Raw genomic sequence first — 68002 nt, forward strand, 5'->3', positions numbered from 1 at the left:
AGGTATTTGGTTCTATGAAATTTTATTACATGTGTAGATTCACACGACTACCACCAGAGTCAAGACACAGATCGTCTCATCATAAAACTCTCACTTAGACTTTTAAAAGCAATAATGTCCTCGCTTGACATTTCTCAAAGTACAGTTCTCAGGTGCATCAGAGTCACTGGGCCAATTCCGGGGCCCTCCCAGGGCCCCATACTTTACATGCACCTCTGGGAGTGGAGCTCGGAAAGCTGTGCTTTTAACAGAGGCCCATGGACAGGGGAGCCTGGTGGGCCATGGGGTCGCAAAGAGTCAGACACGATGGAAGCGACCTAGCACAGTACACAATACTTTAAGAACCACAGGTTCTAACTGGCTTCCAAGCCTCCCATCTCAAATCTACCCTCCCCACTGTGGCTGCCAGAGGGATCCTTCTAAAAATCAGCTCTGACCATATTATCCTACTGCTTAATGCCCTGCAGTGCCCTACCTGCATCCCCCACCCCCACCCCAGGGCCATCAGGATAGAGACCTTAGGGAGCAAAGGGTCTCCTGTCAGGACCCACCTCTCACCTCGCCCACTGGGGTTCAATCCTTGCAGACTCCTCTGATTCTCCTTTTGGCTTGCTGGGTGGCTTGTGAGATCTTCCTTCCCCTACCAGAGCTCAAACCCTGTGCGCTTGGCAATCAAAGTGTGGAGTTCTAACCACTGAACAGCCAGGGAATTCCCCAGACTCCTCTCATTCTTAGCACACATCATCTCCTTTCATCATGCTCTGATTTTGGTCAGGCTGTTCCCTCTGCCTGGAACCTCCTTCCCACTCTTCTCTGCCTGTTGCAACTCTGTACAACGACTCAGTTCTTACAAATGAGGATGTGGAGGTTGAGAGATGTTTGATGTCATCCAGCAAGTAAGGGCAGGGACTAGCTGGGCGGTCCACCTGACTCCCTGCTCCAGGTCTTACTGTTCACCACGGCTGTCATGGAGGCTGGGGGAAGCCATTGGTCCCTCCTCCCCAGCCTCTGCTCACCTCCACTTGGGCCTGCTTGCCCATCTGCCTCTCAGAGGTCTCACCCGGGACCGTCTCTCTCTCTCTCCCCCAGCCGCTTGAGGCTGGGAATCAGAGACCCAGGAGGAGGGAGGAAGGGAAATGGGATTTAGCCCAAGGGTAATCCGACTCCATGAGTGGGTGGCTGGGGGGTGGGGCACACCGCAGGGTAGGGGGCTTGGAAAAGGCCTCAGGGACCCATATAAGCCAAGGGAGGGGGGCGACGGGGACTCCTAAAGGGGGGAGAAGAAGCAGAGTAGAGTCCAAGTCCCCTCCTCTGCTGCCCCCTCCCTGCACTGCTCCCTCGCAACCCGAGCCGGGGGGCCTAAAAATAGCCCCCGAGGCGCAACCGCGGCCGCCCCGGTGACCTTCTGTGTAGCACAGGCCGAAGGCGGGCGGGCGGCAGGAAGGCAGGGCGCCGGCCCCCCAGGACTCATCTCCCAGGGCAACATCCCCCGGGTGCCCCCGTGGCCGTCCAGTTCCGGCGTCTCCCCAGCTCAACTCGCAGAGGCCATGCAGAAAGCCCGGGGCACGCGAGGCGAGGACGCGGGCACGAGGGCACCCCCCAGCCCCGGGGTGCCCCCGAAGAGGGCCAAAGTGGGGGCCGGCGGAGGGGCGGCGGCCGCGGTGGCCGGGGCGCCGGTCTTCCTACGGCCCCTGAAGGACGCGGCGGTGTCTGCGGGCAGCGACGTGCGGCTGCGGGTGGTGGTGAGCGGGACGCCCCAGCCCAGCCTCAGCTGGTTCCGGGATGGGCAGCGCTTGCCCCCGCCGGCCCCTGAGCCCAGCTGCCTGTGGCTGCGAAGCTGCAGGCCGCGGGATGCCGGCGTGTACAGCTGCAGGGCCCAGAACGAGCTGGGCCAGGCCTCCTGCGAGGCGGTTCTCACCGTGCTGGAGGTCGGAGGTAATGGGGAGGTGGGGGCCAAGCCGGGGGGAGGGGGGTGCTCACAGGTAGAGAAGGTTACCCGGGCCGCCGCTGGCTCGGGGGAGGCATCTGTTCATCCAGCCTTTTTCCGGGTGCTCTGGCTTCTCAGATGTGCTGACCCAGGAGTGCCCGTCAAGAGGAAAGTGCAGGGAAAGCGGGTGTGAAGATAGAGAGGCTCCCCACAGGAAGGTCAGAGGTTAAGGGTCAGCGTTTGGTAAGCCAAGCCTGAGCCCCACTCAGGCCTCTCTGAGCATTGCATAGTGGGAACTCTCCTAGTTTCCCTGTAGAGAGGGGCCTCCTGGGGAAACTGTTTTCACCGGCTCTGATAATTTAGATTCAGAATCCACCTCTTCAGACATGCCTGCATGTCTGGAGGAGGAGGCGGGCTCCCCTGATCTGGCTGTGGTGTTGAGGGGATGGGTCAGAACTCCTCATAGTCCATTGCCAGGCCAGGTTTGTGTGGTCAGCACTAGGCAGGTTGGAAGGGGCCAGTGGGTGGACAAGTACGGATAGGGTGCAGAGCAGCAGGACAGGGTGCAGAGCAGCAGGAGGCAGAGCCTGGGTTGAGGGTTCCCAGCACATATGGAGGGGAATGCCTGAGAATCCACACGCAAGCCCGCCGTGTGCATGTGCATGGGCGGGCAGTGCAGGCGTCTGGTGGTGCCAGCAGATGAGGGGCTTGTGGAATTGGTATGGGAAGTGCATGGGCCATGTCTCCCCCAGGTTCAGAGGGCATGGAAGGGGGCATGGCCCTGCCTGTGTGTGTGAAGGGGTGGGTGATTGTCCTAGGTGGAAGGGAAGGGGCATAAGACTGAGCCCTGTGCTCAGGGTCCTGCTGGGGCTGGTGTGGGTGCAGGCCAGGGCCGAATTTCCTTGGGTCAGTGTTTTCGGCTTCCTTTTTGACTTCCTCAGCCCCTAAACCAGTTCTTCTCTAGGCTGAAGACAGAATCTCAGCAGATTGAGTCTTAAGCAATAGAATTCTGAGGAAGAAAGCTGCAATTGGGGGAGATGGCAAAGAGCTTGAAGATCATGAGTTTGTCCTGGTTCAAGAGGGAATTCTCACTCCGGCTGGGTAGTGTCACATAGGGGGACATGCTGAGGGGCTGAGGAGGAGGCATACCGTGCTCCCTGGGTATAGCAAGCTGCACAGCTCCAGCATCCTGAAGGAACTCAGCAGCTGGAGGGTAAAGAAGGCTGCAGGGCGCAGCTGTCGGGAGCTGGAAAAGAGGCTCGGCCTCCCTCTGCCAGCATCTCCACTCTCTCCCTAGCTCTGCCTTGCCCACCTTCCTCTTCAATGACCGAGAGGGCCGAGGCTGGCTTGTCTTGGTTGGCTTCACACCTGGCCAGGTACAGGCTTTCCTCGTACCTGCTCTGGGGTCAGGGGCTGGGGCTCGTCCTGGCAGAACTCTAAGCTGGGAGACGATGGGACTCCTTGGGGGCCTTTGTTCAGGGGCAAAGGGGACTGAAAACAGAACATAAATAAAGGCACAATCGATAGGTTGATGAGAACACAACTTGGAGGAGAGAGATACGGGACAGAGAAGAAGTGCTGAGAAGGATCCTGGTGTCATTATGTTTGTTTAGAGTCAGAAAGGACCACAGAGAACTGCAGGTCCACAGGCTGCAGCTTTAAGGGTGAGGATGCTGTGGTCCAGAGCAGAGGGGGAGGCCACGACTAGCTGTCTGCTTAAAGACAAACAGCTAGTTATGCCCATCCCAGATCTCAGAACCCAGTCCTCTGAGTTTGGGCTCTTGGGGCCTTTTTACCTCTTAAGTTCTGGAGGGAGGAGAGAGAAAAGGGAGAAGGAGCTGTCTGTTGTACGGAGGACCTTTCTGAAGATGAGAACCTCCTTGCCTGCCCTGGTCCCCCAGAGTGGGAAGGGTGACAGGATGCTAGAGCCTCCCAGCCCCTCTGGAATCCAGGTGGCAGGGTCAGCAGAGCTAAGCCCTGGCTGGGCAAACCTAGCCAGAGGCCCGGAGGCCAGAGGCCCGTCTGCAGGCTCTCTAATGGAACAGCATGTTTGAAAGGCTGGGGTGAGGAAAGGATCCTGGGTGCTCGGGGACTAGATTGGAGACCTTTTGCCACTCATGTCAAAACAAGAAGAGAGGCTGCAGCAAGTCACATCTGAGAACTTTTTCATACTGGTAGAAGCTTTGCCCCAATAGCAGCTTTGCAATTATGATTCATTGGTAATAAGTCTTAGTAGCAATTTTTAATAGTATGAATAGCCACTATGCTGCTGTGTGGCAGGCAATATGCTATCGTACCCTTTGATATATCATTTAAGTCCCACAGCAACCCTAGGGAACCTGAGGCCCAGAGGGATTAAATGAAGCACCTTGGTTGTACTGATAGGAGGTGGCAAGGCAGGAATGGAAGCCTGGGTCTGTCCCACTGCCAAAAACCACATGCTTGACTACTATGCCCCTCCCACCTGATTGGTGAGGGAGGGGCTTTGCTTTGGTGATGTTGGCTGAGTCTGGCTTCCTCCTCTTCCTACTGCCCACCCTCCACCAATCCCTGCCCAGTGAGAGGTCTCCATCAAGGTCAGTTGGGCAAGCAGCTCAGCATCGCTCAGACTTCCTCATGGAAAACTTTCTTGGTTGGGATCAATAGCAGGAGGACTTCAGGGTTCTCGAGGAAGTCCAGCCAGGATCTGGCTGCAGAGAGAAGCAGGCAGTTTCCTGGCTGGGATTGCCATCTGGCTCGGCAAGACGGGGTGATGCTAAGGTTCCTGGCACTTCTGAAGCCCAAGATGTTAGCTCAGGGATAGAGGGATATTGGCATGGTTGGGGAAGCTGGGGCCTTGAGAAGACAAGAGGGCTGCAGGCTGGAGAATTTGAAGGATGCGAAATAGGAGGGTGGGATTTGGGGGTATAGAAATGAGGAAAGACTAGGAATAGTGACGATGGCAGAGATGCAGGATACTTGTAGAGTATTTAACATGTGTAAAGCACCCTATCTCATTTCAGTATTTAGTCTTCTAAGTTCCAGGTTACTGTTATGACCATTATACATAGAAGAAAACTGAGGTTCAAAGAGGGAATTTACCCAATGTCACCTGGTGAGTGAGGTGGCAGACCCAGATCTGAGTCTAGGTCCACAGTGCCTGTCCTCAGAAAGAGAAGCGTGGGGAGACTGAGGCCAGGATCTAGCATTGTAACTATCCCTCTTGTCAGTATCCCCAAGTATCCTTCTGCCAGCATCTCCACTCTCTCCCTAGCCTCTGCTGTCTCCAAAATAGGCAGGCATTCTTCTCTGTCAAAACATCAGGCTCCCATTTGGATGGGCTGAGAAGCTATGTGCCAGTCAAGTAATCAGGGCAAGTGCCACCCTCAAAGCTTGGGGCATGTGTGACTGGAGAGGGAGGCCTATACTGAAGGGTGGGGGTTAAGGAGGAGAGAGCACAGCCAAGGGAAGGCGCAAGCTGACAATGCTCACCGTGTTTGGCAGTCAGAAGTCTCATAGCCAGGGCCTGGGGGACCCTGGTGCCAATCAGAAGGGCCAAAGTCAACAGATGGTAGTAAACCACGCAGGGGACTTGAAGGCATGGAGAGGAGAGATTAGAGAGAAGGAGGCATTTAGCAAGAGAAAGGTTGGGGACTCCAGCAGGAGCTGCCTGCAGCTAGATGGTGCAGTATCATCTTTTTCACCTAGAATGTGGACAGTGTGGAAGAAAAGCTAGGAGGAAACCAGCATGGAGTTGGGAATGGATATGCAGAGTGGCCCTTCCATTCATGCTAAGTCCTAATTAGGGAGAGGAGGAGGGGCCAGATCAGGAGCAGTGAGGAGCCCTGGAAGGGAAAAAAGAGAATAGAGAGGCTGTAAAGTCAGCCAAAGCCCACACAAGAGAACTTTCCTAAAGTGAGGGTAGCCCTCCCAGGAAGATCCTGGGTGGAAACAAGATGGTCACGTCTCCAGTTTCTAGAAAAGGGTCTGGGTCAGAACAGAGATGGGAGGAAGGCTGGAGAATGACCTGCTCCAGCAAGACTCATAGTCCCCATCCCCCCACCCCCATCCTCACTACCAGCAGCTCTGTGCCCCCACCCATGTGCCATGTGTATGGAGTGCCCACCGAGTGCCTGTCACTGTGCTAGGTGCTTGAGATTTATAAGTCAGGGGAGGGGGAAAGACCAAAATCCCTGTCCTCTTAGAGATGACATTCCAGGGAGGGAACACATTATGCATGCAAAAATCATAACTATATGAAAATTATATAGTATGTCAGAAAATCAGAGCAGGGTGAGCAGGAGGAAGGAAGGGAGAAGACTAGAACAAGGCAGGGAAGAGTGGGGTGTGGGTATCTGGCTCAATGGAGGCTCTTTGTGAGAGATGAGGCGTGGCTTTTCTCTGGTTAAGGGGACCTGCAAGCGGAGCAGAAGTTGGAAGTCTGGTTTGGAGAAATGGCAGGGTGGCCCAGCTGCCCAGCCTTGGAAGAAAATGGGGCGTTTAGGGGCCAGCTCGGGGAGGCCCACCCTGAAAGTATGCTCCAGGCTGGCCTGTGTGGGTGAGCGGTGCAAGCCCAGAGCAGGAACAGAGTCTCATGGGCCCCTCTTCGGCCCAGCTGTCCCGTCACTCACGCCTGCTGCCCATTGGTTATTTTTGCTACGGAATGTGCCAGCCCCTCGGATTCTCCTGGGGAACAGGGGCTCAAGTTACCCCCTCTCCTCACTCAGCTCCCACATCTGTGAGTGGGTGTGTTTGGGGGTGGGCAGGGAAATCGCCTATGTGTGTCCCGAGTCCTCCGGCTGGAATTGATAAAGACATACACGTGTCCCCTTCTCACTGCATGTCCTGTGTGTGTGTCTGTAGGTGCAACCTCTGCTTCTGGGGGTCTGGGTAACAGGACCACCTGCAGGCACTCAGAACGTATAAGACATGACCTAAAACTTTCAAATAAAGAGCCATACAACTCAAACAACTTCAGGAGCCAAGTAGAAACTGAAAAGGAGAGAGGTGGTCTTGTCAGCAGTTGAATTTGAGCAGGCTTGCCCCACTTAAAATATTGTACAGGCTGAACAAAACTCATCAGTTGGTTCAGTATTTATTTTGGACCCATGCTTTAAAGAAAAAAAGTTAGGGGTCCTCCTAACCAATCAGCATATGAGGTTTTATGGCATGATGCTCAGTAACTCAGTCATGGTGCCTGGGTGAGAATCCCGGGATCCCAACTACAGGCTCTGTGACCTTGGGCAAGTAACCTCTCTGTGCCTCTGTGTACAGATTGAGTTTATTCGTATCAAGTGCCTAGGCCGTTGCTCCGTATGTGCTAGGCATGCTGCCAGTGTTAATGATAATGACTTTGTAGTCACATCTCAGCAACCAGGATTGGCACTACTTGTGTGGACTGGGGTGGGAATTCGGATCTGGGCAATCGTGGAGGCACAGAACCTGTGTGGCTTTGGCTAAGTGATAGGACTTGTCTGAGCCTTAGTCACTTGTTGATTAAATGGAGTCAGTTACATGTTCTTAAGAGTTTCAAACTCACAGGGTTGTTGTCAGTGAGGTAACGATTATAAAGTGCCTGAAGTTGCTCAGTCATGTCTGACTCTTTGCAACCCCACGGACTGTAGCCTTCCAGGCTCCTCTGTCCACGGGGTTTACCAGGCAAGAATACTGAAGTGGGTTGCTAATCCCTTCTCCAGGGTATCTTCTGACCCAGGGATCGAACCCAATTCTCCTGCATCGCAGGCAGATTCTTTACCATCTGAGCCACCAGGGAAGCCCTGATAAAGTGCCTGGCACTTAATAAATGTTTAGGAAACTTAGTTATAATGATTGTGTGTGGGGGGGAGGGGTAGCATTTTGTGCAAGCAAAACATTCATGGTGCCAAATGCCAGGAGGATAAAGAAAATTTGATGTGTGCTCACCCATGAATGAGAAATTGGGTTATATTTGTGAATAACAGGAAAATCTCTGGGCATCTTAGCTCGTGTGTGTGTGTGTGTGTGTGTGTGTGTGTGTGTGTATGCCAGGGTGCAGGGACAGAGGACCTACAATCAGGGAACTTGAGGGCCTTCTCTGACCTTCCTTAGCAGCCTGAAGGGGTTCGCGTTCTGGGTCCAGGTCACTAGGAGGACCCGTGCCCTGTGTATGCTCCGGGCGCCCCCGCCCGGCGCCGCGGCCCTGCGATGTGTCGGGTACTGCCTGGCAAGGCGGACGCGCGCGCATGTTTGTGGAGTGAGCCAGTGGAGATGCGGCTGACCTTCTGGAGCGGCCCCGCGGGAGGCGGGGGGGGGGCGGTGCGGTGTGGACGCCGCGCTGGGCAGCCAATGAGCTAGTGGCCCGAACTCTCCTAGGGGCCACTGCACCCTTTTCTGTGCCTCAGTTTCCCCATGTGCCCAGGACCCAGGAGGCCGATGCGGGGTCGGGGAGCCGCGAGGCAGGTGATCGCCGCCCCCGGGGACGCAGGGCAGCCGGCGAGGGAAGGGGCTCCTAGGGGGGTGCGGGCTGGCGGGGGAAGGGCGGGCTCCGGCCGCCGCCGCCGCCGCCGCCGCCGCCGCCGTCTTCCCCCCGCCCGGGCTCCGGCGGCCCCGAGGCTCCTTCCGCCACCGGCGCCGGCCCCCGCCAGCTCCCCGCCTCGCCCCCGGCCCCGCCTCCGACTCCGCCCCGCCCCCGCCCGTCCCCTCCTCGCCCGGCCGCCGGCCCGGCCCCCTCCCCCGCCATGAAGAAGCTGTGGGTGAAGAAGCGTTTCCAGGTGAGGGCTCCGGGGGCGGGCGGCGCCGGGAGGGGGCAGGAAGGGCTGGGCGCCCCGGAGGGAGGGCGGGTCGCCGCGGCGGGGCCCGGGGGAGGGGGCGCCGGAGCCGAGCCTGCCCCACCCCGGCGGCCGAGGCGGCGGGCAGGGCGCGCTCCAGGGGGCTCCCTGGCCTACGTCAGGCCCCTCCCCGCGCCCAAGGGCAGAGCCCCCGCCGCCCCAACCCCCAGCACCCGCGATCGCCGCGACCCCCGGGGAGGCCCCCGCAGCCACCCTCGGCGTGGAGCGCCCACGGGCTTCTGTACCACCTTTTGCCTCTGTCCAACCCCTCCGTGCCCCTGGCTGGCTCTCCCCAGCCCCCTACTCCGGTGCCTTCCATCTTCCGGGGCTCCTGGAAGCAACGGCGCAGGGATCCGCGCTGAGCTCAGTGCATTCCACTAGCCCTGCCCTGTCCTCCGTGGACCCGGGCCTCCTTCTTGCTTTCCTGAGGCTCCCGTCCTTTGGAGGACCTTGCCCTCTGCCCCCGCATCACCCTCCTGCCCTCTTGACACCTATCTCAGGGGTGTCTGTCCTCCCCCTCCACCCCCCCCCGCCCCCATAAGGAATCTGTGTCCTTGTCCTTCCATCTCCCAGTCATCCAAGCATGCCCCCCCCCCCCCCACCAAATTTCTTCCTTCACATCAGTCAGCCTATCTCTGAGAGTGTCGCTCAGGTCCCCAGTCCTCTGACCAGCGTTTGACCCTTAGTCCACCCTTCTTCCTCCCCAGCTCCTCCCCAGAGCCTCGGGGGAGCTCCAGGGGGAGGGCTGACAAGCAAGGAAAACTGGAGATATTTATTCCCTTTAGGGGAAGCTAGCTGCCGGGGTCCCTTCCGCTTGCTCTGCCCCCAGTGGCCCCTGGGCCGAGTTTCTGATTGATACAGAGCTTTGGACGAGAGGTATAGGGAGGTCGGAGCATCAGGAGCGAGCCTTCCCCTCAACTCCTCATTCTGGCTTTTCTCTTTCAGAAAACCGGCCACTCCCGCCGGGCCTTTGGCCGACTCACCCATGGTGCGTGGACCGTGAGCTGCCTGCTCTAGCCCGTGCACACTCCTCCTCTTGGTCCATGTCCCTTCATGAGGCACCCAGGCCTGAAGACGGCCCATGAGATACAGAACCCCCATATTCCCCCACCCACCTAACTGCTTAACCACCTACCCACCCACCCAAGAAAGCCCCTTGCAGCTGAGAAAGGACCTAGCAATAGGGGTGGGGGTTAGCTGGCACACCCCCTCATGGGTCCCGGACTTATTATTCTTCATCTGTGGGCCAGGTGGGGATGAGTTAAGTGCCATGCTTCTACAACCAGCACGTGGCTCCTGCTTGTCATGGCATTCAGGGAGAAACTGAGGCACAGAACCTGATAGAATCTGAGAAAGTTAAAAGAAACATGCCCAAGAAACTTTGCTCCTAGCCTGACCACATTTTTGAGGACCATTCAGCAGTAGCAGAGAGGGTTTGGGAAGAGGGTGCAGGTCACGTCATGATGCCAAACAAATGGAGAGGTTCTTTTGAGAGGTCAAAGCACAATGCAGATATTGTACCAGAAGGTGGGCCTGACCCCTAATGGGGGGCCTGGGTCTGTGGCTGGGCTGAGTACAAGTGGGTGTATGTGTGTGTACGTATGTGTGTGTGTGTGTGGCCAGTGGGAGCACCAGTGAAAGTGCAAAGGTGCAGAATCACTGGGGTCATTGGAAGAATCTCCCAAAGCACACTGGCTCCCCAGTGCTGGGCCCACTGGGGCCGGCAGGCAGTCAGCGAATGAGAGGTGCTTTGCTCATCCCAGGTGTCTCCCTCCCCCAACTCCCATCCCCACAAGGCATCTTTGGGCACCGGGTACCCTGATGGCCCCTCTGTCCTGCCTGTCCATCATGCCCTACCCCACAAACGCTCTGATAACAGTCTGTCCATGTCTCTCTCCTGCTGCTCCTATGGAAGCGAAGTTTTCCGCTCCTGCAGAAAGCAAAGTTACGGTAGGAAACTGGCTCCTGCCCTGGCCCTCCACTCCCCTGCTTCCCTGCCCAACCCCGGCCTCTCCTCACCCTGCCTCAGCTGCACCCTGATGTGTTCCGGCTGGTTTGGGGTGGAGGACAGGCTGGCCCTGCGGTTGGTCGAGTGCCCTGACAGTACGACTCTGAGGTGACTCCCCTTTGTTCCTGGGTACCGGAACCCAGACTTTAGAGCCTTGAAACGTAGGATCTTGTTATTTGGGGGGCTGTGTGGGAACTTAAGTTATCACTGGCGGAGAGGAGGGGGAGGGGCTACAGCCCTGCAGTCCATCAAGTGGCTGGGTGGGAGGACTGCAGGTAGCTTTGAGGGCACTACCACGGAGGCAGGGGTGAGGAGCCAGAGGACCGGCATGGGAGGGGTGACCCCGAGGCTCCCAGGATGGGCAGCGGGATGTGGGGAGCTAAGGCGAGAAAGGATAGATGATGGAAGTCCTGATGGCGATGTGGAGCCTGCTGCGGGGGAGGCAGGAGGGAAGAGTCGGAGTCAGGGGGAGGGAGAGCCCTGCCCACACAGACCCTTTCTCCTCCAGACTCGGAGACAGGCGAGGATGACATCAGCGACGGGCAGGGGACCCAGCGCCTGGAGCTTCGGGATGATGGGGCCTTCAGCACCCCCACGGGTGAGCTCTCTGGGGTGCACACAGAGCCAGCAGGTGGCCTTCCCTCCAAAGGTGCCTGGCTTCACTGTGTTCCTCTCTCTAGGGGGCTCTGATACCCTGGTGGGCACCTCCCTGGACACGCCCCCGACCTCCGTGACAGGCACCTCAGAGGAGCAAGTGAGCTGGTGGGGCAGCGGGCAGACGGTCCTGGAGCAGGAAGCGGGCAGCAGGGCTGGCACCTGCCGCCTCCCGGGCAGCCCAAGGCAAGCACAGGCAACCGGGGCCGGGCCACGGCACCTGGGGGTGGAGCCGCTCGTACGGGCATCTCGAGCTAATCTGGTGGGCGCAAGCTGGGGGTCAGAGGATAGCCTTTCGGTGGCCAGTGACCTGTACGGCAGCGCATTCAGCCTGTACAGAGGACGGGCGCTCTCGATCCACGTGTAAGTAACGGCCTTACCTGGGCCTTTCACTGTCCCACCTCACCATGCCGTCCCGCACTGCCCCTCACCGTCCATTAGCCTCCACACCCCATGTCCCCTGCACCATCCATCCCTCTGTGCACTTCTCCACCCCCCCCACCATTGCTTCCTCTCCTGGCCCCAGCTGCCCACTCTGTCTTCCTACACAGCTCCATCCTCCTCCTGTTCCATCACCACCCACATGCTCCTGCTCCCACCTGTCCTGGCTCACTGTGCCATCTCCATGGTCTTGTGGACCCCTATCTCCCTTCCTTGTCTCCCGCAAGATCTCCACTCTCCCGGGGGCCCTCTCCTGCCTCGCCCATTCAGGCTCCAGTTGTCCCCAGGATCCCCACTCCCCCCCCCATCAGGGGCCCCCTCCGTGCCTGCTGTCTCAGCAGCTGCTGCCTTTTCATCTCTGCACATTCCTGTTCCCATGTGGGCCTTTTTCTGGGAGGAACGGAACCTTTCTGCACGGCAGCTCCCGGGAGAGCAGGAGGGAGCGAGCGAGAGCACAACCAGGAGACAGAAGAGAGCGAGGTGGTCAGGGGGTTGTTGGGGCCAGGGGCCTGGGAGAGCAGGGGGATGTGAAGTGTGTGGGCCGCAGGGGGCTGGGGCAGGGTGGGGTGGAGATTGGGGGTTGGGGGGGCTAGGCTGGAGGCAGAGGGCTCGGAGTGATGGAGGTGGGGGCATGTGAGGACCCCATGTGGGAGACGCCTCAGGGTGGGGTTGAAGGTGGTCCTGGGAGGCTACGGTGAGGAGCGGAGGTGTTGGAGTGAGATGTTGGAGCCGGTTTTGGGTTTTGGAGATGTGGGACTGGCAGATACAGAAGAGAGTGCTTTGGTAGAAGAGGGGAGTGGCTGATGAGAGAGGTTATCAGGGGGCATTTGGGGAGCTGAGGGGGGCCTGATTTGTGATGGGTATGGGTGTGTGTGTGGGAGGTACCACCATGGAGGAGAAAGAAAGGGCCTGGTGGGGGGAGGCCTTTTTTGTGGGTGGCTGAGGTGGCTGGTGGTAGGCAGGGAAGAGGTCTGGGGGCAGGTGCAGAGGAGGCGCCCTTGCTTTATCTGGCTGGCATTAACCAGGCGCTCCCATGCCCTGGACTTGCCTTTTCCTTCCCTGCCTTTCTTTGCCAGGCCCCAGCCGGAGCCTGGAGTTGCTATGGCAACTTCCGAGGAACCCATTTCCTTAGTGATGTCTGTGGTACACAGGCTGGCCTGGAGCTTGAAACTGCCAGCAAGAGATCTCCTCTGCTGTCCCCAATTTCTCTCCCTGCCTCACCCAGTTCCCAGAGGCCGTTCCTCAGGGACTCTGCTGTCCCTCCCCCAGAGTAGACTCTGCCTCCCTGCAGGTGGCTGGTTGAGGTTTTTCTCCCTAGGGCACTCTAGATTGCATGCCCCCCACCCCCACCCCATACCCTGTTGGAGGTGAGGTTTGCTGTGTAGGCGGCTGACCCAGGTAGCCTGACACTAAGGCGCTGGAGAATTTATGCTTATGGCCAATACCATACTTTTTTTTTTTTTCAATACCATACTATTTCTCCCGTCTCTGTGCCCCCAGAATTCCAGACATATTGGAGGGAATAAGGGCTTAGAAACCAGACTACTGGGCTTTCAATCTAGCACCAACTATTTCCTAGCTATGTTACCTTGGTAAGGCACCTCACCTCTCTAAACCTCACTTTCTTCATCTGTAAATGGAGATAATAACAGTCCTTGTCGCAAAGGATTGTTGTGAGGATTAAATGACTCAATGCATTTTAAGCATTCAGTACATGCTTGACACACAATAAGTACTCAATGAGCCATTTCATAAGTTTTTATTAAGCTCTCTCTAATGTGTTAGGTAGGATGCTAATATCTCCAATTCCTTTTCTCGCTAATCTCTATGTTTGGTGTGCCCCCAAGAGTCCAGATGGGGGAAACTGAGGCCCAGCTCTTGGGCATCAAAGTTCTGGAGGTGAGAGGGGCAGTCTGGGGCTGCCCAGCTCCTTTCTTCCTCCTCTTCTCCCACACCCACTGTTCAGGCCCACACAGTAGTTATTTTGGAGCTGAGTTATTCCTGAGCATACCCCTTTGGGGAGCTTCTGTGTTTCTCAGGGGGTGGTTTCCAAGGACTCAAGGTAACTTTCCCAGGGGCAGGACAAAGTCAGAGGCCTTGTACCGGGGGCAGATTAATCAAAGGCACGGGAACCTGGGTACCCTCGTCTCCCACTCCAGGGACCTCAGCTGTCACCTGCTGTCAGCACTGGTGGGGGCTCAGGTCTGAGGAGCTGTTAGGCAATCCCAGGGATGAGGGTATTGCTCCTGGAAGGCGTGTGCCTGTTCTTCCTGGGGCACAGTGAAGGGGTATGCCCTGCTGAGGAAGGGCAGGGCTGTGGGGGCCAGCTGGGGGCAGGAATGAGTGGGAGGCTGAATTCCTGAGAGGGCCCCGCCCCATCCCACCCTCCCGCCTTCCCTGCCCACTTCATCTTTTGGGTCTTCAGCCTCATCCTTCCCCCCCCCCCCCACTCAGTTTCTGTTTGTGCTGTTTCCCAGCTTCTGGGGCTGGGGAGAGGGGGCTGGCCAGAGCCCCTGGGACTGAGTCTGTTCCTGGACCCAGCCACCAGCCCAATCTTCCGGGGCCAGAGCCGCCAGCCTCTCCCCAGCACCTGCTCTGGCTGTGCCTTCCTCTTGGCGGGTGGGGGGGCGGAGGAGGGGCTGGCCGATGTCACCCCCAAGCCTTCCCAGCATGCCCACCGCCCGATTCCTGTCACGACCTGAAGGTCTGGGAGGGGAGGCCCCCTGAATCTCCTGCCCCTCTTCGTCTTGGTCCCGCAGCAGTGTCCCTCAGAGCGGACTGCACAAGGAGGAGCCTGACCTTCAGCCTCAGCCCGCCAGCGAAGCCCCCCGTCGCCCAGCCCTGCCGCCCCCCTCCAAATCCGCGCTGCTGCCCCCACCGTCCCCTCGGGTGGGTAAGCGGCCCCCGCCGGGAGCCGGCGGCCAGCCCCTGGCCACCCCCACGCCGCCGCACCGGCGCTCTCGGGAGCCGGTGCCGCCCGAGGACGCCACCGCCGAAGAGAAGCGAGGGAAAAAGTCCAAGTCGTCCGGGCCCTCGCTAGCGGGCACGGCGGAGTCCCGGCCCCAGACGCCCCTGAGTGAGGCCTCGGGCCGCCAGTCGGCGCTGGGCCGCTCCCCGAGGCTGGTGCGCGCTGGCTCCCGCATCCTGGACAAGCTGCAGTTCTTCGAGGAGCGCCGGCGCAGCCTGGAGCGCAGCGACTCGCCGCCGGCGCCCCTGCGGCCCTGGGTGCCCCTGCGCAAGGCCCGTTCGCTGGAGCAGCCCAAGTCCGAGGGCGGCGGGCCGTGGGGCACGCCCAGGGCCTCGCAGGAGGAGCTGCGGTCCCCGGCGGGCAGCGTGGCCGAGCGGCGCCGCCTATTCCAACAGAAGGCGGCCTCGCTGGACGAGCGCACGCGTCAGCGCAGCCCTGCGTCCGACCTCGAGCTGCGCTTCGCCCAGGAGCTGGGCCGCATCCGCCGCTCCACGTCGCGGGAGGAGCTGGTGCGCTCTCACGAGTCCCTGCGCGCCACGCTGCAGCGCGCCCCGTCCCCCCGAGAGCCCGGCGAGCCGCCGCTCTTCTCCCAGCCCTCCACCCCCAAGACCCCGCGGGCCTTGAGCCCCGCCGCCGCCCAGCCGCCCCCTGCGAGCGTCGCGGAAAAGCCCGGGGATGAGCCAGGGAGGCCCCGGGGCCGTGGGCCAGCGGGCAGGACGGAGCCGGGGGAAGGCCCGCAGCAGGAGGTTAGGCGCCGGGACCAGTTCCCGCTGACCCGGAGCAGAGCCATCCAGGAGTGCCGGAGCCCGGTGCCGCCCCCCACCTCTGAGCCCCCCGAGACCAGGACGAAAGCTCCCCCGGGTCGGAAGCGGGAGCCCCCGCCGCAGGCCGTGCGCTTCCTGCCCTGGGCCACGCCGGGCCAGGAGGGCGCTGCTATGCCCCAGACCTTGGAGAAGAACAGGGCGGGACCCGAGGCCGAGAAGAGGCTGCGCAGAGGGCCAGAGGAGGACGGTCCTTGGGGGGCCTGGGACCGCCGAGGGGCCCGCAGCCAGGGCAGAGGTCGCCGGGCGCGGCCCACCTCGCCTGAGCTCGGTAAGGCCTCGGGGAGGGTAGAGAAGGTGCTGAGTGAGACCTGGGTGGGAGCATGTCTGGAAGGAGCGAGACTGCTAGGCAGTTGCGAGGGTGCGGTTTCAGAGGAAAGGCACGGTCCCAGGTTCCAGTTTGAGTGAAGGATTGTTGAAGGCCCCTTGTATATGACCTGTCCGATGGTGAGAGTGTGAGAATGTTTTGATGGAGGCTGGGCGGAGCGGAGCTGTGAGCAAAGATCCCATGTCCAATGCCTTCTATAACGTCCCTTGGGTCCAGTGGCCTGCTGGGCTGTTGGGTCAAGGATCTAATGGTGGGGGGAAACCCTCCACACCCCCACTGGTCTGTGGGGGAAGAGACCAAAGGCCATCTCAATAAGTAATTGATCATGTCCCTCTTACTGTTAAGCTTAGGGCCAGCCAGTTCTCAGTACTGATCTTCTCATCCCCATACATCACCTGACCCATCAGGGCTACTAAGATCTCACTCAGCCTCCCTTCTAGCCTCATCCCTCCTATCTTTTGAGTCCTTGCGTGGCTGAGCTGACTGTGATCACATGCCAACCAGTGTGTTGTCGCCCACTCCTGTGGATGGTGGCCAGTACCCCAAATGCCTCTGCCCCTAACTCTGCTCAACTGAACATCAACTGGGGCCACTTCTGGTGCGAGACTGAGGAGCCATCCTCAGCTCACTCCTGCCTCTGCTGTTTTTCCAGGCCAGATATGTCAACCCCCTGCTCTTAGGACACTGTTGGTGTCTCTCTCAGTGCACTTAGCACTCCTCCCCCGCTTTTTTCATCACATTATTCTTCATTTTAGTAGTACTGTCTCAAAATCTTTAGAGATGACTAGGTGCCTATTCATCGTTCTACTAGCCACGTTATTGAGTGTCCACAGCCATGTTCCAGGTGTTGTGTTAACTGGGTGTGTTACTTTATTTTAATCTATATGCCAGTTTTATAGGATGTTGGGTGTTATTTATCAGCTCCATTTTACAGATAAAACTGAGGCACAGAGATTATCTAACTTGTCCAAGGTTTTGTACCTAGAGAACAGCATAACATCTTCATGGCTCTTTTGGCTACAGACACTGTGCGTTATCTAGCTCATGGGTTGTGTTAAGTCACTTTAGTCGTGTCCAACTCTTTGCAACCCCATGGACTGTAGCCTGCCCAGGCTACTCTGTCCATGGGATCTTCCAGGCAAGAATACTGAAGTGGGTTGCCATTTTCTTCTCCAGGGAATCTTCCCAACCCAGGGATTGAACCGGCGTCTTTTAGTTCTCCTGCATTGGCAGGCGGATTCTTTACCAGTATCGCCACCTGGGAAGCCTGTTATCTAGCTTATAGAAGGTCAGAATTAGAAAATACCCAGAGAGAGTCACGACCGTGGAGTTTTAAGGTCTCTTTGTGCGTAGGAGCTCTCTTCCTGTGTGTGTATGGTCTCTTCTGTAAGCAGGGACTGCCTCTTATTTCTTATTGTGTCCCTGGTACCCATACGGAGTAAGTAGTAAGTGCAGTGTTACTGTTTGGTGAATGGACACAGTCAAAGCTGATCTTCATGAGGCCTCTCATGGCTACCGGAAGCACCTGCTGCTCCCTTTTTAATCCAGTGGCATCACTAGTTTGACAGTTGACCACACATTGCCCTGTCACACTAGCATTGCTTAGGTCTTGGGTTGCTATTGGCTTGTTCTCTGTTTGGAAGCTTATGAAGTTGTGTCCTCCTCAGACCACCTTGCACAGGGCCTGATCTATGATCACTGATGACTGATTTGTGTAAAGACAAGCACAGTGCAGTCCCTGTCGTCCTCCAGAAACCAGCCTCCTAACTGTGGCTGAAATTAAGCAGCCAAACCACCATAGAGTCCCGCCGCCCTGTTCTGTTTGAGAACTCCCTTCTGTTTTCCTTTCTTCCCTGTCTCAGGAGCTTCAGGAGAGAGACCCTTTGGTCTCCAACCCTTGCCTTCCAGAAGGCCCTCTCTCTGGGTTTGCCCCCTCTCCCCCAAGTCATTCCCACAGGGACATGTCCCCTTACCCTCTCGCCCATGTGTCCTGCAGAGTCTTCGGATGACTCCTATGTGTCTGCTGGAGAAGAGCCTCTGGAGGCCCCTGTGTTTGAGATCCCCCTGCAAAATGCAGTGGTGGCCCCAGGGGTGGACGTGCTGCTCAAGTGTATTGTTACCGCCAACCCCCCGCCCCAAGGTGAGCTCTAGGCCTGGGGTCAGGCTAAGATTGAGAGAAGGAGGGGAGAGTCTCCCTTCCCTGCCTCCCACCCCAGTCCTTGGGGGGAATGGGAGGGAGGGGGTACGGGGAGTGGGCGGGGAGATCATCCATTCCATGGGGCTGGCCAGACTGCTGTGTCGTGTGTGTATGTGTGTGTCTGTGTGTGTTAGTGGGGTCACAGTCCCTTGAGAGAGGGGAAGGTGGGCCTGGACTTTTGTGACTGAGGGGCCAGTCCTCGGGATTCCCTGGGGTGGGGAGAGGAGTGCTGTGGGCCCTGTGTGGGGTGGGGTGGGGGGAGATTGGCCCCAGTGGGCCCCTGTGGGCAAGGACAACCTGGTCACCCCGCTGCTTCCCCACAGTGTCCTGGCAGAAGGATGGGTCCCCGCTGCGCAGTGATGGCCGCCTTCTCATCCGGGCAGAAGGCGAGCGGCACACCCTGCTGCTCCGGGAGGCCCGGGCCGCCGATGCCGGGAGCTATGCAGCCACTGCCACCAACGAGCTGGGCCAGGCCCGCTGCGCTGCCACGCTGGCCGTGAGACCTGGTAGGGAACCGTGGGCCCTGGGGCTGGCGGGGGTGAGCCACTAGTGACCCTTCCCACTCCTAGCCTGGTGCTTGGGCTCTCAACCAGTGTGCATTCTAGTCCATTCTCCTGGGTTGGCTGCTCTAGTGCAAGCATTTTAAATGGCCCTGCCCCCAAGGCAGTGGCCAAATTCCCAAGGCACATGCCAGAGACGCCAATTCATGAAGTCACTGAAGTGTGTCTTCCGACATCCTCTAAACGCCCTCCTTCCATGGCAGTTCCCTGAACCAGGTTCTGTGGGGAAAGCAAATTATCCTTGAGTCTCAGAGATAAAGAATCTCCTTGCTCAAAGGGTTTAAAAGCCATCAGGAGTCTTCTGAGGTCATTTTCTCTCTAGAATGGTCACCTCTATTCCCACCTCTTGTAAAAACAGATACTTTTAAGTGCCACAACCTTCCCCTGCTCCCTTGCTCCTTCAGTTGAACCCAGAGCCCGAAAGAAGATGCATCTGAGAGTACCTCTTGGGATATAGCTGAGGCTGCCTCGTTTTCTATTTTTATGAAAGTCCTTTCTTGGTGTCGGACTACTTCCTATGGATTTGAGCCCGGTTTCTTTCAGGTTGAGGACTGGTGTTGGTGTGCATTGCCAGTTCAAGTCATTCAGGTTGCTGGGCTGACAAAGTGCTGGCCCTGGGCAGTGGGGTGGGGTGGGGAGGTGAGAGAGGGTAGGGGGTGTTTCAAAAGGAAACGTCGAGCATGGGCTGTAGCCTACCAGGCTCCTCCGTCTGTGGGATTTTCCAGGCAAGGATACTGGAGAGGGTTGCCATTTCCTTCTCCAGGGGATCTTCCTGACTCAGGGATTGAACCCGGGTCTCCTGCATTGTAGGCAGATGCTTTACCATCTGAGCCACTAGGGAAGTTCATTAAGGAGATTACCACTGGGCAATCAACCTAGGTCAGCGGACCTGGGATAGAAGACAGTGCAGGGTAGATGAACCTGGTCCCTAGACTGGCCAAGCGGTCTCTTGGTGTTGTGAGATCCTGGACTGAGAGACATCAGAGCCCTGCAGGAGCCTGGGAATTAGGCGGGCAGGGGGAAGGGCTAGGCGTGCCTGGACAGGGAGTAGTACGCCTTGTTCTGTCCTTTACTTTCACTCCATGCTGCTGGGGACAAGATTACAGAGCCTGTTTGCTGTGGTCCTGGGTCCTCAGCACCTTCACGATCAGAGATTAGGGAGTTCTTGGCAGTGTCTGGCCTGAGTCCCAGTCCAGCATTAGGTCCTTTGGGTTGCACCTGTCTGGCTTTGCAGGCCTGCAGGTCTGCCTCTTCCTTAGCTTACATCCCCCTTCCAGGAGCCCATGAGTTAGGTATTCTCCTTCTGCGCGCCCCTCCCACCACGCTGAATCATACCCATCCCTCCACTGCATGCTTCCGTCCTTCCATCACCTCCGGGATCTGGCTTCTGACTCAGCTCCCCGCTCCTCTTTGGGGGCCCTGGCCTGGCTCCAGGACTCCGGTCAATACCTGGCTTGGGCTGAGATTTGGCCGAGGGTTGTATGTGCGTGGTGGTGGTAGTAGGGGGGGCAGTTTGCCTCAATACTGGCTCAGGGCCATTTGAAAGCCTTTTAAGGTTGGGAAGGAGGCTTGGGGCAAGGCAACTGTCAGCACTTGACTGGGAGTTCTATGTTCCGCCACATGGAACCTCCCTGCACTTTAGTTTCCTCGTTTGTAAACCAGAGATAATTATACCATCCTCACGAATGAAAGCAAATGTGTGAACGAGCTTTATGAACTGTAAAGCTGTAGACAAATGTTAGTTGTTAGCATTATTAAGGGGTGATGTTGAGCACAGGAGCATGGGTTTCCAGGAGGCTCCCAGAAAACTGCCTCTTCCTTTTCTGCCCTTCCTTCAGCCTGCCTGTGCCTTGGGGACTCCTTCCCTGCCCTCCCCAGGCCTGCGGCCCACAGCCCCTCTGTATTTCCCAGTCCCTGGGTCTTTAGCCCGCCACAGCATCTCTGTGCCTCCTCCAGCCTGGGGAGCCAGAAAGCTTCATCACATGAGTCAGCCGCACCAGGCACTGTGGCCACGGAGCAGTTCCCATAAGCCAGGCTGGCTGGACGGCCTCAGGGCTTGAGGGACAAGCACGTGAGTCTAGACGCGGCTGTTGTGGAGAAAGCAGATTTTCTTACCCTACAAGGCGCTGTTTGGTCCAGAGCAGCTGGACGGGGGCCAGTGGACCTAGAGAGCAGCAGGAATGGGCGGAACCTGTGGGTGGCACAGACATTTGGCAAGGGAGGGGGTCCCAGGCCTGGAGTCTGTGGGGATTGAGGGGGTGGGGCAAGGGAAGGGTGTCAGGCAGTGTGCTGTGGCTGGGGTTGGGAGTGTGTTGAGGGAGGGAGGGTATGGTGTCTTGTAGGAAGAGGTCTCTTGGAGCCACCTTCCTTTCTTGCTCCTTCTGGCCCCCCTTGGTAACCAGGGGTGGCTGCCCAGTACCCTCTTGGGCTTCCTCCCCTCAACAGGACAAGCTTTTGAGATCCGACAGATCTCAGTTTCTGGTTGGGAACTTCAGGAACGGGGGTAACTGCAGAACAGAGTTGCATGGGTGCTGGATTTGCAGGGCAGAGCCTGCCCTCGCTGCCTCTGCAGCCCCACCCCAGCCCTGGTTCCCTCCCCGCCCGCCCCACCCTGCTGGATAACTCTGTGGAGACCCAGTCGTGCTCCCAAAGGGAGTGTGTGTGTTGGGGCGAGTGGTGGGGGTGTGTGGGAGGTGAAGCTAAGCATTCTCAATGCTGCCCACATCCATCACACGTGCATTTACTGAGCACCAACTGGGTGCCAAGTGCTTCATGTCTCTGAACAGTTTCTTGTGTTTGGAGAGTGCCAGATACTTTTTTACAAACCCTTTGACATTTCTCCCTTCACTTGAGCTGCATCCCACCACATACACCCCTTGGAGAGGAACATTTCCGGGAGTAACATGGCGGCTTTACAGACGGGATGATGAAAGGGTAAAGTGGCAGAGTTCCACAAGGGCAGCAGCCTTTACTGAGCATCTGTAATCTGCTTCAGAATGTTAGAAGCAACAGGTGACTTAAAGCGATGGAAACACTCACCCATGAAACATAAATTTAGCATGGAAGGCAGAATAAGGTAACATGCTGTTGTTCCGTCAGTGAGCTGTAGCCGACTGTCTGCAACCCCATAGACTGCAGCATGCCAGGCTTCCCCGTCCTTCACGTCTCCCAGAGTTTGCTCAAACTCATGTCCATTGAGTTGGTGATGCCATGCAACCATTTCATCCTCTGTCACCCCCTTCTCCTCCTGCCCTCAATCTTTCCCAGCATCAGGGTCTTTTCCAATGAATTGGCTCCTCGAATCAGGTGGCCAAAGGATTGGAGCTTCAGCATCAGTCCTTCCAATGAATATTCAGGGTTGATTTCCTTTAGGATTGACTGGTTGGATCTCCTTGCTGTGCAAGGGACTCTTCAAGAGTCTTATCCAGCACCACAGTTTGAAAGCATCAGTTCTTCGGTGCTCAGCCTTGTTTATGGTCCAGCTCTCACATCCACACATGACTACTGGAAAAACCATAGCTTTGACTATACAGACCTTTGTCAGCAAAGTGATGTCTCTGCTTTTTATGTGATCAGGTCTTGTGTTGACTGGGTTCTCATATGTAATACAACACTGGGAGGTAGGCTTTATTATTATGCTCCTGTTGTTGTTGTTGTTGTTCAGTCGCCCAGTCATGTCTGACTCTTTGCAACACCATGGACTGCAGCACGCCAGGCCTCTCTGTCTTTCGCCATCTCCCAAAGTTTGCCCAAGTTCATGTCCGTTGCATCAGTGATGCCATCCAGCCATCTCATCCTCTGACGCTCTCTTCTTCTGCCCGGAGTCTTTCCCAGCATCATGGACTTTTCCAGTGAATCAGCTGTTCACATTAAATGACCAAAATACTGGCGTTTCAACTTCAGCATCAGTCCTTTCAATGAGTGCAGGCTTGATTTCCCTTAAGATTGACCGATTAGATCTCCTTGCTGTCCAAGGGACTCTCAGGAGTCTTCTCTAGGACCATAGTTCGAAGGCATCCATTCTTCAGCTCTCTGCCTTCTTTACAGTCCAACTCTTAATATGAGTTGGGAAGACCATAGCCTTGACTATATATGGACCTTTGTCAGCAGAGTAATGACTCTGCTTTTCAGCACACTGTCTAAGTTTGTCATGACCATGTTACAGATGAGGAAGTGGAGACTTGGGAAGCTTTAGCAAATTGCTCCAGAGCATCACTGATCATAGAACTTCCTGTGATGATAGAAACGTTCTTACTTGCCCTAATAGGGTAGCCACTAACTACAGGTGGCTGTTGAGGACATGAAAGGTGGCCAGTGTGACTGAAGAGCTGACTTTTTTGTTTTATTTCATTTTAGTTAAAGTGCACTGAAATTGTCTCAGGCAGCTGGTGGCTACCCTGTTGGGTGCTCAGCTCTAGGAGCAGAGGCCGCTGGAGGCCAGATCATGGTTTGAAGCCCTGTTCCTGGGTCTCCCAAGCTTGTCCTCCTAATCACTGCACTGTACCATCCCCTCTTCCGCTACCCGAAAGGGGTCAGGGTTCGAGGCACAAGGGTAAAGTTGTGCTCTGGAGCTCCCAGGGCGGGGGGCAGAGGCTGTCCATGCCCCCTGTGGGTGGGTCAGCCTGGGGGAGCGTTTCTGTGCTTCTTCTCTGGCTCCCCACCTTCCCTTCGGCTATAGTGCTGCTTTGTTTCCCTGCGTGCCTGGTGGCTGTGGTCAGCTCACCCCCACTGCAAGCTCTGGTCAGGAGGAGGGGAGACATGGGGGATTCACGCACCCAGGCCTCCATCCAGCTGCCTTCAGCCCTCCCCTCACACACAGGTCTTCTATATTTGAGTCTACGGTTCTAGCATTTTCCAGCTGAGCCTTGGCCCCAGCTGGTGGTGTGTTCTCGTCTACAACGCAAGGATCACTTTGTAACTCCTGGGCTACTTTCATTGGTAAGATTTGTGAGGGTCTGTGGGGCTAATGATTAGGCTAAGGACATTTGGGCCAGAAGATAAGGCTTAACAAAGCTCATTCTGGTCCTACCAATAGGACCAACACTATCATAATAGGGAAGAAGTGGTTTATTGGAGGTCATCAGTGTAAAAAGAGAGGAAGAAGAAATCATGGTGCCAACATCTGCTCCCCCACCACCCCCCTGCTTCTTCTGGCCCCTGGTCTTGGTCTGTTGCTCCAGAATCACAGGTTTTTCCTTGGGAAGGCAGCAGCTGCCCATGGAGGGGACCTTGAAATGCCACACGGCCCTTCTGTCCATCTTTGCCAGCGATTTGGACAGCATCTAAGAAAGCAGTGTGGTCCCTTGACCTGACTCAGCCCACTGCCACACTGCTCTCTACCGGAAGCAAGTTGCCCCACAAAAGCTGCTATCCCAGAGTGGGAGTCATCACGCACAGCTGGCAGAAGAATGAGGGGGTGTCCAGTGGTTAGGACTCTGTGCTTTCACCACTGAAGGCCCTGGGTTCGATCCCTGGTCGGAGAACTAAGATCCCACAAGCCATGCGGTGTGGCCAAAAAAAAAAGAAAAAAGAACGGGGACCTCATCCACCGTTAGTGCCAATTTATCTAAACTTGCGGCAGCCCCAAGTACGGAATTAACCGCTTCCATAGCTAGGTCAGGCCGACCACGTGAAATTCTCTCCGCTTCCAGATCCATTTTAAGCCAAAACAGAAACACTCTCAGCACAGCCCTTCTCCTTCTCTAAGCGGGGACACTTCCTGGCAGCGCCTGTGGACGCTCCCAGCTGCAGGCCAGCCTGTATCCTCCCTTCCCTCACTTCCTCGGCGGGGTTACCCAGCAGACATTTAGAGGAATCACCTCTAGAGGACCTCCCGAGACAGTGCGTGTGAAGAGTGGGCTGTGAACAACCTGACCACATATGTCAGTGCTGTGAGCGTCCGGCACGTTACCCCTTCCTCAGGTACCTCCCAGAGCTCCCCTTTGCCCTCAGAGTGAAGGCTGCACCCCTGAAGCAGACCTTGACCCCTTGGGCCTGAGCATGACCCCGCAATGGCCAGAGACACTGACACTGTCACGTCCCACTTCTTTCTTCTTTACCTAGTTTTGAGCCAGAAGGATGAGCTATAGTTCACTGCACACACTTTCTGCCTTTGAGCATTTGCTCAGCTGGTTTCCTCTGCCAGGAATGCTTTTTCCTACTTAAACCAAACTCTGAATTCTAATACCACCCTTCCATCAGTTCTCCCTTCTTCCCTGAGCCGAAAGTAACATCCTGTTCTCTGTATTCATCTGGCCCTTATCAGTAAGCCCCACTCTTGCCACCGTATTCATGCTTGATATTATGTCGTGTGGGTATCTGGTTTGTCATCTCAAGCAACTGGAAGTTTCTTGAGGACACCACTCTTTTCTTCACCCCTGCCAGCCCTTCCAGTCATACCTGGAGGCCCTCCTGGACAGCCAGGACTGGAGTGGACCACCGAGATGGCAGTGAGGGTAGAAGCTTTCACAAACCCCTGGAAAAGCCTAGGTCACGTGCAGAGGCTGGGCGGGATGCGAATCTGCCAAGGGTAGTAAGGATCTGCCTGAGAGTGGAGGTTGGGATGGCAGTAGAGACCACAGAGTAGTGGCCCCCAGGTGTGGACCCCAGACCAGGAGCATCATCATCACCTTGGGGACGTGTTAGAGATGGAGGGTAAGAGCGCCAGCCAGACATACAGCATTAGAAACTCTGGGGCTGTGACCCAGTGAGCTGGGGTTTAAGAAGCTCTCCACATGATTCTGGTGCCAGGTGAACTCTGAGAAGCACCACCGTGAGTCAGGGGCCTTGTGCCAGGTGAGAGGCCAGTGAAGCCAGTCCTCCAAGGTTTGGAGCTTAGCCTTGAAGTTTGTTGGCCGGCTGAGGTGGGACTTAGTGATACCACTTCTTCGGGTTGTCCTCATCCACTGAGGGTCCTGGGGTCCCTAAATGTTTCTATGCATAAGAATCTCCCTGGGGATATGCCATTTAAAAAAATTTCTCCTGTTTCAGGAAATCTAATTTTTCGGGTCAGAAATCTATAATTTAAATAGGCTGCCAGGTGGTCCTGATATGGGTGGTTCAGGACCACTTTGAGAAGCTCTGATGTAGAGGCTTTTCATGTAGGTGGCTGTGACTGTGTCTATACCAGCAACACCTCTGGGGATGTTGAGATGCACTGGTCTTAAGAGGGAGAGCTCCCCGACTTGTGGGCTTCCTAATTCCCAACCCAGGAATCGAACCGGGGTCTCCTGAGTTGCAGGCAAATTCTTTATTAGCTAAGCTACCCAGGAAGCCACTAAGGGACTTGAAAGTGAAAGTGAAAGTCACTCAGTCATGTCCTACTCTTTGCGACCCCATGGACTATAGAGTCCATGGAATTCTCTAGGCTAGAATACTGAAGTGGGTAGCCTTTCCCTTCTCCAGGGGATCTTCCCAACCCAGGGATCGAACCCAGGTCTACTGCATTGCAGGCAGATTCTTTACCAGCTGAGCCACAAGGGAAGCCCAAGAATACTGGAGTGGGTAGCCTACTCCTTCTCCAGTGGATTTTCCCGACCCAGGAATCAACCGGGGTCTCATGCTTTGCAGGTGGATTCCTGAATCCCTTGATCACCCCATGCCCCAGGTGCTATTCCCCCAGCCACCACCAGGGGTCTCGGGCTCCCTGCAAACCCTGCTGGTCAAGCTCTAACTTCTGCAGTCTCTCTTTGGGCACTTGAGCTACCTCAGTGCTGTTCAACCTGCAGGTGACCCCAGAGGTCACCAGACTCCACGGAGAGGAGGGGGATGCCTGCCTCCAGGGGCTATGCCTGTGATCTCGGCATCAACTAGTGCTCAAACCCTGAGCAGATGCTCATCAAGTGCCATCCTGACTTCCCTCTCCCATCTCCATGTCAGGACAGCCAACCTGAATGGTGGGCCCTCCCCCCTTCTTCACTGGCAGCGCTGGGAAACACAGGTCATAGCTTGGGAATGTGGCCGCAGGGCGGGGGTGATTGCTGGCGGGAGAAGGCCATGTGACCTCTCCTCAACAGCTCCCCTGCTCTGCTGCTCTGTCTCCGAGCCCCATGCCCATCCAAGTGCAGATGGGTGCTAGTGGTGAGGGGTCACTGTGGGCAGCGGCCTCTGTCCTCCTGACCTGTCGGCTCTGGTGGGCAGAGAGGGTGAGGGATGTCGCCAACAGGTCCCTGGTAGAGCCGGTAGAGGAGGGGGCTGGGTGCAAGGCTCAGGAACCCACGGTCGCTGCGGGGCCACACCTGCCATGGCAGGACTGGAGAGGCAGAGTGGGGACTCTGGGCCCCTCAAGTAGAAGTCAAAGGTCCCGACAGCTCTCTGATCCTCAGCACCAGGGAAGACTGGGCACGGCCCAGCTCTAGTGGTTGAGGCTTGGTGGTGTGGATTCCAGCATCAGGGAGCTTAGCCATTTAATGGTCAGGGAAAAGGGCATCATAGGGGCCGTTTGCCGTCAGTACCTCCTGTGGTGGACACGGCAAGACAAATGGGTCAGATGCGGGCATCTTGACTGCTGCAGCCAAGTGTCACTCTCGTCTTCCCCTGGGGACTGAGCGCGCCCCCCCCCCCCCACCCTTTGAGCCGAGGCACCATTAAGGGGGTTTCTCATTTGTCAGGGTCCAGAAGCCGTAAGGAGAGAAAAGGCAGATCCCGCCGCTTGGGAATGATCAGGGTGGCTAAATAGGGAGGCCGCTTTGCCCCTCCCCTCTCCTCCCCCTCCGCTCCAGGGCCCAGGCACCACCTCCCCCGGCCAGCTGCCTGCCTGCCACCCAGCCTGTCCCGGCCAGGCCAGCCCCTACCTCCTCCTTCCCCCTCCCCAGGCTCCTTCCCCTCCCCCTGGACCTCGTGCAGAGCCTCAGCAGAGTGAGTGGGGCTGGGCAGGCTGGGCTCCTGCTCCCTGGGGAGCCAGAGGGGTGGGCAGTGGGCAGGCCACAGGAGGCCTGGTGCCAGGACAGAGCCTTCAGGACAAGCGCCGGCTGGGGTCCGTGTGCAGAGTCTCGTGGGGTAAGTTGGGGTGCAAGCCCTGCCCCTGGGCGAAGCCAAAGGGGCTTGGGGTGGGGGACCAGGAGGAGGGGCCAGGGGGCTGTGGCAGATTCATGTCTGTATTTGGCAGTCGGATTGGAGCCAGCTCAGTGAGGCTGGGCCCTTGGCCAGTTGCAGGGGAGGGCGTCAGGGCCCTGGGGACACCCCTCTCCCGAAGCGGTGCTGGTGCCCCCTCCTCTTCCCCTGAGCCGCCCTTCTCTGTGGATGACTCAAAACTCTGCCTTCCTGGCCCCTGAGAGTTTGGGGGTTTGTACTCCAGGGCTGGGGCCAACAGGTGCCCCTGGGGTATCTGGGGCAGGAAGCTGAGAAGGGAGTGGGGGAAGGGCTGGCTGGACAGTGCCGCCTCATGGGCCTTGGCACTGAGGTCAGGATGGGGCTTGTCCGAGGTGTGTGTTCCTCTGCACCAGGCCCAGCTCACCCGAGAAACGGGTTTCCTGGTTGTGCCACTCTGGGGTCCAGAGCCATGACCTACCTGAACTGGGGGCCTGCAGTTCAATGCTGGGTTCCCTGCTCCAGTGGAATCCCAAATCTCCCACAAGGTCCAGGAACGGCCCCTCTGGGGCCTGAATTCTTTGCCCCAGGCCATTCCCTATGGTTGCCCCACTCAAGAGGATCAGCAGGGTCAGGGTTGGGAGCTTCTGGCAGATCACGAGTCCAGGGCTCTGTGACAGGAAACACCTGGGCAAGGTCACAGCGAGTGAGTAGGAGCCCCGGGATGTGAAGTCAGGGCAGGGCTGGCCTTCTGAGCTTCCTTGGCTCCTGGGCCTTTACGGAGCCATGTCAACTCCTGGGCTCTGCGACTTTGCAGACCTTATCAGGTCCTTGACCCCAGACTATTCCACTAGCTGTCTCAGTCTCCCTGCCCACCCCACTTTCTTCCAGACATCCCTATGGCACTGTTTCTCCTCTGTCTCTCCTCCAGGTGGGTCAACATCTCCTTTCAGCAGTCCTATCACCTCTGACGAGGAGTATCTGAGCCCCCCAGAGGAGTTCCCGGAACCCGGGGAGACCTGGCCCCGAGCCCCCACCATGAAGCTCAGTCCTGGCCAGAATCGCCGTTCCTCGGACACTGGCTCCAAGGCGCCCCCTACTTTCAAGGTCAGACCCCCTAAGGCCAGCCCCCAGCTTCCTATTCCTTTGTGTGGCCCTTTGTTCTTGGGACCACACCAGGCTCCAGCAAGGCCTGGGGCTTTGTCCCATCAACCCTTCTTACCCAGAGTCGGTCTCCATCAGACTGGTGTGGAAGAGACCTCTGACCCAGGGTCCCCCTCCCCTAGGAGCCAAAGCTGGGCCCTGTCTCACCTGACACCTCGGGGTCCCCTGCAGGTCTCACTTATGGACCAGTCAGTAAGGGAAGGCCAAGACGTCACCATGAGCATCCGTGTGCAGGGCGAACCCAAGCCGGTGGTCTCCTGGTGAGTAGCAGCCCCTGACTACCATCTTCCAGCTTTGCCGGCTCTGGGCTGGGCCCTGTGAAGCCTGGCTTTGGGTGGGGGGTCAGTGAACCCTTTGTGGAATTCAGTCTGTCCGAAGGGGCATCATCCCAGGCACAGTGGGACCCCAGGCTACCATCCCAGGCTACCCGCACCGTGGCCCCACCCCTGCCCTGGTGTTCACACTCATTCAGGGCTTCCCCTCTGCGAAGGGTTTGGGTAACAGATGGTCTCCTGTCTGTCCACTTGGCGTGAATGACCCTGTGTCCTCTCGCTCCTGAAGAAGCTTCCCAACCCTCATCCCAACCTCAGCCCTGTTGTTTGACAACAGGGTGACTTTTTTGAGGCCTGTGCTGTGCCCAGCCCTGCACTGGGCCCACACTTAATTTGTTTCTGAGCTGCCAGTGTCCAGAGTTAAACTTGGGCCTTAGCTGCAGGGCTTCGTCTCAGGTGCCATTTGATGACTCATTTGGCTTAGGTTTCTATTGGTTTGGGTTCTCTTTTTCACTTTTAAATGATTATCTAGTCCCCAGTGTAGTTTCTTAACACTAAATTATTTCCTATTCCTTTTGGGAAGTGAGAAAGCTATCTCTCCATTAACATAAGTTAAAACAAGACAAAAATCTAAGGATTATCAAGAGCTGAATAGCTTGGTGTTACTCTTAACTGCAATTGCCCGGAAAATCCCATGGACAGAGGAGCCTGGCGGGCTACAGTCCACAGGGCCACAAAGAGTTGGATGCCCCTAAACGCACACACACACACACACACACACACATATGCAGTTAGGTTCCAAGAAGGGAGTGACCCAGGTGGGCAGAGGGTGTCTGGAAGTTCCTGGGGGGCAGGGGGCAGTGGTGGGATTGCGAGTCAAGGTGAAAAGCAAGCCCTGTAACCCAGGGGTACCCATGCCCAGTGAGACATATCTGGGGAGCGGACGAATGATGTTGGGGTGGGAGGCCTGCTTGGCTTTGCAGCCCCATGCTCGCAGGGCCCGGGGACTGAGTTCTCACCCTTCTGACAGGCTGAGAAACCGTCAGCCTGTGCGCCCAGACCAGCGGCGCTTTGCTGAGGAGGCAGAGGATGGGCTCTGCCGGCTTCGGATCCTGGCTGCCGAGCGGGGCGACGCTGGCTTCTACACCTGCAAGGCGGTTAACGAGTATGGCGCTCGACAGTGTGAGGCGCGCCTGGAGGTCAGAGGTGAGTACCTCACACTCTCTACAAACCCCTCACCCTGGCCCTGGCCTCATCCCTGCCCGGTTGCCAATTTTCACACAAGCTTAGTTAATGGCTTTCCACAACTGAAAGGGCCTTCGAGGTCCCCAGGTTCAGCTGCTCATGCTGTAGTGAGTAAACTGAGACCCAGAGAGGGGAGGCAATTTGCCCTAGGTCACACAGCAAATTATTGAGCGCTCAGCTTACTACACAGTACTGCTTTCCCTACCCTCCATCACGCCTGCTCCGGTGCCAGCTCGAGAGACCCTGCTTCCTGTCGCCGGCGGTCCTCATCTCACACTCTTCTAAGCCTTGGTCACCTTGCCAGGCCCCTTCCTCACACCCACTCCCTGCTCCTCTCTTGCTTCTTCCACCCATCCCATTGCTGTGTGGACGATACCGTGGTTGGGGGTGGCAGTGGGGAGTGTTTGATAGTCGGACCCGTCCGGAGGGGCCCTTGGAGTGACTTGGGCATGGAGCGTTGCAGGGACCCCGGGGTCGCCAGGGTGAGCAGAGCTGGGAAGACACGGAGAGGACTGGGCCCCTGGAGTTGGGGCGTAAGGACAGGTGGCCTCTAGGCCTCAGGACAGCAGGCGGCCCCTTGGGGCTGATGCTTTTCCTCCCCAGGGCAGGCCCTCTGCCTCACCTTCTACTCCCCACCTTCCCTGTGGGCAGTTCAGGGCCAGGAACCCCTCTCCCCAGCTCCACACTCAGCCACCACCCCCTCCTCCTGGCAGAGGCCAGCTCTGAGGAGCCCCCCAGCTCCCTATTGGAGCATGGACCCTGAGAGTCATGGTCACCTCCTCAGTCCCCATGCGCTTAGTGACCATGCCCATGCCTCCTGGTGCCTGGGGCTGCCACCTCTTCCATCTCTGAATTCTTTAGCTCTCCTCCTGCCCACCTCCCCAGCCCAGCCCCCTTCCCTGTCCTGCTCCTTCCCCCACCCGGCCCCCGCCCCCCAGGATCTGGCTCTGCCTTGCTTCTCTGTGTTAACCCACGTCTTGGTGCTTCTCTCTTTGGGATTCCTCCCAGTGTCCCCCAGGCGGTTGGGGTTCTCCTGACGCCTAGGAATGCCTTCTTCTTGGTTGCCCAGGGCCTCTGCCTGCCCAGGAACCCTGGAGACCTGGCCTCTGGCTGACTGCCGCCCCCTCCCCCCAGGGCCAACCTGGGCGGGGAGCCGAAAGTAGCAATGCCGCCCTGGCAGTCTTAAGAGGGGCCCTAGCCAGGTCTGCGTGCGTGTGCGTGCCTGTGCGTGCGTGTGCGTGTGCTGCACTAACCTGCCGCTTGCTGACTGAGGTTTTTGTCTGTACACAGGCGAGTGAGCTCAGGGGGCCGCCTGCGCTCCCCCCCGCTACCCTCCGAGCCGCGCCCCTGTCTCAGGCACCTCTCGGACCTCGCTGTGTTTCACTGCCTCCTGCCCACAGACCCTGCCGGCCCGGACCCTGTCCCAGCCTCCCCTCCCCTCCCCACCCACGCAGCGTCCTGGGACAGCCCATGAGCCCTTATGGACCCCCCCTCCCCAAGCGGACACATGGTCGGGCAGGCTGGGAGCTCCCCCACGGACTGGGTGCCAGGAGGGGAGGGCGGCTGTGAGGGGTATCAAGACCACCCCCCAGTCTCTCCCCGAAGGGGAGCACCCAGCGAGTGCATGTGCTGCCTCTGCTATAGGCCCTGTCTGTCTTTCTGTTTGTCTGTCTGTGTGTCTGTGACAGTCAGGGAAGGATGCCCTCCAGCTGGCGTGGGGTCAGGCAAAGGGGGAGAGGACATGGCCTGGCGTCCGTAGGATAGAGGGAACCAGAGGGGCAGGGGGCTGTGGGCAAGGGGCTCAGGGGGCACTGACCATTCCAGAAATGGGTTTCAAATGGCACAATCCTTTCTATTTCACAAGAGACCAAAAGCCAGAGGCCCTTGGCCCTGTGCTGATGAGGAGGCCTGGCTGAAGCCTGGCCGTGGGCGGCAGGCTTAGGGCCCTTCGGGGCTCCCTTGTTCACTATCAGGGCCAGGGATGCTCTATTTGAGAATGAGAGTTAGCCAGGCTTGGCGCAGGAATAGGGGCCTGCTGTAGTGGGTGTGGACATATTCAGAAATACCTGTTTCTTAGTTCAAATAAAGTCCAGTTTGTACCCAGCTGGTGTGCTGTGTCTTCTTTTTCCGCCGCCGTCTCTGTCCCCATGTGGCCCTCTCGGTTTTCATGCCCTTGATTCCCTCCCGCTTCCCCCGAGTTCCCCCTCTCTGGCCCAGGTGGGATGGCCATGCGGAAGCCAGGCCTGGGAGCCCCTTGCTATCTTGGCCTGCTGGGCGGGCGGGCTTTCCCTGTCTCCAAAGGAACAAAATGCATCTCTCTCTCTGTGTCTGTCTGTCTGTCTCTCTGTGTGTGTGCGTGTGTGTCTCCCTCGGCCCGTGTTTCTCTGCTCCATGTGTGCCCCCTGTGGCTGCTTCCCCCACCCAGCACACCCTGAAAGCCGGTCCCTGGCCGTGCTGGCCCCTCTGCAGGACGTGGACGTGGGGGCCGGGGAGATGGCGCTGTTTGAGTGCCTGGTGGCGGGTCCCACCGACGTGGAGGTAGACTGGCTGTGCCGAGGCCGCCTGCTGCAGCCTGCACTACTCAAATGCAAGATGCATTTCGATGGCCGCAAATGCAAGCTGCTGCTCACCTCTGTGCATGAGGACGACAGCGGCGTCTACACCTGCAAGCTCAGCACGGCCAAAGGTAACTGCCCACTTGGGCCCGAGGGCTGCTGCCGGCTCCCAAGAGCTGGAGGGAGGGGAGTGGAAGTGTAGGAGCCCCGATGGTGCTGGTGCTGAATAAGACGACCAGAAAACGGGCCTCCATCTCTGGGGAGAAGAGCAGTGGGGTGAGAGAGTGCAGTACACCTGCCTCCTTCAAGGCAGCACCGGCAGTCACACCTGGCACAAAGCAGGTGTTTGACACGGTGTCAGTGTTCACTGTCGTTCCTGTTGGGGAGCCCACTGCCAGCGTGTAGCAACCACACCTGGACTGGGGTTCCAGTTCTTGCCTGGCCATATGGCAGCTGCGTAACTGGACAAGTCACTTCATTTCTCGGAGTTTTAGGCCGTTCGCCTGTAAACAGGGATTGTGGTAATGCCTGCCTCGTAGCAGGAGCGATAGGGCTAATGAGATAATGTATGGATGGACAAAGCTAAGCACCTGGCGAAGATGGCGCCTAATGAATGTCTGCTGTTATTAATGACATCTCTGGCCTGGTCCCCGTCCTTGTGTGAGGAGCTGAGATAATGCCTCATCTGGTTGTGCTGATGTGCACCTAAAGGGGACACTGAGGCCTTTGTAAGCAGGAAGGGATCAGGTCAGCGTCAGGGGCTGCTGTTTCCCCAGAAGATTCTGCGTGCAGTGGTAGTGTGGGGCACAGGGGCATGTGCTCTGGGTCTGGGACGGGGGTGAGGGAGTGTGGGCACGACCTGGCCATAGAGGAGAGTTCCAAGGGTAGAGGGAAGGGGTGTGGAGGACGGAGTGGGCTTGGCTTTAGGCCCTTGTCTTAGAGCTGTGCTGAGGTTCACCCTGGGTGGGCAGGACGAGGTGAGGAGGGGAGAGCCAGGCCATGCCCTGGTCTCCCACGTACCCCACTGACTGCCCCAGCAGTCTGCTCCCTACTCTCGCTGCCTACCAGCCTCTGGAGAAGGTTCGGCCTCTCGATCTTGCCCGTGGTCTCAGACTGGTGCCCCGGGACCTGGCTGGGCTCTTCACAGGCTCCAATTTTTGCCCAAGCTCCTTTTACCTGCCTAGCACGAGGGCGAGTCTGGTGGGTTGGGGCGCCCAGGGCTCCACAGCCTTCCCTGCCTCAGTGCTGACCCCTCCCTGCCAGATGAACTGACCTGCAGTGCCCGGCTGACCGTGCGGCCCTCGCTGGCACCCCTGTTCACGCGGCTGCTGGAGGACGTGGAAGTGCTGGAGGGCCGCGCTGCCCGCTTTGACTGCAAGATCAGCGGGAGCCCGCCCCCCTCCGTTACCTGGACTCACTTTGGTATGGCCCTCCACCCCGCAGATGTCGGGAGGGGGACCCCTGAGGGGTCAGAGGGCAGGGCCACTGTCTGAGGCTGCCGCCTGACCCCCATCCCTCGCAGGCCACCCCGTGGAGGAGAGCGAGAACGTGCGGCTGCGGCAGGACGGGGGCCTGCATTCGCTGCACATCGCACACGTGGGCAGTGAGGATGAGGGGCTCTACGCGGTCAGTGCTGCCAACACCCACGGCCAGGCCCACTGCTCAGCCCAGCTCTACGTGGAGGAGCCTCGGACAGCCGCCACCGGCCCTAGGTACCACCCCGGGCCCCCCGCTACCCCCGCGCAGCCAGGGCTGCCTCCGGGGGCCCCAGCCCTGTGGTAGGAGGTGCGACTCCAGGCCCCTGGGCCACTGTGTGGTTCTTACAGCTCCAAGCTGGAGAAGATGCCCTCCATCCCCGAGGAGCCCGAGCAGGGTGAGCTGGAGCGGCTGTCCATGCCCGACTTCCTGCGGCCGCTGCAGGATCTGGATGTGGGACTGGCCAAGGAGGCCATGCTGGAGTGCCAGGTGACCGGCCTGCCCTACCCCACCATCAGCTGGTTCCACAACGGCCACCGCATCCAGAGCAGCGACGACCGACGCATGACGCAGTGTACGTGTCCGGGAAGGGACGCTGGGGCTGTCCCCTCCAGCATCCTCTTTGCTTGCAAGAGCCCATCCCCTCTGCCCACCCTTGGGCCTGCCTTCTCTCACCTGATCAGGGATGGGGTGCTTGGGAGCCCACAGAGGCTATGGGGTCACAGCCTCCTGCCTTGAGCCCACCCGGCCCCCATCTGCTGGGTCACCACTCTCGGCCTCAGAGGCCTGTTAGCACTTACTGGCCCAGCAGTCAGCCTGTTACTGACTGTGGCAAGTTACAGAACTCTCCAAGCCTCAGTTTCCTCATCTGTGGTAGGCTTGTTGTGGGAATTGAATCAGTTAATACACAGAGAGCGCGTAGGGCGAATAGCAAGGGGCCACTGGGTGTTAAATGTCACTGTTACGGCTGCTGTTGTTACCATTACCATCATCCTTGTCGATAAAGTGATGCTTCTCACACCCTCCTGGAGAAATTCCAGTGAAAATCCTGACGTGGATAGCATCTGCATCAAAAGGATGCTTGGTCCAGGGTTGTTCAATAACAAATAAAGAAGAAAGAACAGCAGGAAAATTACAGAGGGACACGTTTGGGTTGGTGTCCTCCTCCTCCTCCTACTAAGTCGCTTCAGTCGTGTCCGACTCTGTGCGACCCCATAGACAGCAGCCCACTAGGCTCCCCCGTCCCTGGGATTCTCCAGGCAAGAACACTGGAGTGCATTGCCATTTCCTTCTCCAATGCATGAAAGCGAAAAGTGAAAGTGAAGTCGCTTAGTCGTGTCCGACTCTTAGTGACCCCATGGACCACAGCCTACCAGGGTCCTCCACCATGGGATTCTCCAGGCAAGAGTACTGGAGTGGGGTGCCATCGCCTTCTCCAGGTGTCCTCCTAGCCTGGGGTATTTTCTCAAGGAGTATCTCAGTTCCATCCTTGAAGGAATCTGAGCCTCGTGTGAGAAGGTCTAGCTACGCCCTATCAGACAGTGCCACCCCGCAACCCGTGATGGGTTCCTCTAACTGCTGCTGCAATGTGACAAAACTCACCTTTGGTAGACACTTCTTGAGTGCCAGGCCCTGATGCTAAAGGCCTGACATGAGAATCCCACGTTCCTCACCACAGAACTGTAAGGCAAGTATTATGGTCCCTGTTTACAGATGGGAAAACTGAGGCTTGCAGAGGAACAGAGATTTACCTAAAGGTAGACAAATACCATCCGACTGCCTAACCAGGACATCTCCTGTCACCGTGCTCCACTCACCCCTCCCATCCCCAGTGTCACCACCTTGGCTCTGACTCTCCCCTCAATCCCCATCCACCACTGTCTTTGCTCAGCCCACAGGCTTCCCATCTCCCAATCTGCTCTGAGGCCCAGGCTGAGCGTCTGTCTCAGGATCTGAGCCGGCGCCTCTGTTTCTGTCTGTATCTGGGGTCAGCAGTGGTGTTGGGCTTCTCTTCCTTTATAAATAGTGTCAGCAGAGATAAATGAATGGGTGGCTGTTCTGGGCAGAGATAACCTCTAAGAGCGGGGAGGGGTGTTTGGGGACGGCCCTGACGTCGAGGAGGAAGGACAGTGCACATCTCTTCCCCTTCATGTCCCTCTGGGGGATGGCCTCCTCACCATCATTCAGGAGGCACAGTGTAGGGAGAGAGCTTGGGAATCCAAGGGAACCAAGTTCGAGCCATGGCTTCATTGTCTATTAGTGGTGTGACCTTGGGACAAGTCTGTTAGTGTCTCTGACCTCATTGGTAACATGAGGACACTCTTGCAGGGTTGTTGAAAGGATATGGAGAAAGACATGCACGTCAAATATCTGGCATGGACTGGGCACAGTGCAAACAAATGTTATTGTAATTTATAATCTAATGTACTTGGCACTTACTGCATACAAGGCATTCAGTACTGAGCCTGGTGGGACAAATCAGCTCTGTCTTCAAGGAGCTTACGGGAGGCGGGGTGCATGCAAGAAGAGGAAGGACCACCCGAAGCAGTGTGGGCCGGGTGCTGGGGGTCCTGGGGAGGTAGTCAGAGATGGAGGGGCAGAGGGGACCAGGGGCATGGAGAGGAGTGCCCAGGGCTGGCACTCACTAAACTATATCTTGAAGGGGAAGGAGGCTTCAGGTAAGAGAACAGTCCAGAAGAGAGGAATTTTGTGAGCAGAGACCTGGAGATGGGACTCATGTGGCTTGTTTAGGGACCTGATGGTGGGTCAGAGTCAGGACATGGAAGAATAGCAGGAGACAGGGGTGGATGAGTTTGGACTGAGGGCTTTTGGAGGCCACCTGTTTGGCAGTAGGTGCCATGAAGGTCCTCACGTGGAGAGATCACATGTGATCACATGAGGCTGGTGGGGTGTGGCTCATGCAAGTGGAGGCTTTGATGGGCTCTGAGCTGGAGATGGGATGGGCAGTGGCTCTGAGGATGGAAAAGAGGGAACTGTCTGGGGTAGGAACCTGCAGAGGGTGAAGTGTAGTGGAGGACGATGAGAAGGTCTGGACCTGAGTGCTGGAGCACCAGGCAGGAGGGGCGGGGCTGCAGGTGTGGACGGGCAGCCTGGACCTAGAGTGTGGCTCCCTTCTGTGTCTGCCCTGCCCTTCTCTCCCACCTATAGCGGATTGTAGGGGGTGGGGGGTGAAGGGCCAGGCCTGGATGGCATGGGCCCACCCTCCGGAGTATCTTTCCAGCTCAGGCCCAGTGTCATGTCCCTCCCCGCCCCCAGACAGGGATGTCCATCGCTTGGTGTTCCCTGCCGTGGGACCTCAGCATGCTGGTGTCTACAAGAGCGTCATTGCTAACAAGCTGGGCAAAGCCGCCTGCTATGCTCATCTCTACGTCACAGGTGAGGCAGGTACCCTCCGGTCAGCTGGGTACATAGCCTAGCCTCTGGCCAACCTGGGGACCTGGATGAGGGCAGGGCCTCTGCACCAGCTCTCTTTCCCCTCCATTCTCTGGGGAGCCACCTGGCCTTGCCTGTGCCCATGGGGCTTTACCTCAAGCCTGTGCCCCAAGGCTTGGCGATCCCGTGGGGTGCTGGGGCCCTAAAGGACCCCCATGGACGGTGGACCTCTGGCTTTCAGATGTGGTTCCAGGCCCCCCAGACGGCGCCCCTCAGGTAGTGGCTGTGACTGGGAGGATGATCACGCTTGCATGGAACCCCCCGAGGAGTCTGGACATGGCTATCGGTGGGTCCCAGCCATATGGGGGCATGGGTGGGGGGGGGCATGGACAAGACAAGCTCAGGCAGGGCACCGGGGTGGGGGCCAGGAGAGGAAGGCAAGGCCAATGGGGATATACAGGTCAGAGTAGGAGTGGATGGAGCGTTGAAAATAGGACAGAAGTGGCTTTGCGGGCCCCCTCCCCATGGTTGACAGAGCCCTGGTGCTGGGTCAGGGGAGGAGGCAAAGCAGGGGCTGCCGTGTTGCCTTCCCTTCTCAGAGGGACCGGGTGCCTGGGTGGTGGTTCTTCCCCGTGCACAGCATTCTCCTGCTCTGTGCCTCAGTCTGTCTACCTCAGGTGGTAGCAAGGAATTAGAGCTAAGTTAAGCTCCCTCCCCGCCTGTAACTGGACCGCATGCCTGACACCTCATGGGCCCTGAGCCTTCCCCCGCCTGTGGCTGGACAGGAGCAGGTGGGGAAATGGGCAGAAGTGACAGGAGAAACTGAGGCAGGTCCTCAGACCAGACTGATGATGAGACCCTGGGTCCCGAGCCAGCAGAACGGGGGCGGGGAGCACCCCAACCAGGCCCGCCTCTAGCAGCTGCCTCCCCGCTAGACCCAGACGCCCTGACCTACACCGTGCAGCACCAGGTGCTGGGCTCAGACCAGTGGACGGCGCTGGTCACGGGCCTGCGGCAGCCCGGGTGGGCAGCCACCGGATTGCGAAAGGGGGTCCAGCACGTCTTCCGGGTTCTCAGCACCACCATCAAGAGCAGCAGCAAGCCCTCGCCCCCGTCCGAGCCCACACAGCTGCTGGAGCGTGGTGAGCCTGGTGTTCCTGGAGGGGGGCGAGCAAGAGCCATCAGGCCAGGGGACAGGGTGTCCGTGGAGGAGGCTCCAGGGCTGGTGTGGACGCAATAACTGGCAGGATTGGCATGGCTACACACGACCCCTACCTGTCAAGAGTGCTTCCTTCTCACTCCTGAAAGCTGCACGCACCAAAGTTGAGGCTGAGGCTCTGGGTCAGAGGAGGTGGGGGTCCAATCTCAGCTCTGCCGCTCCTGGCTGAGTTCCCTAGACGAGTTGCTAAACCTCTCTGAGCCTTGGCTTCCTCGTCTATAAAAAAAAATGGAGCTCACGCGGTGATGGGGGGTGGATTCCGAGAGCAGTGGGTGCTGAGGCCCAGCACTGAGCCAGCCCTCCCGTTCGCAGGCCCGCCCCTGGAGGAGGCGCCCGCTGTGCTGGACAAGCCAGACGTCGTGTATGTGGTGGAGGGCCAGCCCGCCAGTGTCACCGTCACCTTCAACCACGTGGAGGCCCAGGTTGTCTGGAGGAGGTGAGCCCGCCTTGCCGACCCTACTCCTCACATGAGGTGCCTGGCTTCAGCTGGCCAGGCTGACCTCCCTGAGGCTGAATCCTGGGTGACTGCCCTGTTCTGTGTCCCTCAGCTGCCGAGGAGCCCTCCTAGAGGCCCGGCCAGGTGTGTTTGAGCTGAGCCAGCCGGATGACGACCAGTACTCTCTTAGGATCTGCCGGGTGAGCCGCCGGGACCTGGGAGCCCTCACTTGCACTGCCCGCAACCGCCACGGCACACAGGCCTGCTCAGTCACCCTGGAGCTGGCAGGTGGGTGACCGCGGCCTCTTTACCTCTCCCTGCTCTGAGGCCCACAGCCCTCTCCTCACCCCCCAGATGTACACACCCACCTGACAATCCCAGGTGCCTCTGCTTAGGCTTGTCCATCTAATGGCTATAATAACTGCAGCAGTAGTAACAATAACAGTACTAGTACTAATAAGATATTTATTGAGAACCTGTATGTGCTAGGCTTGGTGCTGAGTACCTTACATTTATTATTGGTTTCATATTTAGATCAACCCTGTTAGATGGAATCAGCTATTACCTGCATTTTACAGATGGGGAAACTGAGGCCCAGAGAATGTGCTAAGTAACAGGCCTAGAGTCACACAATGTAATAAATCAGGAGCTGAGATTCAAGGCTGGATGCCCTACTCCAAAGCCAGACAGTGTTCCTAGCTCCTGTGTTAAATATAGCAGGAAATAGTACTTCCAGAATAACAAACTGGGGTGGGGCTGGGGGCAGGGGTGGAGCAGTGCAGGGGGATGAAGGTGGAGAAAAAGGCCCAAGTGAGAGCATCTTATCACCAGACTCCCAGCTCTGGGATCCTGGCTGCTGCCCTTTTGCACAAGCCTGTGTGACAGGCTCTGTGTGACAGAGCCTCCCAACCTTTGCAGTGAGGTTTCTCCTTTCAAGATGCAGTCTCTCAGACCGTAGCCTGCATTAAGTAGTAATTGTCTTGTTTTCCAGTTTGTTAATTAACTCTAGACACATGTACCTGCCACTCAGAACTTCGGATCAGCGTGAGCTAAGCAGTTACCTGCTGAGTAGATAAGATTCCAAGCAAATGCAAAGAAAGTTACATTTTAGTTAGCACAGGCCACCCTATCACGGGATAAATGTACATCTTCTGGTGCTTTAAAAAATTGTTGAAGTCAACTTGAAACTTTCTGATCCTTTTGACCTTAGTAGACTGACCCCTGCCACCACCTCCACCCCATACCCAGCAGACTAGGGACCAGATTCCTAGAGGGTAGGACGGGCAGCTTTAAAGTGGGAGAGAGGTGGCCGTAGGGTATGTGAGGAGGAGATATGGGGGCCCTACTGGCCCTGCTGTGGATGGTGGCTGGGGTGGAGCCACTGATGGTCTGGGTCGCTGGTTTCCCTTTTCTGTGTCTTCCCTTCTGCCTCGCATCCTCCCACCCTACCCCACCCCACCCCCCGCCTGCACTTCCCACTCAGCCACCCCTTTGCTTCTTGGTTGTGATTTTTTCGGTTTTTGGGGGGATTTTTTGGTCATACTGCTTGGCTTGTGGGATCTCAGTTTCCCAACCAGGGATCAAACCTGGGCCCCTGGAAGCAGAGTCCTAACCCCTAGACCACCAGGGAAGTCCCAACCACTGGCTCCTTATTAGTAGCATCTGTAGGATTCATCTTTCTTCCCAGGTGTAGGAAGAGCCCTGGGGTTTGGGGAGGCCCTGGATACTGAGAGAGCGGCAGCCAGCCTGGATGGGACAGTGACTGAGGGAGACGGAGTCCCATCTGGCCAGGGCTAGAGCGGGCCTGGGCTTGGATCCACACCCCTTCCTGTTGTGCCCACCCCCGTCCCCCAGGCAGGTGGAATGGTCCCTTCGCTCCACACCCGGGCCATGGATGCATTTTCCCCAGGATGCTGTCCCTTTTGTTCTGTGCAGAAGTCGAGCTATGTGCCTGTGGCTGGGTGGTGCTCCCTGCCCAGTACTCCTGCTTTCCCCCCTACTCCCCTTAAAGCCCAGATCCTCAAACACTCAGAAAGGAGGGGGAGGGCACCAGAAGTTTCTCCAAAAAACACAAGCACATTGGAATATGTATTGAATTCCGTCATGAGAATTAAGAACTGCTTTACCAGGAAATAACATGATATGTGTGGAGAATAAAATCAGTCACATGGGGGAGAACTAAACTGAGAATCGGTGACTATTCATCTTGCCATCTTCCAGATGGTAGAAGGCCCCTTAAATATTTAAATAAGATTCAGAGAGAAAACCTCAAGATGGAGGCAGTGCCATCCGTGAACTCCACGCGGGGTCACAAACTGAGCCGCCCACCGGGCCCTGGATGGGTACAGTCAGAAGCCCGCAGTAGGACTGTGCTGGGGGCCACCACCCACAGGGGGCAGTGTCGGGCCGCTCCGCGACAGCCCATTAATGCAGTGAGGGAAGCAGCTCAGGACAGCCAGTCCTGTTTTTCCAATAGAGGCAGGAAATCCAGATTTCTTTTGTGTGTGAAAATCTCCTAATTTCAAAGCTGGCCAATGAATCCTGAGAGCCCAACAAAGCAAGCCTGCACCCCCTGGCTGAGGTTTTCCGAGATTTGCAGAACATCACGTTTAGATTTACAGGGAGAGTGCTTGGTTCAGGCCAGGAATTCATGTTCTTTGGCCAAGTTTGAGAGCCCCAGGGTGGGGTGTTGGGACTCTGAGGGGTGCGGGAGGCGGGGCAGGGTCTGATGTTCTGCCTGAGCTGGTTGCTGAGGGAGGGCTCAGCGAGGGGCTGAGGAGGGAGGCCCTTGTGACCCCAGCGTTCTGTTTCCCCACCACCACCCTTGTTTCAGAGGCCCCTCGGTTTGAGTCCATCATGGAGGATGTGGAGGTAGGGGCTGGAGAGACTGCTCGCTTCGCCGTGGTGGTGGACGGGAAGCCCTTGCCGGACATCATGTGGTACAAGGTCAGAGGCTGGCTGCAGCCTCCTTCCAAGTGTGGGTGGTGGGGGGTGAATGGAGGGGTGAATTCCTGGGGGCTTGGAAGGGGTCAGGGAAGCCTGGAGAGAGAGGAGGAGGAAGTGGGACCCAGAGCTGTTGGTGACGCTGGGAAACAAGGGTGGCGCCAGGCCCCTAGGGGAGCTAGCGCTAGACCCTGAGGGCAGGGTGAGACTGGGTCTCTGGTGTGGAGGTAGAACTGGGTCCCAGGCAGACAGGAAGCTGGGCCCGGGCTGGGGTGACGGCCACCTCTACAGGATGAGGCGCTGCTGACCGAGAGCAACCATGTGAGCTTCGTGTACGAGGAGAACGAGTGCTCCCTGGTGGTGCTCAGCGCGGGGGCCCAGGATGGAGGGGTCTACACCTGCACGGCCCGTAACCTGGCTGGCGAAGTCTCCTGCAAAGCAGAGCTGGCTGTGCACTCAGGTGCGTTGGAACTCAAGGGGAGCAAGGCAGAGTGCTCACCCAGGGATCCAATGATGTGGGCCCGCGCCTCCCCCCGAACGGGAATCACTCTCCCGCCCTTCACTCCAGACCACGCCCTCCTCCAGCCCCAGCTCCAACATTCGTGCTTCTCTTCTGTGTCTTCCGGCCGAGTCTCTGCCCTGTCCCTCATCTTGTCCTCCCCACCTAACGCCAGGCATCTCTTCCTCAGCTCAGACAGCTATGGAGGTGGAAGGGATCGGGGAAGACGAGGAGCAGCGAGGAAGGAGGCTCAGCGACTTCTATGATATTCAGCAGGAGATCGGCAGGTGTGGGGCTCAGAGTGGGTGCGGTGTCTGGGGCCGATAGAGGCTGGGCCTGAGGCTCAGCAACAGCTGAGCCTTGTCCTCTCCTTGCATCCTCACCCAGGGGTGCCTTCTCCTACCTGCGCCGTGTAGTGGAGAGGAGCTCCGGACTGGAGTTTGCAGCCAAGTTCATCCCCAGCCAGGCAAAGCCAAAGGCATCGGCGTGGCGGGAGGCACGGCTGCTGGCCCGGCTCCAGCATGACTGCATCCTCTACTTCCATGAGGCCTTCGAGAGGCGCCGGGGACTGGTCATCGTCACCGAGCTGTATCCTGGGACAGGCTGGGCGGGTGGGGGACACGTGGCCTGAATGGTCCTTGGAATAGCCAATTAGCAACATGTTTTACACTTTACAAAGTGGTCCCGTCGACAACTGGGATTTCTCGAGGCACCTTTTTTAAAATTTTTATTCATTTTTGGCTGCAGTGGGTTATTTTGTTGCTGCGTGCAGGCTTTCTCCAGTTGCAGCGAGCAGGGGCTACTTCAATGCACAGGCTTCTCATTGCAGTGGCTTCTCTGGTTGCGGAGCACAGGCTCTAGAGAGCATGGGCTCCAGGAGTTGTGGCACACAGACCTAGTTGCTCTGAGGCATGTGAGATCTTCTTGGAATAGGGATCAAACCTGTGTCCCCTGCACTGGCAGGTGGATTCTTAACCACTGGACCACCAGGGAAGTCCAAGACATCTTATAAACACTTCACAGAATGGAGTCTGGAGATGTGTGTGAAGACCAACATTTTTTAGCTTAAATTTACAAAGTACCTGATGTATGGCTGGCAGTGTTCTAGGAGCTTTACCAACATCTGTTTCATTATCATGTATACTTATCTCTCGGAATTTTATTATCCCCATTTTATAGATGATGAAACTAAGGTGTAACGAGATAAAGTAATTCACCCAAGATCACACAGTCGGCAAGAGGCACATGATTTTTACCATGGAATGCAGTACAGTATATCCAAACATTTGCAGCGACCCCCATTTCAGATGCACGTTAATACTAGGCTTTATTTGGGAGGCTCTTCTCATACAAAATGGATTTTGTTCTTTCATAAGAGCTGTAAAGTCACACTGAGGTAACGATGCTGGGCAGCTGGCTTGTCACTGCCATGAGTAGGGTGACCATGTCTTACACGCTAGCCTCCCAGTCTGCACTGTTAGAACCCAGACCTCAGCAAAATGACAAATTTTTATGTGTCATGGGCCTTCTGGGTCATTCTCAAATACAGTCAAGAGGTTCCATCCACAGTCAACAAAATGCTGCTCTAACTTGAACCTTACAGACACTTCACAGGGTAGGTGAGAAGAACATTATCCCTATTTGACACCGGCAGGAACCTAGGCTCAGAGAGGTTAGGTGACTTGCTGAGATCCCACAGCAAGTGAGAGTTCAAGCAGGGTTGTCCCATCTACGCACCCGGATGACAGGGGAAGGGGAAGATGCAGTTGATAACTGGTAGCAGATGTGCTTTTTGGGGAAAGAGAACCCTGTGCTGAGCTGGGACCCAACCGGAGCTCTGGGAGTGGGCCCAGCTGTTGGCACTGGTCACTGTTTCCTTGATCCAGGACATAGCTGCACAGAAGAGCTTCTGGAGCGAATGGCCAGGAAACCCACCGTGTGTGAGTCTGAGGTGAGGGCAGTGGGTGGGAGGGGCCAGGCTGGGCACCAGCGTTCACCCACCTGATCTCTGAGACCCGAGGGGTGCATCCCAGGTGTGCCATCTGTGGCCACAAACAGGCCAAGGTGGTGTGGATAGCACTGTTAGGCAGGCAGCAGACCCCCACACTGGGACTTGCACTGTCTTCTATAAATCTCAGCACCTACCCTGGCCTCCAGCTCTGTTGCTTCTCAGTCTTCCTCACATAAAGATCCCTCAGACATTACCCCAGAAGGAGCCCCATCCAGACTCTGTTCAGTTTCAGTGCTATCCTGCCATATAGGGCTGTACAAATTGTGCACTGCACAATTCTACTTATTATCATGTAAATGGTGTCCTCCTCTAATTGTGCTGTGCTCAGCCTGTGCAGCTGTACATGGAAACCCTGAACCTCAGTAACCCCAAACCTATGTATCGGCCCCCTCCTGAAGGCCACTTCCCAGGCATAGCCTGGCTTCTTGCCACAACCCTGGTGGTGATCAAACATAATACTCCCTGGACTCTGGGCCTCCTGTCTCCACAGATCCGGGCCTACATGCGGCAGGTACTAGAAGGAATATGCTACTTGCACGAGAACCACGTGCTGCACCTGGATGTCAAGGTACGATGCAGGTGGGGGTGGGAGCAGGCAGCACCTGTGGGAGCCAGGCCCCTGGGTTGTCCTCCCCTCGGCCCTCAGCTCTCACGTCTCACCTTGTGTCCCACAGCCTGAGAACCTGCTGGTGTGGGATGGTGTTGAGGGCGAGGAGCAGGTGAGGATCTGTGACTTTGGGAACGCTCAAGAGCTGACACCGGGAGAGGCCCAGTATTGCCAATACGGCACACCTGAGTTCGTGGCGCCCGAGATTGTCAACCAGACCCCTGTGTCTGGAGTCACTGACATCTGGTAACATTGGCATGCTGGGCTTCTGGGGTGGGCCGGGGCAGCTTCCCCCCATGCCATGCTGAAGACTCACTCAGGGGCAGAGAGGAGCTTTACTAAGCCCGGATGCCTGCCTTCTCTGACAGTCAGCTGCTGACCTTGCTCACAGGGGTCTCCTGCCCTTGTTACTACCTCCCTTTCCTCCCTCAAGGCCAACCCAGCCACTCAAGGCCTCAGCCCTATAGTCCTGGGTGCCACACCTCCCCACCTACAGCCACCTTGCCTCACCCCCAAGTGAAGCAGGCATAGTCTCTTGGTCCGCAGATTCCTCCAGACTTCCTAGGCCAGCCTTGCCATGATCCTTGAGTCCTCCAGGCACGTTGTGACCTCTGGATTCAGGGTCTTCCCCAAAGGAGGCTCCCTGTGCCTGTTTGTCCATGGCAGTGTTCACAGGGAGGACCCTTCCTCAGTAGATCAGCAGTAGCCAGAGGATTGCTCACTTCTGGTGGAGCGGGGCTTCCCTCTTACCGCTCACTCTCCTTTCCCCACAGGCCCGTGGGTGTCGTCGCCTTCCTCTGGTAAGAGCCCCTCTGCTCTCAGGAACCTCATCTCCTAACAGTTTCTCGTAGAAGGCCCAAACGTTGGCAGAGCCTGGGGCAACAGAACATTTGAGGGCTGCAGCCTGCCCCTTCTCTTCCATGTCCTGGCTGCTTCCTACACTGGAAGGGGCCTCACGAGCATAAACGTGGACACGCTGCCTGCGTGTCCAAGCTTTGTCCACCGCCATGTGCCTCCATAAGGGGCGGACATGCTGGTAGTATGCTTGGGAAGGCCAGTGCTGACTCATTGCCATTAAGACAGGGGACTAGTCCAGAAGACTAGAAAGGGAAGGGCCGGGGCTCCAGGGACATATCCCCTGGCCACAGACTCCTCACTGCAGGGACGGGCTGCGGCTGGGGGAGGGCTGGCACAGGTCTGCTAGAGCACAGGCCAAGGGCAGGGGTCTGGCTGCCCAGGGCTCAAGGCAGTGCTGCCATCAGGGGGCCGAATAGGGGCAGGACGGGCAAGTATCTGCAAGATTCTGCACAGATTCACCCAGCGCCCCCTCCCGTCCCCAGCCCTGTGCTCCTGCTGGCTTCCTACTCTCTCCTCTCAGCCCCAGGCGCCCCACCCTCACTGCAGCCCTCTCCACCCATGCAGCCTGACCGGAATCTCCCCATTCGTTGGGGAAAATGATCGGACGACATTGATGAACATCCGAAACTACAACGTGGCCTTCGAGGAGACCACGTTCCTGAGCCTGAGCAGGGAGGCCCGGGGCTTCCTCATCAAAGTGCTGGTGCGGGACCGGCTGTGAGTACGAGACCCAAGGAGCCTCCCCGCTGCAGAGTTCCCCCACGCCGCCCCAAGCCTTTGCCTGTAGACAGTCAGTCCCCCAACTCCTTAGTGGCCCCGTTTTCCCAAACATTTAATGAATGAATGATAAATGCCTTTTTAATACTCCTTCCTTTACAGGAGGCCTACTGCAGAGGAGACCCTGGAACATCCTTGGTTTAAAGTGAGTCTTGTCTTGCGAAACGGTGGTAGAAGAGATGGAAGGAAAGAGAACGTTATTAGCAGCTCCATTTATTGAGTCCCTCCTGTGTGCAGTAACCATGATATGCATTTTATTTACGTATAATCTGTTAGCCTCACAATAGCTCTACAAAGGAAGGTATTATCACTCCCCTTTGGCTGATAAGGAAACTGAGGCTCAAATTGGGGTATCATGGACTGCAAGGCACAGGTCTGACCTGCCCCCTTCCCCGACATCCTAGGGATCCTCACGAGAGTTCTTCTTGGCTCTTGAGCCCAGCCCTGGGCCTCCTCACTCCTGGGGCTCACCTCTCTCCTGCCTTGGTCCTGCATACTGTGGTTGGTGGGTGGCCTGGCTGGTTTGTCCTCTTGGTTTTGAGCTCCCTATGGGCAGAGTTCTCACTCATCTTCAAACCCCAGCACCGCAGGGCATAGCACCAGGCAGAGGGAGGGGTTCAGCAAATGACCCAGTAAAAGCAAACTGTTCATGGAGAACTGTGCTGGGTCAACAGAAGGCTGAGGTCATTCTGGTATCTGTGCTTGGAATACAAGCCTGGTCTCTCAGATCAGAAACGAGCTCTGAAGAGGACAGCCTGGGTGGGTGGCTGAGGAGAGCATCTGAGGTCTGGCCCACCAAGGCTGCAGATGTCTGGGGCTCTGGCTCTTCAGGAAGCCAGTTGGTAAACTGGGGAGCAGGTTTCAAGTGAGGGGCCTGAGCACGGGCCTCCCAGGACAGCCAGTGTACCATGATAGGGCAAGCCCTGGTGTAAGGTCTGGAGTCTGGGAGCCACTGATTTCCTCTCTCTGTACTTGCACTTGTGCTCAGTCGCTTCAGTCGTGTCGGACTCTTTGCAGTGCTATGGCCTGTAGCCCACCAGGCTCCTCTGTCCATGGGATTCTCCAAACAAGAATACTGGAGTGGGTTGCTGTGTCTTCCTCCAGGGGATCTTCCTGACCCAGGGATGGAACCCACATCTCTAACGTCTTCTGCATTGGCAGGCGGGTTCTTTACCACTAGCACCATGTGAGAAGCCTGAGGTGCCTCTCCATTTAGCTTCAGGGAATTTGTCCACATGTGGGCACCTTGACGGTGGGAGTTGTTGTGACAGACCCCCCTGGGAAGGGAGCCTGAGGAGCTCAGACTCGATGCTGCTGTATCTGCTGTCCCCTCCTGTGGACGTTATCTCTGCACTGCTGAAGCCGGAGCGTTAGGGTTGATGGAGGACTTTCCCTCAGGCCCTCTTTCTTGGTTTACAGGCACAGGCAAAGGGTGCAGTGGTGAGCACGGATCACCTAAAGCTATTCCTCTCCCGGCGGAGGTGGCAGGTAAACTTGGCTGAGCCCCACCTCTGCCTTCTTCTTCAACATGCTACAGCTTGCTCTAATGCTGCCTTTTCTGTCAGATGCTCTCACTTCTGTGCATCTATCTTCATACACTTTTTAATTCTCTCGGCTGCCACGTCTGCCTGCGTTAGGCCTTCTCCCCTGAGGATGAGGTGGGCCTGAGTGGGTCAGTTTGGCCCCGAAGGGCCCTCAGGTCTGACTCTGGTACCCTGTCTCCAGCGCTCCCAGATCAGCTACAAGTGCCACCTGGTGCTGCGCCCCATCCCGGAGCTGCTGCGAGCACCCCCGGAGCGGGTGTGGGTGGCCGTGCCCCGAAGACCACCCCCTAGTGGAGGGCTGTCGTCATCATCCGACTCTGAAGAGGAAGAGCTGGAGGAGCTGCCCTCTGTGCCCCGACCTCTGCAGCCTGAGTTTTCGGGCTCCCGGGTGTCCCTCACTGACATTCCCACTGAGGATGAGGCCCTCGGGGCCCTGGAGGCTGGGGCGGCCACCCCCATGGACTGGCAGGAACAAGGAAAGGCCCCCTCTCAGGACCAGGAGGCCCCCAGCCCTCAGGCACTCCCCTCCCCAGGCCAGGAGTCCCCGTCCGGGCCCAGCCCCCGGCGGGCAGAGCTCCGCAGGGGCAGCTCGGCTGAGAGCGCCCTGCCCCGGGCCGGGCCGAGGGAACCGGGCCGGGGCCTGCACAAGGCAGCGTCCGTCGAGCTGCCGCAGCGCCGAAGCCCCAGCCCGGGGGCCACCCGCCTGACCCGAGGAGGCCTGGGTGAGGGCGAGTATGCCCAGAGGCTGCAGGCCCTGCGCCAGCGGCTGCTGAGGGGTGGCCCCGATGATGGCAAGGTCAGCGGCCTCAGGGGCCCCCTGCTGGAGAGCCTGGGGGGCCGGGCTCGTGACCCCCGGCTGGCGCGGGCAGCCTCCAGCGAGGCAGCACCCCACCACCAGCACCCACCTGAGGCTCGGGGCCTGCAGAAGAGCAGTAGCTTCTCGCAGGGTGAGGCAGAGCCCCGGGGCCGGCACCGCCGAGCAGGGGCACCCCTTGAGATCCCCGTGGCCCGGCTGGGGGCCCGCAAGCTGCAGGAGTCTCCCTCCTTGTCCGCCCTCAGCGAGGCCCAACCACCTAGCCCCGTGCGGCCCAGTGCAGCCAAGCCCAGCATCCCTAAGTCTTCAGAACCTCCTGTGGGCACCCCCAGTGAGGCTGCACAGCCTCCAGCACCCCAGCCTGCCCGAGAGAAGGCCCCAGAATCTACGCCAGAACCAGCTCGGGGCCCCAAGCCCACACAGCCCCCGACAGCTCTGCAAACCCTAGCGCCTCCGCTCACTCCGTATGCGCAGATCATGCAGTCGCTCCAGCTGCCAGGCCAGGCGCAAGGCCCCCCACAGGGCGCAGTCGTATCTCCTACATCTCGGTCTCCAGCATCTCGGTTGGAACCCAAGCCCCACCCGGCTGTGTTCTCCAGGGTGGCCTCCCCACCTCCGGGAGCCTCCGAGAAGCGCCTGCTGCCGGGAGCCGGAGCAACCCCAGGGCCAGCCGAAAAAGCCCGGGTCCCGGCGGTCCCCCGCAGGCCAGGGAGCAGTCTCAGCAGCAGCATCGAGAACCTGGAGTCGGAGGCCGTGTTCGAGGCCAAGTTCAAGCGCAGCCGGGAGTCGCCCCTGTCGCGGGGGCTGCGGCTGCTGAGCCGCTCGCGGTCGGAGGAGCGCGGTCCCTTCCGCGGGGCTGAGGAGGAGGACGGCATTTACCGGCCCAGCCCGGCGGGCACGCCGCTGGAGCTGGTGCGACGGCCCGAGCGCTCGCGCTCCGTGCAGGACCTCAGGGCGGTCGGGGAGCCGGGCCTCGTGCGCCGCCTCTCGCTGTCGCTGTCCCAGCGTCTGCGGCGGACCCCGCCCGCGCAGCGCCACCCGGCCTGGGAGCCCCGCGGCGGGGACGGCGAGAGCTCGGAGGGCGGCAGCTCGGCGCGGGGCTCCCCGGTGCTGACGGTGCGCCGGAGGCTCAGCTCCACGCTGGAGCGGCTGTCGAGCCGGTTGCAGCGCAGCGGCAGCAGCGAGGACTCGGGGGGCGCGTCGGGCCGCAGCACGCCGCTGTTCGGCCGGCTGCGCAGGGCCACGTCCGAGGGCGAGAGTCTGCGGCGCCTGGACCTCGCGCAAAATCAGCTGGCGGCCCAAGCCGGCGCCGCCACGCCTTCCGCGGAGTCCCTGGGCTCCGAGGCCAGCGCTACGTCGGGCTCCTCTGGTGAGAAGGGGCCCCAGGAGGCGAAAGCGTAAACAGGTGTGGTGGGATCTGGCGGGGGCGAGGCTGGTATGTCAGGTGCGGGGAGAATGAGAGGGCCAGGGACTCCCAGCGCAAAGAAGCGGAGACATTTCTGGAGGCCCCCAGGACAGAACTGGCAGGACTAGGGCGGCAGAAGGCTGAAGGATAGAGGCTCTTGCAGGAGCCGGCCGGTGTCGAGGCTTAGTCGCTTCGAGTCTTTGTGACTCTTTGTGGCCCTATGGACTGTGGCCTGCCAGGCTCATTTGTTCATGGAATTCTCCAAGCAAGAATACTGGAGTGGGTTGCCATGCCCTTCTCCAGGGGATCTTCCCAACACCCAGGGATTGAACCCTGGGTTTCCTGCATTTCAGGCAGATTCTTTACCGACTGAACCACCAGGGAAGGGTCAGGGCTAGAAGTTCTCTATTCCCTGGTAGTGGCTGGGCAAGTGTTCACAGGCTTGGTTCTTCACAGCTCCTGCAGAAAGTCGAAGCCGCCTGCGCTGGGGCCTCTCTCGGCTGCGGAAGGACAAGAGGTTGTCACAGCCTAACCTCTCTGGCAGTGTCCAGGAGGATTTGGGTCACCAGTATGTGCGCAGTGAGTCAGGTAATCCAGGCCTGCTGGGTGAGTAGCCCCCTGCGAGCCCCAGGGAAAAGTTATAGCCGGGTATAACTTGGCTACAAGTTGTAGCTTGGAGGAGCCCTGGCAGTGGTGGAGGGGGCCTGGAGTCAGGAAAGAACAACAATCATCATAATTGCTTCAGCTGCCATTAATTAGCAACACCAAGTGTCCTTTAAGCACTTAACAAGCATTGCCTCACTCGCCCCTCGAACATTGCTTAGGAGCTAGTTTTGTCATCTGCCTATTTTACAGGTGAGGGAACAGAGGCTTAGCCATGCTAAGTAGCTTGTCCAAGTCACAGAGCTGATAGTAAGTTGGACTGTATGACCCTCTGCACCCAGAGCCCAGAAGTGGCTTTGTGATATCGTACTAATGCCTTTCTTTGGCCAGCTGCCCACCCCCACCACACAGAGGTCTCTGTCCCTGGGTGTGATTCTGATGGAGCTCAGGATCGGACTCCCTGTCCCTCAGCGCCCCCTGTGCTGTGTGTACACAGGATTGTTGTGTGTGTTCTCATTTGCGTCCAACTCTTTGCGACCCCACGGATTATAGCCCGCCAGGCTCCTCTGCCACGGAATTTTCCAGGCATGAATACTGGGGTGGGTTGCCATTTCCCGCTCCAGGGGATCTTCCTGACCCAGGAATCAAACCCTCGTTTCTTGAGTCTCCAGCATTAGCAGGCAGATGCTTTACCCCCTGAGCCATCTGGGAAGCCTGTGAACGTGCTCCCAAAGACACTCTTTCTCTCCCAGCCTAGAGGCCCACAGTCTGGACTGTGCCTTCAACCTTCCATTTCTCTATAGCCCTGAACACCCGATCGCCCCTCCCTATCCCCTCTGCCCCCACCAAAGGCTCTGCACACAGACAAGCCACCTCCGGGGCTCTTTCCTGGGGGGAGCAACACCTGGGATATGCCCTGGTCTATCTCTCTGCCCACGTCCCGGGGCTACGGCGGGGGAGGTATTTCCCCCCTGGGTCACCTCAGTCCTCCCCTTGAAAGTGGGGAGCATTACTCATGGATGGCAGAAGTTCAGGAGGCCAGGGTTTCCAGACCAACCTGCAGAGAGGAGCAGGCCCACCACACCAGGCTACATGCAGGGCCTTTATCAGTCATAGATCTCTTCTCCAGTTTCCGATAAAACTCCTCAGAACTGTTCCAGATGCATCTCAGCAGGGCTCATGACTGAACATGTGACCTCGTCCCTCCTTGGCTGGTGGTGGGGGAGTCTGGGCATCTCACTCTAGGCAGTGGGTGGAGGGGGCTGTAGTGAGGGAAGAGGAGGGAGGGAGGCCGGCCGGTGGGGGCAGGGGCAGGGAAGGAGGGGTGGGGGGTGGGGGGTTGCATAGAGAGAGAAGCCAGCCCGAGGCCTGGGGACAGTTGATCCCTTTCCACCTGGGGCCCCCCCTCCCGACTCCATGTTGCTTGTGCAGCTGGTTTCTTGCCAAGGCCATGTCTCCTTACTTCATCCTCTGCCCCTCTCCCCTCGGGAAGAAGGCTGTCCCACATCCACCTTTCCAAGTCGGGCTGGCCCCTGGGAGGATCATGAGTGGGACTGGCAGAGCTGGACCAGGGTCACTTTTCATCTCTCCTTCTCCTTGGCTCCGTCTCTCTCCCTGCTACCCAGTATCCTCCTTGATCTGAAGGTGGTCATTGACAAAACCATATTCCCTTTATGTTGATGGCACCTGGGTGTGGGAGCCCTCCTAGGGGAGCGCTGGGGTACAGTGGGAAAAGGGGCAGGCTGACGTCCTGTCAGCCTCTTCTGCAGATCCTCTTCTCCCAGCTCATCCACACCCCGCCCCCTGCTGGTTCCGCAGACAGGCAGGAGCCAGGGCTCCCAGGTGTATCTACCTCTCAGTCCACATGAAAGAAATCCACCCCCCACACACACCACTACCATCACCAGACCAGGATGGGATTTTTCTAAAAAGACATTCCCAGGGAGCAGAAGTGCAAATCCTCAGGGCACTAATGAGCCACAAGGCCAGCAAAGACCTGGAGCAAAGGCAGTGGCCATCTGCAGCCCTGCTGTGGGCCCATTCACCAGCCTGCTGTGAAGCCAGCTTTGCTGAAACAGCCTCTTTGGGGGTCTGTGCTGGCTTCTCCACTGGGCATGTTAACGAGATAATAATCACAACAATAGAAGCTAGCATCTATGAGCGTTTATTATATGTTAGACATCTGCTAAGCGCTTTACTTGCCTCTTTGAATGCTCATGACAACTCTGTGAGCTTGGTGTTATTTTCCTCAATTTACAGACATGGTCTAAGGTCATGTAGACACGGTGTCTTTCTGTTTCAAAAGCTCTTGCCACTTAGCTGATCTGTAGGAGGGTGTAGAAGGTCTGGGACAGGTGCCCCAGACCCTAGCGGGGACAAGGGATGGGGGAGACTGACACACTTTCAGGGTCTGCCCCAGGTTTGCCTTGACTTTAGGTCTTTTGAAATTGCACATTTTGACTGAATGTATGTTCAGTCTTGGGAGTCTCAGTTCAGGTCACCAGCTCCTGTCACTTGTCCTATAGTACCCCAGAATGAATGGGTATTGCAGGAGCTTAACCATTGTAGTTTTTCAATATTTGTTTTCATCTTATTTAGCAAGTGCTTATAGGGACTTCCCTGGCATTCCAGTGGTTAAGACTCTGCTACCACTGCAAGGGGGCGCGAGTTCAATCCCTGGTCAGGGAACTAAGATCTTGCATGCCGTGCAGCATAGTCAAATAAAAATAAAACAAAACCAGGTGTTTGTAGAGCACTTACTTAGTGCCAAGCTGTGCTTAAAGTGACTTACAAACATACAAGGTAGCAACTACGACATGTCTTCAATAATCAGTGAAGGGAAAAGATAGTTGTACACACAGCAAGTGCCTGGGAAAGTCATGCTCACCCCAAAGGAAATTCTCAAAGGCAAGACCTCCTTCCCCCATCTGCCTGGGAAGAGATGGCCTTTCACTCTGCCCTCTGCAGGCAGTGCTAGCTCTCACATGCCTCCTCCCCTCCATCAGCGGTGAGGGAGCCGGGGTTCCCGCAGACCCATGACCATCTTTGCTGTCGCTTCAGACTTTCCCCCAGTCTTCCACATCAAACTCAAGGACCAGGTGCTGCTGGAGGGAGAGGCAGCCACCCTGCTCTGCTTGCCGGCAGCCTGCCCTGCACCCCACATCTCCTGGATGAAAGGTGAGGCGATCACATCTCCTCCAGAGAGAGAGGAGTAGGCAGGTGGCCCCACGGCCAGGGGATGTTCAGCGGGAAGTGGCAGCTGAGGGGGCCCAGAGGACGCATGTGCTACTTCACTCTGCAGCCCGTCCTTCTCCTCTTTTGCCCGCAGACAAGCAGTCCCTGCGGTCAGAGCCCTCGGTGATCATCGTGTCCTGCAAAGATGGTCGTCAGCTACTGAGCATCCCCCGGGCGGGCAAGCGGCATGCGGGGCTCTATGAGTGCTCCGCCACCAACGTCCTTGGCAGCATCACCAGCTCCTGTACCGTGGCTGTGGCTCGTGAGTCCAGGGCAGGGACCCAGGAGGCAGTGATGTGGGTGGTGGGACAGGACTCGATGGGGTGCAGGGGCTCACTGGGGCTCCACTTCTCTCACCAGGTACCCCAGGAAAGCTAGCTCCTCCCGAGGTGCCCCAGACCTACCAGGACACAGCACTGGTGCTCTGGAAGCCGGGAGACAGCAAGGCACCTTGCACATACACGCTGGAGCGGCGGGTGGATGGTGAGGGATTGGCAGGCTGGTCAGGGGTGGGGGGCAGGTGGAGGGTGAAGTTGGGAAGACAAGTACCTTCCCTGAGCTCCTCACAGATGGCACTGGGAGCTTGGGCCACCTCTTCTGTGGCCTCAGCCCCTGCCCCATGCTGCCTGTAGGGGAGTCTTCCTGGCACCCCGTGAGCTCGGGCATCCCCGACTGCTACTACAACGTGACCCACCTACCAGTGGGCGTGACTGTGAGGTTCCGTGTGGCCTGTGCCAACCGTGCTGGGCAAGGGCCTTTCAGCAACCCTTCTGAGAAGGTCCTCGTCAGGGGCGTGCAAGGTCAGTGGGATGGCGGGGGTGGCCAGGGAGGGCAGGGTTACTGAGCTCCAGGTCCAGCCCCTTCTTGGAGCACCTGGTTTTGCCCCTGAAGCACCATGGTGATGGTTTTCTCTGTCTCTACTTAGATTCCTCAGCTCTGCCATCTGCTGCTCACAGAGATGCCCCTGTTACCTCAGGGCCAGCCAGGGCCCCGCCTCCTGACGCTCCTACCTCACTGGCCCCTCCCCTGAGCCCCTCCCCAGCTCCTGCTCCCCCAGGCCCCCAGGCAGCCCCTCTCGGCCCTTCATCTTCCCCAGCACCCCCCAGCCAGGCCTTGTCCTCCCTCAAGGCTGTGGGTCCACCACCCCAAACCCCCCCACGAAAGCACCGGGGCCTGCAGGCTGCCCAGCAAGTAGAACCTACCCCACCCAGTGCCCAGGACTCCCCAAGTGAGCCCAGGTCTTCCGTCCCTGACACTGGGACCCCCATCCCAGCCTCTGCCCCTCAAGTGGTGAAAACAGCCTCTTCCTCAATGCCCCTGTATATGGTGACCTCCTTTGTGTCTGCACCACCAGCCCCTGAGCCCCCAGCCCCCGAGCCCCCTCCTGAGCCCACCAAAGTGACTGTGCGGAGCCTCAGCCCAGCCAAGGAGGTGGTTGGCTCCCCTGGGGGTGGTCCCCCCAGGGCTCCTAAGCCAGAGGGCACCACTCTTCGACAGGGCCTTCCTCAGAAACCATACACCTTCCTGGAGGAGAAGGCCAGGCAAGCGGGACCAGGGCTGGGGGAGGGAAGGAGGACAGAGGTGGGGAGTACATGGAGCTTTGGCAGCAACAGGGGTTCAGAGAGAAGACCAGCCTGGCTGGGGAGTTGGGGGTGCCTGGGAAGATGAGATCTGGGTCCTTAGCCTGAGTAAGTTCAGATTTTCTCTGTGCCAGGCGTCATGCCCAGCGCTTTGGCCTCGTGATCTTAATTTTCACAACTGAAAATTAAAGAGGGACGTTGCATTATTCCATTCCATGGATGGGTTGGGGAGGTTACAGGATATGCCTGAAGTGCCGAGTCAGTGAAGAGCAGAGCTGGGACTCAAACCCAGGATCCCAGGAGTGAACTCCAGGGCCCACCCTGGGAACCACAGCATCCTTGCTCCCAGGGGTCCCTGCTTACCCTCTGCTTAGTTGGCACAGTACAAGTGCTCCCTCCCTCCTCTGAGCCTATGATATGCCCCCCAATGCATAGGGGTCGCTTTGGTGTGGTGCGCGCCTGCCGGGAGAATGCCACTGGGCGAACATTCGTGGCCAAGATTGTGCCATACGCGGCCGAGGGCAAGCGGCAGGTCCTGCAGGAGTATGAGGTGCTGAGGACCCTGCACCACGAGCGGCTCATGGCCCTGCACGAAGCCTACATCACCCCGCGCTACCTCGTGCTCATCGCCGAGAGCTGCGGCAACCGGGAGCTTCTCTGTGGGCTCAGCGACAGGTGGCTGGGCATCTGGGCGGGCATGGAGCTGGGGTGGGGGAGCTGGGCTCTGCTGTCCCCTGACACCCCCATCCCTCCAGATTCCGGTATTCAGAGGATGATGTGGCCACCTATGTGGTGCAGCTGCTACAAGGCCTGGATTACCTCCATGGCCGCCACGTGCTGCACCTGGACATCAAGCCAGACAACCTGCTGCTGGCCCCTGACAACGCCCTCAAAATCGTGGACTTTGGCAGTGCCCAGCCCTACAACCCCCAGGCTCTGCGGCCCCTGGGTCACCGCACGGGCACACTGGAGTTCATGGGTGAGGGCACCATGCTATCTAAGGGGGGAATGGGGTACTCGCAAAGGGGCAGCAGCCAGGGCTTACCCCACTTCACCCACACACGTGGCATTTATTGAGTGCTTACTGTATGTGAGCCGCGAATTAAGTCCTTTCCGTGGATTTTTTTCAATTTTTCTTCACAGTAGCCCTGGAGATTGGCATAATATTACCTCTGTTTTACAGATGAGGAAACAGAGGTGCAGGGAGGTGTTTGTTCAGTATCAGTGTACATGGTAGACCCAGGATGTGATAAACACAGGAGAATTGATTATTAATTTATATAAATAAGGGAAACTAGCTACCATTTAGCTACCTGCTAAATACTCTGTTCATCATCTCCATTCCCTAGAATAACTGTGCAAGCCACACTTTACAGAGGAGGAAATGGAAAGCCAGATGGGTTTAGTACAGTGCTCAGGGTCCTGTCACTAGAAGGGGCAGGCTGGGATTAGAGCTAGCCCAGCTGATTTCAGAGGCTCTTAATCTCGGTGTTGGCCATACTCTTCGTGAATGAGCGCCTACCTTTGGAGCTGATCTGAGACAGCTTGTGATCATCTGCTTCTTAGCTCCTCTGTAGTTCTGGGGACCCCCACACATACACATTCAGTGCCTGGGATGATTCCTCAGGTGCCCCAAGTCTCGCCTGGGGGCCATGCAGCCCACCAGTATCCGGGGCCTGCTGCTCTGCTTGTACCCATTGTCTGGTGACCTGGGCACCGTCCTGCTTCCCAAGCCCCCAGTGGCGTATTCTGCCTCTCTCTGCTCCCTTGCCACCCGGAAGCTGGCTCACCATGGGCTCTTGTCTCCTGTCAGCTCCTGAGATGGTAAAGGGAGACCCCATCGGCTCTGCCACGGACATCTGGGGAGCGGGTGTGCTCACTTACATCATGTGAGTGCCCCCAGGCCCCACCCTCTGCCTGCACCCCCACGTCCCCACCCACACATGCATGTGCACTAGTCATGCACACATACACACATGCGTGTACACACACACATATCCAGGTATCCTTGTCCCCGAGTGCTGTGCCCCTAGAAATCCCCACACTACTGTCCCCCTGGACCTGTGAGTTGACCCTCAGTCTGCATCTCTTAACTGAACTGTCTCCTCTGCAGGCTCAGTGGACGCTCCCCATTCTATGAGCCAGACCCCCAGGAAACAGAGGCTCGCATTGTGGGGGGCCGCTTTGATGCCTTCCAGCTGTATCCCAACACATCCCAGAGTGCCACCCTCTTCTTGCGAAAGGTCCTCTCAGTACATCCCTGGTGAGTGGGTCTCACACCTGCCAGCCTCCCAGCATGACCTTCTCCCAGCCTCACACTGCCCTGGCCCAGCCCACACCTAAGCCCCCCAACTCCTACCCCACACCAATAATACACTGCTGCTGCTATTACTACGGTTACTACTCCTACTTCTCCTAAGTGGCTGTTCTGCCACCATTTAAAGCCCGTAACAGCCCTATGACACAGGCAGAATCATTGTCCCCATTTCAGAGACTGGGAAACTGAGTCCCAGAGATGTCCAGGCTCATTCCCTAGGGATGAATCCAGGATTGGGAGTCCTGTCTCTGGGAGGGTGGAGTCTGTCCTCCTCTGGGAGCCATGCCTCCAGCCTCACTGTCCCTGGCTTGGCCTGGCAGGAGCCGGCCCTCCGTGCAGGACTGCCTGGCTCACCCGTGGCTGCAGGATGCCTACCTGATGAAACTGCGCCGCCAGACACTCACCTTCACCACCAACCGGCTCAAGGAGTTCCTGGGTGAGCAGCGGCGCCGCAGGGCCGAGGCCGCCACCCGCCACAAGGTGCTGCTCCGCTCTTACCCAGGCAGCCCCTAGCGCCTCGGACCACAGCCCGGCCTTGCGGGCTTCGACTTGGGGTTCCCGCTGACGCCCCGGGACATTCCAGGGCCCCCGTGGAGCCGGGTGGGCCCAGGGGGGCTTCGGACACCACCAGCACCAACATCCGGCCGGGCTATTACCTCATGGACCTGTGGGGACAGAGACCCTGGGCTTCGGCCAATGCCACCCAGCTGGAGTCAGAGCCGGAGACCCATGGGCCAGGCTGGGTGGAGTCAGGATCAGGTCAAGAGGGACAAGGAGGGAATGGGCAAGTGAGGAAAAGAAGCCGAGGCATAGGGAGGGGGAGACTCTATGGAGGTTCCGGGGGAGGGAGACTGAGCATCTGGGGGAGAACCAACCCAAGAGGGTGTGAATGAATGGAGAGGAGGAAATGGGGGAAGCCCGGGGTGTCTACAGGCCAGGGGCTGGGAGTGTCACTGAAGCAGGGACAGGACGTGGAGACAGTGCCAGAGAGCCAGAGGCAGTAGGTGAGAGAGGGCAGCGAGGTGGGAGAGGGAGAGGAGAGAGGACTCAGGTGGGGGCGCGCGGCCAGCTGCCAGCCTCCCCAGAAGGAGAAGCGTGGAGGGCTGAAGGCTGGAGGCGGGGTCTCAAGCCAGCAGCGCTTTCCTCCTATCCCGGTGAACGCAGCGCTGGGCCCTCTGCGCTGGCCCGAGGATGTCCCCACCGCCTCTCTGTGGCCTTCACCCTCCTTCTCATTCATATTTATTTATTTATTGACTTTTATGAAGTCTCCCTGCCATCCAATCCCTCTTGCCTATGTTGTCCTGACCATCCCCACCCCACCCCCAGCCATCCAGCTGTCTGTGCAGCTGTCTGTCTATCTGTCACAAGGAAAATAAAAACAGCAAGCAGCAGGACCTATGTGTGTGGTCTATGGGGAGGGATGACTGGGGGGTACAGCACGTACACAATGCCAGGGTACTGGGACGGGGCATTCCAGCCTTTTCTGGACCAGTGAGAACCGAGGTATACCACCTAGCACCTTAGGACCTTCCTCCCCTGCCCTCTGACCCTCCTGGCCCCTCACCTGTCCCTTATTCCTTGAGAAAGGAAAGATGTGGGTGTGTTTCTCCCTCTAAAGTTTCTGAAATCCTGGCAGGACCACTGAATCCCCACTCCCAGCCTCTAACTATACGGGTGGCCCCGACTTCTTCTCACATGTTCCATCATCGCAATGGGAGGATGCTGGGCTCTGGAAGGGACCAGCCCACACCCCCATCCTGGCTCAGCCTTCTTCACTCTGTTCAGGGGACAGGGCAGCTCTGTCCTGACCCCTGGAGCAGAGGGGGTTTCATCATGATGATTGGTGAGAGCAGATGGTGAAAGAGCTGTAGAGGAAAGCAGGGCAGGCTCATGCGCCCACGCTCTGTGTCAGAGCACCAATCAGCACACTCACACCAATCAGCTGTGAGTGCCGTCAGTGCGCCTGCTGCGATGGGGCCATAGATAAGGATTTTCTTGGGGCCCAGGGACACTAAGTCTGGCCCTTCTTATTCCCACGGCAAGCCAGGGATCCACTGGGTGCTAAGGTACCTTGACTCTAGCTGCCCTCCTGCAGTGCCACAGAAGGATCACTGGGTCCTGTAACTGGGCTGCCCTGCCCTGAGGTGGATGGAGGGGGAGCCAGTTCTTGTGTCCAGAGGGACTGTGCCCCACTGTCCCTCCCCAGACTGAAAACTCTGTTCTTGGCCATGTAAAAGGAATAAAGCCTTTCACCGTGAGCACATTGAGCTGGTGCTGGTGTGTTGCTGATCAAGTTTGAGGCTCCCTTGGCTGTAGTCCAAACCACCTTTTGCCCAGCCCAGCCTCTCTGGCTTCTCAGGACACAAGGGAAGAGCCAAACCCCATCATCATAAAATAACAGAATATTAGGGCCAGCTGGAAGGGGCCAGAGAGCCACCTTTACCACCTGCCATTTTAGCAATGAAGATATACAGTTTGCCTGTGAGAGTCTCTAATCCCCTACACACTGCAAGTGTTTTCATATAAAAATGAGGTGCCTGAACTCATATCTTGATAAATGGTAAAATTCTTCTCCCGTCCCCGCTCTGATCTTGAGCTTCCCTCTCATCTCCATTGGAAATGGCATGTGAACTGCTTGTTCCAAACCCGGAGGAGCAAAGGTAATTTATGTCAACAGAGCCGTGTCAAAACTGCTCTGATCAAAAGCTGACAGCGCTCCACACCTGGGCAGGCAGTTACAGTGAAGGGAAGCAAGGCTTATCTAGTGCCCTGGCCTGGGTGGACTGGACTCCAGGCAAATCTTAGAGGAGTTAGCCCCCTCACCCCCGGTGGTCTGATGCCCCTATACACCAGCTTATGCCCAGGGAGGGAGCTTGGGCAGACCTAGAGGGTCAGAGTCAGTGCCAATCTCCAGGGACAGTGTAGCGCAGCCAGACCCTACGATGTCCCGTGGAGGGGAGTGTGGGAATGGGGCAGCAGGAGGGGTGGCTGTTCTCAAAAATCCTTAAGGTCCCTTCTAGGTTTATCTGTTTACCACCAGGAGGCACAGCGTGGAAATGACAACCCTAGACTCCTGGGGTTGGGGGGAGTAAGGTGTTTCCAGATTGGTCCTGACTGCCACGTGGGCCTCTCATAATTGGCTAGCTGGACAGTGAAGCCCATCGCCACTCTGGCTTTATTCAAGGGCACCTCCAACAAACACTCACACCCCTTAACTGACTGTGTCCAGGACCCACATGTTGTCTCTCTCTCCAGGGACTGACCTGAGTGTAAACTTCCCCAGCAGGGAGCTGAGTCTCCTGTCGACCTGAAGCTGTGCCTAGTTCTCCTGGAAGTGAGATGGATAGCCCCTGCTCTGGGAAGGGGATGGGGCCATGCCCAGCTGCCCAGCTCTCCGGGTGCTGACGTGTGGTGCACCCCAGAGCCGCCCAGGTTTCCCCTGAGGGCTGCCCCAGTGGCTGAGCTAGCATCCCAGGCATCCTCAGGCTAAATAAGGAGACTGTGTGGGTCAGGGAATGGAGGCTGGGTCCCCGGGGGCTTGGGGCAGCCACGCCAAAGAAGGCAAGGAGGGGAGCCATGTATAAAACCTGGGCCTGGGGCTGAACAACTACCCGTGCCCTGGCCCTGCCGTTTGGAAGGCCATGCCGCCTGCCACCCAGCAGGGTGAAGCTGAGCCCTCACAGCGAGTCTAGATCTTCAGGTCAGCCTAGACACTCTCACATAGGGGGATGTTCTGAACCTACAGGGAAAAGGCTGAAATTCGGAATCTCTGTGTCAGCCTAGACCTCTTTGTTTCCTGCTCCCCAGCTCCTGCCAGAAAACCAGCGGCTGTGTTCTGCTCCGCTGCGGCCCCTCCCCCTGGATGTATGCTGGATATCAATGACCCCCAGGTTCAGAAAGCAGCCATTCGCATCCAGGCCTCTTACCAGGACCACAGGTAAGGGGGAGCTCTGGAGAATTGCTGGAGGAAGGGAGCTGGAGCTGCAGAACGCTCACGACTGCATTTGGGGGATGGGGGTAGACTGTATTTGGGGGGTTGGGGAGACTGATGCTGAAGCTGAAACCCCAATACTTTGGCCACCTGATGCGAAGACCTGACTCATTGGAAAAGACCCTGATGCTGGGAAAGATTGAAGGCGGGAGGAGAATGGATGGATGGTTGGATGGCATCACCAACTCGATGGACACGAGTTTGAGTAAGCTCCAGGAGTTCGTGATGGACAGGGAAGCCTGGCGGTGCTGCACTCCATGGGGCCGCAAAGAGTCGGACACGACTGAGTGACTGAACTGATACTGACTGAGCACAGTGTCATGTACCTGTAGGGTCACTGGACTTAGAGTAGAGCGGTTTCTGAGGGGTGGAGGGGTGGCTGCCAGAGAAGACAATTTTACTAACAATTCAGGGGCGGCTGCCTTCCCTACCCACCCCACACGTTTAAGGGTCTAGTGGGCTGGGTGGTGGATGGGGAGCAAGGGATGCTGTACGGATGGACAGGGCTGCAGGTGGGCCCGGGCCGTGTCATGAGAGCTTGGGGCCTGACTTGGACCGTGCGGGTAGGTCCTGGAAGGAGCTGCGCGAGAAGGGGCCACCGAGAGTGTTGGAGCCGCTGAAGGACGTGGTGCTGCTGATGGAGGGCGGCGCGGCGAAGCTGACTTACTTCGGCTTTCCCGGACCTATTCATCCGCTGCGGCAAGGACCGCAAGGAGCTGCGCGACGGGCCCAAGTGTCGTTATGTCTTCAAGGACCCTGACGTAGTGGCACTGGTGGTGCACGATGGCGAGATGGCAGATCTGAGCCAGTACAGCGTCAACGTAACCAACCCCTTCGGCCAGTGCTCCGACTCGGCGCGTATCCTTGTGGAAGGTACTACGCGCCCTGGGGGCAGCGTCACCGCGCGGAGTAGCACCAGTTGGCGGGCGCCCACAGCCTGGTCTTGCTGCGCTTACCGCTGGGCCTCCCCGAGTCCGCCTGGGGATGTGGCCCAGCCCCCGCACAGCCTGAGCCGCAGACCAGGGCGCAGCGCCGGCCGTGCGCGTACTCCTTTCCTACCCACAGAATTCCATCCCATCCAGCCTATGAAGTCCGCTAAGGGCTTCAGTCACGCTATTCCAGGGCCCCAAGGTCACTGCGAGCCAGAAGCAGAGGCAGGGTTAGAGCCCTGGTCTTCTGGCTCTCAGCCCAGGGCAATTTCCGAGGCATCGCTAGATGTGCGAACATTTCCAGATTTTCAGCCCTAGAATCTCTATTGATCCTTCTTCATTAACCTCTGCGAAGGGCGGGATTAGTCCCGCTTGACAGTTGAGGAGATGATGCCCCAGCGAGGTTAAAGACCTGCCCACCATCACACAGCGAGCTTAAATCCATCTAGTATTTAGAGATGGGTATTAGCTGGGGAGGTGATGCCCTGCCTGCCTCATCTCTAGGTTCTTTTACTGGGTGGCAGTCCCTCTCCCTTCCTCTAGTTCCAGCGAAGATTCAGAAGGGATCGGATAAACACTAAGGCGCGCAAAGGCGCCAAGGTAACGCTGATTGCCGAGATCCTGGGTAAGCCTGAGCCCGACGTGGCCTGGGCCAAGAACGGGGAAGAGAAGACTACAGGTGAGGGCGAGGACTTGCGCAAGGACAGCACCTGGAGCGGGAGCTTGGGCGGGGCGGGGGTCCAGAAATTGGCGGGAGTGGGACGGGGGCGGGGAACTGGGAGGCGAAGAATGGAGTTCAGTACCCCGGGCGGAACCCGCGTAAACTGACCCCAGGCCCTGCCCTCCCCTTCTTCCCATCTAGAGTGTTCTTTGAGATCGGCAGTACCACCGCGACGCTGACTATCCGCCAGGCCACGCCGGAGGACAGCGGCAAGTACGAGGTGTAAGTGGAGAACAGCCTGGGCATGGACCGTCCATCGCTCGCGTGGATGTGGCCTGAAAGGAACCCTCAGACCCGTCGCCCTGGCCGGAGCCCCGGGTGGGTGGGTCAGACCACCCTCCTTCATCTTGCTTAATAAAGCTGCTCTCTGACCCTCGGCGTCTATTCTGTTCTTTTGAGACGCCATTTCCCCTGCACTTGCACCCACGCTTATTCCAGATCAACACACCAAGGTCACAGAAAGTTGGGGTCAGAATGTTTGGAAGGTGCCTAGTCCAGTGGTTCATTTTGCAGACAGGGAATCTGAGATATGACTTCTCTCACGGTCAAAAAGTTCCTGCACTACGAAGTCTATCACTTGCCTTCTCTTCGTTTGCATAGCTCAAGCCCCACCTTCTCCTGGGGGATTTGCACTCTGGCCCCGTCCATCTCAAGACTGGCCACACTCCCTCAGGTCTCTAGCCTCGCTCTTCCCTGGGACCTGGCTCTCTGCTTTGGCTGATACCCCTGGGCCTTTTCCCAGACAGCTCAGGGCCTAATCTTAAATTCCAATCTCAGTTTCTCAGGCTCCATTCTTCTAATTTGGATCCGGCCCACTAGATTCCTTGGCCAGGCCCCCGTGCTCTCCCATAAATCTCACCTCCTGGCTCTTGGTAGAAAGCAAGAGGATAGTTAAGAACTACAATTCCCGGCAGACTCTGCGAAGGAGTTCTCGCGAGTTGCGAGAAGACACGTGCGCGGAAGGAGTGAGCAGTAGCGGGCGACAGATCTAGCGAAAGGGGACTAGTGGTAAAGGGAGCTGATGGAGGGGTGCCGAAAGGATTAGCGGGCAGAGGACGGTAGACCGAGAGCGGCTCGGAGGTCTCGACTGACTCTCCGCCCTAACGCTCTTGTGTTGGTACCACAATCTCTGGCTGCGCGAGGCTAGGATTTATTAGTCAGTTGTGGGGTTCAGAGGGTCAACAATCAGTTCTCCGAATCCAGAGATTCAGTACTTGTCGTCAGTATCGGTGCTCAGGGCTTGGTAGGTTCGGTGTTTGGGACGCTAAAGGAATCTGTCTTTTGATTCGGGGTTCATCACCTAGAGGTTAGTTTTAGGATTCAGGTTCAGCCTATATAGGTTTATTTTAAATTGAATTTGGGATGCATTATATACGCATCAGTGTTAGTTCAGTACTTGGGAGGCATTCTTAGGATTGTAGTTAGATATTTGGGACTCAGGGTATGAGGTTCAATATTCAGGGTTCACTGTTGGGGTACAGGGCTTAAGATCTAGTCAGGATGCAACAATGGGAATTGATGGGTTTGGAGTTTAGGTTTCTTGAGGTTTGAGATCTGAGAAGGGTGTATCTTGCTGAGTTTCTGAGTTTGCTGAATCTGAGGCCAGAGAGAAGACTGTTAGGGGTCAAATTGTGGGGTGTGAATTTCAGAATTTGGGTGGATTCATTGTGGGGTTTGAAGGCCAGCTGGAGTCTGGGCTGGGATTTGAGTTGTGTGAAATATATGAGGTGTTGTGTCCCGGGCAGGTGCATATTGAACTTTGGATTTACATCCTTGGAGAGGGCTAAGTGTTACTATTTGGGGTTTGGGGCCTAGTTAGGATATGAATCAGGTTCCTGGGTTGAGGTGTGAGATCTGAGCCTAACTTCTCTGTTGGGATTTGAGGTTTAGGTAGCAATCGCCATCATGCTCAAAGCTGTGATCCTGATTGGAGGCCCTCAAAAGGGTGAGGAGCCAGGGGAATGAGGGGAGGAGGTTGGGCTGAAGTGGTTGACTGGGTGGGTGCAGAAGGAGGCAGGAAGCTGAAATGTGCTTCTTTCTCCTCTCCCAGGGACTCGCTTCAGGCCTTTGTCATTTGAGGTGCCCAAACCCCTGTTTCCTGTGGCGGGGGTGCCTATGATCCAGCACCATATTGAGGCTTGTGCCCAGGTAACCCCATAGGCTCTCCTCTCCCACTTCACTTCCTGCTCATCTCCTTCATCCATATTTCCCCCTTTTCCAACCATGACTTTCCCACAAGGCATAACTTCAGGGACCACCATTTACAAATGAAAATGTGAATGTTGCCCCCTGGAGTTGTTCTGTACGGATGCCCTCCTGTCTTCCCCTAACCTAGTCTCTCATCTGGCCTCGTGCTCAGATTCTGCTCCTATTTTTAAAGCATGAAATGTGAGATCAGGCAAAAATCTTAGAGACAATTGAACGCTGTAGCTGGGGGAACCTTAATGATAGCAAAGCACAGAACTCATACCTTTGCTCACTGAGGAGCTAATTTCTTTATTGCTTTTGGTATTGAAGCAGGCAGGGTTTTATTTGAATCTAGTTTCTACTTGCTGTAAGAACATGAGCAAATTTCCTAGTCTTTCTGAGCCTTAGTTTCCTTATTTGTAAAAACGGAGATGATTAGACCTGCTTTGTGAGATGGCAAAGCTTGCAATCGTGTTTGTAAAGTGCCTAGTATAGTATAGGTGCTTGATAAATTATATCCTCATCTCAAGCTCAGGTTGACAGATAATAAATATGGGGTGCGGGGAATGAATGGGTTATTCTTTAACACAGCTTGGTAGGCAAAATCTTCCCTAGGTTGAGCCGCAGTTCAGATGTGAGAGGTCAGGGGATAATAGAATAATAAAAGATGAAAACATCAGGGACTGAGACTTTCTCCAAACTTCCTCATTGTCCAGAGGAGGAAGCAGGCCAGAGTGGTAAAGTGAGTGCCCAGGGGCTCACAGCTGAGAAGGAAACTGTGGTCTCCAGACTTCGCAGCCAGCACCCGGGATTTCTCCCCGTTTTCATTCTTTCCTATCAGATATTTTTTTCTTCCAACCTTTTCCTTTATGCCTAGGTCCCTGGGATGCAGGAGATTCTGCTTATCGGCTTCTACCAGCCTGATGAGCCCCTTACCCGGTTCCTGGAAGCTGCCCAGCAGGAGTTTAACCTTCCCATCAGGTGTTTGTGCCCATGGGTGGTGTGGGGGTTGGGGGGCAGTGCCCTAAACTTCTGGTGTTTGGGAGTGGGGTCCATCCACTGGACTTCACCTCACACACTAGGAGGATTCTTATTGGGGCATCTGTGAATCCCTGAGTTTATTGAGTTTCTCTGTGGACCGCGGGCAGGTGTACCTCTGGGAGCAGGAGGAGTCAGTTACCCAGGCTCCTCATATCTGTCTCTTCTGATCTCACTGAGCTGGCCCTGGGGTCCCTGGGGACAGGTACCTGCAGGAATTTGCCCCCCTGGGCACAGGGGGTGGTCTCTACCATTTCCGGGACCAGATCCTGGCTGGAGGCCCTGAAGCCTTCTTCGTGCTCAACGCTGACGTCTGCTCCGACTTCCCCTTGAGCGCCATGTTGGATGTCCACAGACACCAGCCACACCCTTTCTTGCTCCTTGGCACCACGGTGAGAGGGCCCCGGGGGGCTGGAAGGTGCCAAGGGGGTGTGATCCAGAAATGTTTCTGGAATGCAGGGTGTCGGG

The 68002-nt window shown here is 57.5% G+C and overlaps 3 protein-coding genes across 20 annotated transcripts in view; all 3 read left to right on the top strand.

The window, feature by feature from the left end:
- Positions 1-1292: 1292 nt before the first annotated feature.
- SPEG (striated muscle enriched protein kinase) lies at positions 1293-60062 on the top strand. 15 transcript variants are annotated; one of them, XM_061385857.1, is made up of 43 exons: positions 8561-8655; positions 9658-9700; positions 10633-10662; positions 11229-11318; positions 11401-11737; positions 14575-15875; positions 17929-18072; positions 18453-18635; positions 28648-28823; positions 29052-29140; positions 30183-30358; positions 32823-33083; positions 34216-34374; positions 34475-34664; positions 34779-35002; positions 37705-37824; positions 38063-38167; positions 38757-38963; positions 39353-39476; positions 39589-39764; positions 42310-42422; positions 42711-42879; positions 43109-43205; positions 43306-43506; positions 44812-44869; positions 45420-45497; positions 45604-45782; positions 46310-46336; positions 46959-47111; positions 47274-47316; positions 48591-48659; positions 48897-50898; positions 51391-51522; positions 54598-54714; positions 54866-55033; positions 55132-55254; positions 55404-55571; positions 55697-56312; positions 56787-57026; positions 57107-57330; positions 58165-58240; positions 58465-58614; positions 58989-60062. In XM_061385857.1, exons 1-43 carry the CDS (start codon positions 8623-8625, stop codon positions 59179-59181), a joined length of 9564 nt encoding a protein of 3187 aa, XP_061241841.1. In that variant the 5' UTR covers positions 8561-8622; the 3' UTR covers positions 59182-60062. The 15 variants fall into 15 exon arrangements, 14 of the variants coding, with proteins under 14 accessions (XP_061241911.1, XP_061241898.1, XP_061241918.1 ...); XM_061385877.1 differs by having other exon boundaries at positions 8616-8655; positions 10628-10662; XM_061385864.1 differs by lacking the exon at positions 10633-10662.
- A 2212-nt stretch (positions 60063-62274) lies between these two features.
- On the top strand, positions 62275-64680 carry SPEGNB (SPEG neighbor; the record flags this gene model as incomplete). The annotated part of the gene is given in 8 exon segments (XM_061431103.1): positions 62275-62368; positions 62476-62605; positions 63227-63322; positions 63324-63532; positions 64132-64160; positions 64162-64283; positions 64451-64557; positions 64560-64680. Coding segments are annotated over 8 exon segments (816 nt in total), but the record flags the coding sequence as incomplete, so codon positions are not given.
- Positions 64681-65253: 573 nt separating this feature from the next.
- The window catches only part of GMPPA (GDP-mannose pyrophosphorylase A), a 7002-nt gene continuing 4253 nt past the window's right edge, over positions 65254-68002 (top strand). The window contains exons 1-5 of one of the 4 annotated variants that reach the window (XM_061386143.1): positions 65254-65615; positions 66194-66254; positions 66360-66457; positions 67374-67477; positions 67740-67926. In XM_061386143.1, the coding sequence (XP_061242127.1) occupies positions 66215-66254; positions 66360-66457; positions 67374-67477; positions 67740-67926 (429 nt within the window). In that variant the 5' untranslated portion in view covers positions 65254-65615; positions 66194-66214. The remainder of the gene's footprint in view (positions 65616-66193; positions 66255-66359; positions 66458-67373; positions 67478-67739; positions 67927-68002) is intronic. The other 3 variants (XM_061386162.1, XM_061386133.1, XM_061386153.1) reach the window with 3 other exon arrangements.

This window comes from Bos javanicus, chromosome 2 (genome assembly GCF_032452875.1).
Source record: "Bos javanicus breed banteng chromosome 2, ARS-OSU_banteng_1.0, whole genome shotgun sequence".
Taxonomy (NCBI): domain Eukaryota; kingdom Metazoa; phylum Chordata; class Mammalia; order Artiodactyla; family Bovidae; genus Bos; species Bos javanicus.

What these genes read in the sequence shown, in the direction of transcription:
- SPEG (XM_061385845.1), top strand. Translation starts at nt 1,548, where the DNA reads ATGCAGAAAGCCCGGGGCACGCGAGGCGAGGACGCGGGCACGAGGGCA. An exon ending in ACAGCCGCCACCGGCCCTAG is followed by an intron (nt 34,665 to 34,778) that starts GTACCACCCCGG and finishes TGGTTCTTACAG; the next exon opens with CTCCAAGCTGGAGAAGATGC. An exon ending in GGGCACACTGGAGTTCATGG is followed by an intron (nt 57,331 to 58,164) that starts GTGAGGGCACCA and finishes GTCTCCTGTCAG; the next exon opens with CTCCTGAGATGGTAAAGGGA.